Raw genomic sequence first — 72,089 nt, forward strand, 5'->3', positions numbered from 1 at the left:
GACTGACTGCTTTAACTGGTCTCTTGAAATCTCTAGCTTCATAGTCCTATATCTGGTGGTCAGCTCTGCCGGATGCTGTAAAAGACAAAGTCAACAGGCTGTGCCTAAACTGGGCTTTACTCTGAAAGGAGAAAGGATGTGGTTTCCTTCTGACCCAGTCTGGTACACAGATGGATGGCCTCTAGTTTTCAGAAATCATGAGCAAGACTCACTCTAACCCAACCACAAGATATTATGGTGATAACTTTGGCATTTGAATTACCTTCTGATTTTCAAACTTAGTCAAGAAGGTTGGTTGGTTGTTTGTTTTTTTGCCTCAGTAAGGAGGGGTAAAAACTTATTCTTTTAATGAAAGCTGACAATCTGTCAGAATAATATAAGTATTGGACCGTTATGAAAGACACCAAATATAGCAGCGTCATGATAAAAATCACTGACACTGGGTCCATTTTTTGCCCTGAAGCATGCAGAGTGACAGCCCTTAGAATTTTATGCCTGTGAGAGTAGCTGTAGATCCTATCACTATTTACCTAAATGAAATGTATAATCCTTTTACTGAAACATTTTCTGTTAGAAATTAGCCCTAATAATTTAGTGGCTTCAGCCCAGATACTTACTCTGTCCCCATCAATCCAGTTTCTGAACAGTTCATAAAATTAAAGCATACTAAGAATTTCAAGGTCACTGCCTGTTGGCAGTAATTAAAGAAGTGTCTTCTTCCCATGAAGAATTGATTGCCTTTTTTTTTTTTTTTAACATATGATTTTACACTTTATTTTGCATGTGGTCTCTCAATGCTAGAAGATTATGGGATGTTCATGTTCAAAGAGATCAGATTTGAACCTGCAATCAGTCTAGTTTATGATTTTGGTCATTAACTTTTCAGAGTAAGGTCAGCTATTCCACAAAATTTTAGTCTATTCATGATCTCTGTCTTGGAGGGAGAAAAAAACATCTCTTGCTCCAACAGAACAGGAATGCTAACAGTGGCCAAAGACTTGGGAGGAAAGATAGTATTTTTAAATCTTCTATTCCTATCACACTGAGGACATGAAAAATGAGAGCAGAAGACAAATACATATAAATAATGAGATGCCTAAAGTGTTAACACTTTGTGGATCACCTCCAGGATTTAGAGATTTGAAAAATGATTGGACTCAATTATCTAGATGCTTTTGTAGATTGTATTCTTTCTCTGTCTTCACAATTAGGTGGCCTAAATACTTTTGTAAAAGCTCTCTCTGTTCTAACAAGAATGTGATCATAGTGCAAAGTTGAAAAAACATGAACAAGGTTTGATTAGAGACTTCCTCCTATTAGGACAGTGGGCTGCTTGGTTTGTGCACAAAATCCAGCTTTTCAGATAGGTCTGTGTATACTGGATTCAGTACTATGGGACTACAAGTATGACACAATAACATGGTCATTAGCCCAAAGGATGGGGGACAGTTTTCTGGGTAATAAGTGTTCTGTGATACTCTGGACAAAGAAATCTTGATATTTCTGCATGAATGGCTACTGCTGCATTAAACACAAGCTCTAAATGTGTGTCTTCTGCCACTAGGACGTTGCAGTGTGCTGGGCATGGGCTGTCAAACTGTTCTCTTTCCTCAGTTAACCACCGTCACAATGGACTGAAGCAAGGAAACTAACTACATCTTCTGTCCCCTCTACTGGGACCCTCTCCCTGTGGGTTTCCCAAATATCACTGTGTTCAACTGCTGTCCCAGCAATGGCAAAGAGAGTTTGTGAGGCTAGGGTGTTACCAAGAAAACACATTCAAATCCCTGATGACTCAGCAAATCTACCTTTCTCTGCTCTAGGAGTGAACTGTGAGGTAATTTACAAGTGATTGTGTTGAACAAACCTGCTCTGTTTTCCTTGATTCAGAGATCAAAGTTGAGAGTAGAGTTTTTTGGTATTTAATACATAATTCCCACCTGCTTCAGGGTCATCCACTTAAAATAAAACCTTGGCCATACATATCTGTAGAAGTATATATCAATTTAAAAGATTACATTTCCCACACAGCGTGTGGAATGAAGAGCAGAATACCATATTAAAAGGTGTATCTGAGAAAGGGATAAACTCAGTAATTAAATATTCATATTCTAATGCCCCAGGTGGGGACGAACTTAGAGACCTAACGCTGATGCAATACTTCTATTTCTATGGAGTTTAATTTCACTTTTCTGCCCCACAGTGTGGAAGGGAAGAAAGTAATTGGAAAATCATGTAAACCAAGCCTGACACACTCCTACTGAGCAGACTCTTACTTGTACCTCTGTTAAGGACTCTAAAGCTGAAAAGAACATAACCTGGGTACGTGTTTTATGGCCGCATAGCAGGAAAACCAGTAAGGAGCAGCTGTCCTAAAAGACACCCCTAAATCTCAAGTCACTCCATTTTAGTTGAACACAGCAGAATTCCCTATTCCCTCCCTTCAGTATCCTGGATATGCAGTGGACAAGCTGAAGTGAGGAGCCTGTCAGAAGCACTACCAGCTGCAGGTGTGTGATGACATGTAGTAACAGGGCTGTATGAGATGTGAAGGTGAGGACACCCATGCAAAGTACCACTGCTGCACCCAAGAGTCAATAAGCTTGATTCTCTTGCCCCATCTTGCTACATTCTTGTTTTCCTGTTTCATAGTGGCCTGACTTACACTGGTCTTGCAGCAAAACTAGGATCCTGATCCCTGAAGTTTATAGGTACCCAGTCACCACTGAAATGAAGACGGAAAAAACACCTAAGGGCGTTAGGGACGGTGTCTGAATTTCTTGTCTCTTTTATAAAGAGTCATGCATCTGGTGGGAATGAAGTTTATGGGTAATAAAGAAGCAGTGGTGAATACAATCACGCTTATTTAGTAAAGAAGAATCAACACAATCAGCACTGGAGAGAGACAGCTGTTAGTGCAGGGTATCTGCTTTCAGTCTCTCACCACTGACACTGTCCCTGTCTGTGACGTTGGCCATTTTACTTTGGTGCAGAAAAATGAAAATTCCATGGAAATACTTTAACAGACTAGCACTGCAGACTGAAAGAATTATTATATACATGTGTGTGTATGTATGTATGTATATACATACATATCAATGCATATATATTATTTATTTGGTTTGATTTTATTCCAGATATTTCCAAGTTGCCTGTATATTTCCATAGGGAAAGAAAGGAAACAGAAACCTGCACATATGTGTAGATTTTTGTTTCACACAAAACCTTCCCAAAAAGAAAACCCTATCCCAAAAGAAAAGCAATGGTTTGAAATCTCCCTTGGAAATAATAGTTACACTGTCAGTTCGTGGATCAATACAGACCTGTCTGTTCTCTGAGCTTTCACCCGCAGACAGACACTATACCATCTTGTATCTACTAGAGGTAAGAAGCATAATAAATTGAAACAGAAAATTTGTATGTGTGTGAAAGAAAAGGGAAGAAAGATGAATGAGGAGGCAATGCCATACTTCATTTCTGTCAGTTCTTACTCTAAGTTTAAGTTGCCCAAGCAAATAAGCTGTAGTCTTTCTGCTGCTACCAGTGATGGGAGTACTGTGTGTAAATCCAGTCTTTAAACAACATTAGAACTGTGCAATGGTCAGATAGGAATAGAGAGAGTGATATTTCACTTTGGTGCTTGAGGTTTATATATTCTTTATGCTACTGTTTGTTTGATGTGCTGAATGCATGTCATATATGAAGACTGTTGAAGAAACATATTTTTATAGAAATTAAACATCTTATGCCATGCAGTGGACTGCAAAAAACCAAGCCTCCTTTTTGCCTGCCTCCTATCCTCCACACATCAAAAAATTTCAACCTGCTCTCCAGGGTTTTCTTCCAGGCTATTGGCTTCCTGGCAGGGACTCTCAAGAATCCAGGAGAACTGTAAATAATGCAGATTATCTCCCAGAAATCTAGGCGATTTCCTCCTTCTGGGGCCAGGGGAAGGTCTTAACAAAATTTATGGCGTTTGAATTCATTCAATAGACTCCCATTTGAGTGATGTTTTTCTAAGCGTCATAGGCTGGCTGTAGTGATTTTTAGACACTGAAGCTAGATGTCTCATGCAACTTAAGGGAGGTCAGAATGTTATGTATAGGAGACCAGGTCAATACACATCTAGTGATTTGTTTTTGTCTGCTCTCTGGAACAAATGAGTATTTCTAAGTCAGCAATTTTATTCATAGGCACCTTAGGCCAGTTTCTTCAGTTGGGATAACTTGGCAGAAGTGTCCTATATAAACTAAGAAATGGCTCTGATGCCTCTAGCATTTCTACACAATGTTTTAAGAGAACTCTGTCTTTGAGGAAGATGACAATACAGCCAGAAAAAAGTGAGAGTGAAGTGGAACTTAAATACGGACTAATTTGGATGTTTTGATAAAGTCTTGCAGACTTCTCTCCACAAACCATTAAGTCCTAATTGCCACACTAATGTTATTTTATATTGTAAGTGCACTTTCTGAGTCCCAATATTATGGCACCCAGCGGAATTAAAGCAGGCACTTAGCTTTACCACTTTTTCTGCTTTAACCTTTTCAATCCATGATTATTATTCTGTCAATGCATGCTTGTTCATTATTACTTAAAGGTATCGTCCTTTCCACCAGGATGACATGCTGCTGTGTAAGTTAAGGCCATAACTAACCTGGTTTGGTGCTGAAGCAAGCGCCTTTCTTCTGACAGGTCGTGAATTAAAAGCTTCTTTCCTCCCAGTGGAAGGAGCCTCTCTCCTTCATTCCTAATAAGGGCAATGCTGAGGTGGATTTAAAAGGTTCTTTTCTGTTAAAGAGGTTTGATCTGTGATAATCTCCTGTAACACAGCGACTAGGAGCAAACTGAGTATTAGGTCTGGATTGTAAATCCACTTTTTTTTGGGGGGGGGTGTTAATTATTAATTTATCTATTTCAAAGCTCATTTAAATACAGTACCATCCTTTTCCCCTTCCATAAGGGATATTCATGAGATACCTTCCAATTAGGTTTCAAATTTGATTATTTATTATTAGTTGATCCCAGTTCTAGTAATTGCATTCCTCCTTCAGGAATTTCAGAACCCTTTTAGAAATTATACAGTGTTGGGTTGCGAACTATATGCTATAACTCTGTTTAGCCTCACAGCTGATTTTCTTGCTTTGACTGTGTATGGAGTATATGCTATGCAGTTCAGGAAACATCATCATTTCCATTTTAATTCACTACTAAGCCTCTTAGATTTACATTTACCAAGTAAATCATCTAATGAGTTTGATTTGTTTTTTCTTGTTATGTTTTCATTCATTAACTGTTTCTGACCTACCCTAATGTCAGCAAATCTTAGCCTCATTTGTACATAATTTTGGAGAAAAACATTTTTTTTCTGGGATTTGTGATTATGTTGGTAATTTCAGCTTTTACACTCACTATATAGCTATTTGCGATAGATTAAATGATATTACTTCTAGTCCCTTGCTGGATGAGAATAACCTTTTCTATGGCCAAATAATGAAGAAGACATGATGAACAACAAATAATGAATGAAGAATACTTGTACTCATGCAGGAGTACTGTATGCTAATGCAGGTAGTGGTAGAAGGACCATTTCCCATTCAGCCATGTAAATGAAAAAACCTGGCATAAATATTTACGAGTTGAAGATAACATGAGCTAGGCAAACCACACTGGTACCAAACACATTTTGAGTCTGGGTGAGTTTTCACAACAAAAGTGAAAAAAGCTGCCTTCCCACATCAACTGCTTGATATCAGGTATAAAACAACAAGGAACAAAACAGCCGAGGAAGACTTTTACCAATGTGGGAAAAGACTGTCCTCAAGCTGTTTTGTGAAGGGCTGCTAAATCCTGCTAGGTGTGCTGAGGGTGACAGGAAAGGAGACAAAAATTTAGACCTGTAGAACTGCTGTAATTTATACTGGTGTCTAGCCCTGGTTAAGTTATACTGGGTGTTTTGAGGCAAGTTAAGCCTGAAGAATGCAAATCCACCTCTGTTCAGCGCATTTGGGGTTGAAGTTTTGCACAGAAAGCATATGTGAATATTTCTGCAGAGTCATTTTATATTTAAGTCTAATTGTCCCACTCCAGGTTGTGCTTGAGGTACAATAAATAAAATAACACCCACCCCCTGTCCGCAACCCTTCCTTCTTGGTAGACTGGAGGTTTACCCTGGTGGATTTTGGAGAATATTTGGTCTGATGTTCAGGATTTCATTCTCAACAGCAGATCTATACCAAACACAAGTAGTACGGATCATGGGAACTTGCCACACTGCACTTTGTGTATTTATAGGGATGAAGCTTTATAGACATATAAAATAAATACATGCAGTAATTGTCTCATTAAACAGATAGAACAGATTCTCCAAAATATCCATGAGAGGATGAGGCATCTGAAGGATGTAAGATCCTCTCCTCTCTAAAATGAGATCCAGGTCATCTAATGTCCTAGAGATTAATTCTGAAGCTCTTCAGCAGGTGTCATGTATATTAATGCCAGATACAATCTAAACATAGTGGCATTAACAGTAAATTTAACATACCTGACATAGTAATACCTTGTAGCTCTTTGAAAACTGGGTTGCCAGTTTGATATCAATAACAAACCAATGGGTCTGTTTAGTCAGTGTGTTTATGGTCAATTAATTTGTTTGTTTTGAAGTTGTTCTAGAGAAATCACCCTGAAACAGCCATCCTTGAACTACTAATCAGGAGCGAACAGGCAGCAAGGTCTCCAATACTGAACTGGCTTCATGCCACCTATTAGGAGAACACAGAAGTATGACAGATGCCTCTCAGGTAATGAGGGTCCTCAGTGTGTGAATGATGAAGGAACTCAGTTCATCTGATTGTCTTGTTACACTGAATAATTCAAACAACCATAATTGTAATCATCAGTCACTAGTAAACAGCAAAGTTGCAGCAGGGTGATTGAAAAGGATTGTGGCCAGAAAACGCATCAGCCATATTCAGCCAGCCCATTTTCCTGTGGTGTGCAATTACTTCGTAGCACCAGGTGGGCTGAGGTGTATAGTAGGCAAAAAAATAGCCTCTTGCCTGAAATCTAATGAAAGGAATGAAGGAGGAATGAAACTATGAGAGGTGGAGGAGGGAGTCGAGGGAGGGACCGGGGCAAGGTTCCTGGGAGGCCAGGCTAGAGATGTGTGGTACTTCCCTGTCAAATAAACTCTAGTTGCCACAGACTAATCTAGATGACAGAAGTGCGGTCCTCCTTCTAGACGGAGGTCCTGGCAGCATCTACATTCCCCAGGTACGAACAAGTTCCTCAAGCTCATAAAAGATCATGTTTGTTGGTCTTTGTTGAGGAAGCTCAACCTAGGTGGCTCTGTCCCTCAGACTCTGTGTGGCCAAGGCTGGCAGCAGCGTAGTGATTGTAACCCAGAAGTGGCAGCCAAAGCTGTATTGTTCTCTTTTGTATTCATGACCCCTAACCATTGTCAACCATTAGCCAATACTCCGTGTATTATGGGCAGTTACGTTTCAATTATTTGAGTCTGTGTAGTCATTCTGGATGTGTTTGTGTAGCAGTCCAACCGTATCACAAGCTAAAGCTCTCTGGCAGCTGTTAAAAGCATTTATACTAATGGCCCCAGAACTGTTTGCATTTTCATCTACCTACTGAGCTTTGCGCTGGCCTCACAACCTGATTTTAGAGGTCCACAATCCCGCTGAGGTTTCTTCAATAGAAAGCCACCATTTTATGGCTTGTATTAAACAGGAAGATGAATAAGGTATCTCCTACTGACCTTAAATCTAGAGACATCAGTTTGTTAGGATCAAATTGGAGCTATACTGTTTCCTGTCTCATCTCCATATATTAGTAAACCTGGTAGAGTACAATGATCTCTTGGAGGATGGGGTCCTTTCTCTATACAAGTTTTGTATTATGTGCATACCCAGAGGGCTATCTGAATTCTGGAAGAAATTCTTTGCTTCCTTATGGAGAATAGGATAAGGACTCCCACTGCTCCAGAAAGGTGGTGGGCTGGGAGGTCATATGGTGACTGGTGGTCATATGAAATGAATGAATCCTTTTGCCACCATTTTAAACATTGAACTCTCCCTACTGGGCTGAGATTCCGATTAGCAACTAATCTGTTTCACAGAAAGAGGAGGTTTCTGTTCTCTCTCTCTCCCATTAGTATTTCATAAAAAATGTAAATGCTCCTTTATTACCAAACTAGGAAATCTGTACATCACAAACCATACAGTTAAAGAGCACAACATGCACATGTATGCATGTGTTCCAATGAATGTGTATGCATGAATACAAATGCACACACTTACTAATATATCTATATCTGGATATATTTATATCTCTGGCATTTGCCATCTGTTGGGAGTGTAATACCATGAACAAGCATCTGGCACTGTTTGATATTGTAGGGCCTTTTGACAGCTGATGCTAGGGAATGCTGTACCTTTGGGGATTAAGGAGTAATTAATTAGGACAAAGAAAACATACTGCAGAACATAAGATTCCTATGTTGAAAGCAAGAGTTTTGAGGTACTCTTTGATTTAGTTTTCATCTGGCCTACAGCCTAAACCCAAACCTAATTTGAGGTGTTTGGAGAAATCCTCTTGTCATGTTTAGGGCAATTTAAAAGTGAAATATATAAGCTGTTAATAACTTCACTTGTTAATTCCACATCCAAGATTGTCCAAGTATTGAATTACAAACACTGAACACAGGTAAGAGAGAGAGTCACTGAGGAAAAGTTCCAGAGAAATAGGCTGCAATGGGTAGAAGGGGGTGTCACATGTACCATATGGTGTGCTGTGGGTTACCCATGGATTAACGGGTACAAAGCATTGCAAACAGATGTGATATTCAAGATATTCAGAGACAAAAATGTTTTCTTGGTTATCAGGTAGAATTATTCATTGGCCTCCAGTTTAGAAAGTGCTTAAATCATTGCTACGTTTATTGCACTCGCTCAGCAACCTCCAAGGGCTTTTTTTTGTTCATCTGTCTTTGCAACTCTTTGCTGCGTGAAAAGTGAGATTGAAACAAGCAGAGCCTTTTGGAATATTATTTTCTTCTGTTTCCAGAGCAGATCAATTCCATGGTGTGGGATATAAAACAGGTTTAGCAAAGGAAAAACTGCCATAATGCAGGGCAGAGGCACCTTTCACTGCTTTGCTGTTATGCATTACTTTACGAGTGAATTAGTCCAAATGGTAACAAAGTACTGGGTATAGTTTGGAGACATATAAAAGATTATCTTCCTCTAAGGATAAGGGGAGAGTGAATCAGTTGCTGTTCTCTAGAGCTGGCAAACTGAGAAAAGGCATTTGAAACCAGAAATATATTCAAATTCATGAAAACTGTAAGGAGGATATAAATTGTAAGCAAATAATATGGTCTGTTTACTATGCATGTATATATATGCAGACATTCACATACGTTTTTATTTTCATTTCATACAACCATTTGGTTCCTAGCAGATATCAAGTGAAATCCACATCATCACTAGTTTCAGAGATTTCCATTTTGTCATCTTGTTTAATAGTTTCCAGGATGATATTCTGGGGATTTGGGTGTTTTGTTTTTTTTTAGCAAGACTAACTCTGTGCGGAATTTCACAGTGGAATCGTATCCTGTTCTTTCAACTAAATGGCATACATTTTTAGAAAAAGATTATTCCACTATTATAAAACATGTCCAAAAAAATAAACCTTACTGGGGTTACATACACATATGCAGCCGTCTTTAATTATTCCCACGGAATTCAATTTAAATTGTGTATCACCTTTAATTTCCCAGGTTTCTCTTTCAGAAGGCTTTTGTTGATCTCTCTTGTCATCCTTACTATCTGCACCACCTGACACTTGCATCTAAAGCAGAGCTAGTACAGCTGCACATCACCCTACTGCACATTAATTTGTGAGTCAGCACCGTTACTTGAGTCCTGCATAAATTTCTCAGAGGAGTGTTGTGAGACCAGGGGACTAGGCCATTGGAACTAGCTCAGCTCCTCAATGATGTGTGAAAATATTTATTATGCTCAGGTAAGTGGATATCTATATATCATTTTGCCAGTCGCTGACATGCAGTTGTGCTCAGAAGTGGAGCAAGTGCCTGCAGCAGCACTAAAGAAAAATAAGTTGAGTGAGATGCACACATGAAAACGGAGGCAAAAGTTAGAGATTGGTCAGATGGGTGTGTGGAGCACCTTGGCATCACATTTAAGCATTAGCAGTCAGGTCACAGATTCAGAATGTAACCCAAAACACAGAGCTGTCTTCAGCAGCTCTCAAAGAGGTAAAGGGGAAGCCACAGGATAAATTCAAAGGTCTGCTTAGTTGGCTGTGTAAGTAGGGCAGTGGCTGGTTGCACCTGAAGAATGATCATAACCCAGGAGATGCCCAGGAACTGGTATCACCAGGCTAGGCTGGCTCCATCCCTCCCTCAGGGCTGGACACTTGCTGACTCGCTGTGGGGCTCCCTACCTCCCCTGTGAGTGCCTGAGTACTTGTCCTCCCACATGCTGTGAGTACCAAAGGTGATTGCTGGGGGCTTGTTTCATTTCGCTCAGTATTTGCAAATTTGCTGATGTGGATTGAGCCTCATTCATTAAAGCTAAATGAATTAAAATAATGATTAACAGTAATAAATGCAGCTGTTAGATTGTGGACTTTACTACCTGGGCTTTTTGGCAACTATCCATTATTTTAAAACAGCATCTGTTGACTTTACTTCCTCTAATCTTGTATGAGAAAGTGAAAGAGATGTTTTCCTTTTTAATAAAGAAAATAGTATATAGCATATGATATTGCTTTTGAAAATTCATAGCTGCATATGCTATCAATATTGATGACAAATTCAAGGGCTACATTAAAAACAACCCATTGTCATGCTCAAAGAGAATCAGCAACATAATAGAAAAGTCCAACCTTACCACTGTGTAACAAGAAAAGAAAATAATTACATGAACATCTTTAAGAGTCTTCACTACAACATAAATGTAAATGTCATTACTGGTTAATATGAAGGTGCCATCTGGACAGTTGGGTGATGTAGATTCTGGCACTAGAGGTGTCATTCCTCTTGGAAAACATGAGAAAAGCAGAGATTTTTAAAGATAATGCAAAGAAAATTTGACTGGATCTCTTTTGAATATATTGATGGTGATGGTGAACAATAACCAGAGCAAAAACCTATTCAGGTCCTAAACCTAAAAAAGGATTCCTCTTACTTGTGCAGGTTTAAAATATGTTAGTGATGATACAGATTTGTATAAATCTAACCACAGGAAATGAGGTGAAATGCCTTTTTACAAGATCTTTTCTCATGTATTCCAAAAAGGTAGGTATTTCTTGATTCCTGCTTTGACGGAAAGAGAAAGCGAACATCTAAATTTTCAAGATATTTTAAAAAATAATTCCTTAGGTTTCAAAACAGAACACAGAAGAGTAAATAAATGAAAAACAAGTACTTTTCCCCAAGAATGTTTTTTACTGTACATTTTGTAGCAAAAAAAAACAAAACAAAAAAAAAGAAAATAAAGGAAAAATTTTCTGATCACAGGGATGTCATTTTCTAAAACTCCAAGTAGGAAACGTGACAAATACAAGATAAAGTACACAGCCATGTCACAATATATCTCTGGACCTTTAAAAAAAATATACATAGAATTTTTTTCATGTGTTATTTTCTCTGCGCCTTGCACCCGTTCCACACGCCTTTTACAAAATCATAGTAACAATGTGCAATTTCAGAATGGTTCCCAGCAGCTGATCACAAATAAATAACAAACAAATGAAAGGGCAATTGCAGTAGCCACCAGAATGCTGGAAATCACAGTAAAGTCGTTAAGGATAATGATGTCAAATGGGTGGGTGATGAGCATTTGCACAACCACAGCAATGCTCCCCAAACATAAGGTGAGAAACAGTGTCCATGCCCTAAAGAGCTCCTGTTCTTAGCAAGGACGTTAGTGAGGGTGACAGACGGGAGGGCAGAAGTATGCTGAGAACTGGGGAAAGGCTATCTGTAATGCAGGGGACACATGGGAGACCCCCTGCTCTGAGACAACTAGATTTACCTTGCTTTTTGTGGCTAATTTGGAACATACCCAATTCCCTGAAATACTCAAAATCTTACCTATTTCCTGTGATGCTACTGATAGTCAAGCCAGATCATGGTGACTAGACAAAGAGCTTTTGTCATAATAGGGTAAAAGTCTGTGTTTTCTTTGTCAGCTGAACAGTGACAGTGTGGTCTTTGCCAGAAGCCATTAGTATTAATAATGCGGAGAGTTCATGGGAGCTACTTTCATTTTCCCTTTCTTTATCCTTTAAAAGGAAACCTTGGTTACTATCTTCCCTATCTTTGACAGCAACACTCCTACAGATATCAACAGCTGCTGCAATCTGCCTTAAGCACTGACCAGCAAAGACTATGAAGAAGATGGAAGAAAGAAGATGATTTTTTTTTTTATTTATTAGCCCCTAGATACACTTTTTCCTAGGACATAAAGGGGAGCATTGGAGGCGAGTTATGCAGTACATCAGAAACTTGACCTTTGTACATATCCTCCTTTTCATCTTAAGGATTTGATTAGACTGAAAACAAAACCAAAATGAAAAATAATGCATAGAAACATATTTTCTGTTGTGGGGAAAAAGCAACTCAAAAATAGCAACAAGGCAAAACAGAAGAGAACTCATTAAATTAGAACCAAAAGCCCACTAAACAACAAGTATTGTTTTCCCAGATGTCACAGCTAACACCATGAGATTATGCTGAACAATTTGCTCTGATCTGTCCCTGTGGATGCCCTGCCTGCACTTTTGAGAAAGTCACTTGCAATGACAACCAGATCTATCCTAGCAGCAGTCCACAGAATTCTACTTCTATGGTTAAAAGAAAAGAGGTGCCCTTTAAAAACCAAAAACAAAACAAACCCTGTAAAATTTAATTTATGCTGTTAAACTTCTTCTCTTCCTCCCTGCTTAATGGTTCACCAAGAGTCTGAATAACTTTTGGAAAGCAATGTTAAATAAAACTACCAAATTCCTTGAAACATTCGCTCATGATTTAGTTGGGGCCAGACCCTGTTATTTATTTGTTTACTTATCTTTTTGGCCAGTACAACTGAAAATGTTTCTTCCCCTCTCTTTCCAAATGCATGGCCCTGCAGCAAACCACGCTTTATAACACATGAGGGAAGAAGAGGAGGGGGGAGACACTGATATTTACACTGTGCTTTCCATTACCCACTCTGAGCTCCCAAAAGTCCCTTTTGCCCCTGTTAGGTCATTGTCATCATACTGTAAAAGCATGCCATTCACCGAGAGGCTCCTCTTTGTCCAAATGTTTGTTATCTTTTTTGGGTAGGTGCAACACTGAGATGTGGCAAAGTCCCCCATGTCAAAAGAATGGCTACGTTTAGTTTTGCCCTCCAGAGGCAACATGAGGAGGCTGCGAAATTTGGACTCCGGCTGGCCCAGCAGTGGCTCTTTGTCCGAGTGGCGGGCCACCGTGGAAGTTCTGGAGTCTGTCATCTCCTCCTTTTTCTGACATTTCAGTTCCAGAGAGGCAAAAGCTCCCATTAGCCGGTCAATATTGTGTTTTGACCTGGAAGGAGGCCTCCATTTACTGGACAATGTGCCCTGTTCACTTTGGAGGCTATAGTCATCACAGTCACGGCTGTTTGCAGAGCTGGAGGAAGAAGAGATACTGCTCCGTGCAGACTGACAGTTGAACTCCATAAGTTCGTTTCTCACCACCACTTTGGGGTTGACTTGGGGCAAGACTCCATTCTGAACTGGTTGTGCTCCATTTGTCTGTGAGTAGACATTGCTGACGTTAGACATCTTCCCCTGGGAATTGTTGCAGACCTTATAGCGGACCATAAGAATTACAATGAATACCAACAGAGTTGCCACAATGATGCCTCCAATGATCAGAATCATGGTGCCACCCAGGAACTGACTGTGCATCGACTGGCACTGAGGGTAGTCTTCTTTGGTGAAAAACTGAGCACATCCTACAATATTGGTGGCAGTAAGGGTTGTAGCCGTGTCATCCCACATTGCCAGGACACAGAGGTCATAGCCTGTTCCCGAAACAAGGTTGTTTACAACAAAGGCTTTGTTTGTAGCTGGAATCATCCTTAAAAAAAAAAAAAAAAGGGAAGAAAAGAGAAAAAAAAGATTACTTTTGACACTAAGGGAAAAGAGAGGAGAACAGACAGAAGAACAGTGTGGTGTTTACTGGTGTTTACTGTTCTGGGTACTGACAGAGAGGAGCAGAGCCATAAAATTCAAACAAGCACTCACGTTTCCCAACTTCTGTGGGTCCAACATCCCACATTCAAAACTGCAGAAGTTTTGAGGGCCATCTCTCAAACGTGCAATAAAAAGAATAGGAAAAAACAAACCAAACTAGTCCAGGTCTTGTATTTTTTTTTTTTCTCCTCACTTTCATCTGTCCTAATCTTAAACATTAAATTCTGAACAAATAACTCAAAATAAAATATGTGCCTACAAGGAGCAGCTCTTCCCGAGTGTGCAAATGACTCTTGCACTTGCTGAGTCCGAACCTGACAGTTGTGAGAGCACTTCATGCGTGACTGAACACTTACTGACTAACACCAGCAGGTTGCTTTCCTGGTGAAAACAACAGGCTACATTTAGTTTTCTCGTTCCCTGAGAATGCAACACAGGCAATCATTTCTCTCCACTCTCCCACCTACTTTTCCCATCCTGCCCACTGTGGAAAATCTCCTAGAAATGGAGCTATCATATTCTTTGCCAGAAATTTTTCACTGCAACCACCTTCCTCTGTGTGGCTTAAAGAAATACTGGCATTGGCAGTATGGGCTACGGAAGCATGAGGAGAGGTAGAAAGATGCAGGGATGGAAAGAAGAAAGTTTCTTTAAAATAAAAAAAAATATAATCAAATACATATCAAAAATCCTTAAACCAAATAGCTAGGCCCAAGCTGTGCTCCAAGTTCGATCAATTATGGATATTATACTTCGCTGTCAGAAAACGTAAGTAGTCCTTTGAACTCATGAAATATTAGATCATCACTAGCATTCAAAACAAGCAGATAGGAATGAACATGGTCTAACCCCACTTCAAACTGGTTAAAACTGCAGCACGTTAGTGGAATACAGCGGGGACTCCCAGGTACGGTGCCTGCTGAGTAGCCAAGAAAAAAACCCAAAGAGATGTTCCATGCAAATTTCTCTTTACTTCCACATAACAGACCTGAGTGAGAGAAAAAAGCTGAAATTAAACCCAGCCCATTCTGACTTACAGCTACAGATCTTTAGCACCAGCAACAAGGGAGCCTTACAGGCACTTACACCACACACCAAGCTGGTGGTGACTGTAATTGGGATAGTAAGGCCTGGCCAGAGTAAAAAGGCAGACTCCTTGTGGAGTGCCAGGCTTTCTTAGCCTGAAAATGTCATCACAACTAGCATAAATGGCAGCTCTGCAGAGGTCCTTCTGCGCAGTGTGAGGGAACAGGCCTGTGCAGAGAAGCTGCAACACCAAGGTGCTGAATAGATGAGCTTCTGATCATCTTTGCATTTATGCATTCATGCCACTTATACAACCCTTCAGTCTGGACACAGGTGAGGATGTGGCTCCTTTTTAAAAAGCAAACAAACACACCAAAAAAAAAAAAAATCTGTAAGGGAAAGAAATATCAATGAAAGATACCTGGAATATAAACATCACCTGGCAGGTTTACTTAATGTTATGTTTGAGGTTCTGGGCACATTAATCATCCTAATGGAGATGTTTGGCATAGACATAGATGAGCTATTCAGAATGACAGGTCATAAAGTAGCCTTCCTGGAAAACTCCAGATAGAGTTGCTAAAATGGTTTTTAACAGTTGAAATGTTTGGTCTCATGTTCTTTCTAAATGGTCTCCTCTCCCTGGAGCTATGAAAACAACGCACCTCCGGCCACGACAGCTGGGGCAATGCCTGCACTCTGTTGAATAGTTTGAGACATTTCATATGCAAACACCAAGGATGATATATGGAATAACAGAATGTTATTGATCATCAAATGTATGATCTTCAAACTCTTGAACAGTTTCACCAATTGCTTTGTATCTCCATCTGTATCACCTAGTGCTATACTCCACTTAACACTACCACTCCCAGTCATGTGCTTAAAAAATTCTGCAGTGTGTAAGTTGTTCAGAAATTATTTCACTGTGAAACCTTATTACAAACAAGTAGCACTGTTAGCAGAAACAATAATCAGCCCTATAAACTGGGTCTCGGACTTGGGTCATAACTCTCGAAAAACAGAGCAATAGCACCGTCTGTTAGAGCGATTTCTTTTGTTTTGCACTCATGAAACACAGAGAGACCTCTACATTCTCTCCAAGTGAACAGCAAACAACTGGATTTACATAGCATATAGCTTTGCCTGTATCTTATGTGTATAGAAATGCAGTCTTTCAGACCGTATTTCAGACATGTTAACTGTATAGAGTGAACACTGGTAACTTCCACCATTTACAACTTGCTTTCTTCTAATACAAATATACGCATGCTACCAGGGAAATGTAACTGCCTGGTATATTTCATGAACTGGCAGGCAGTGATAGTGGCATGAAAGGTAAAGCCATTCCATTTAAAAATGTACGGTAGTAAGGCCATAGCCAGTCCTAAAGCTTGGCCAGGTTAACTACACTGAAGCTTGCCATAAAAGCTTATCTTAGCCTTTAAAAGAAACTGAGTCATTTCTAAACTCAATCAGTCCTGGAAGCTCCAGCTGTGATAATATTGGGACTAATAATAGCTTTATAAAAGATCACAGTTGCAATCTCAATTATGGAAAAAGCAATCAACTCGCAATATACATCAAAAATGAAGAATTTTGGATGTTTCTATAAATAAACTTCAAATGTTCTTGTAAAATATTCAGATAAATGTTATTGTCAAAGAACAGCTGAGCATAGGAATAAGCACCAAGTTCAAGAGTACTAGGAGTTAAGTAATTAAACTCAGACTTGGTTTTCTAGCTTGCAGGGAAGACAATCTTGTTTTCATGAAGTTGCTAAATTATAAGAGTATTTTGGGACTCCTCCATGCTTTAGCCCACCCTTCCTAAACATACTGCCAGCCAGCTATGATGGATGACGTCTCTTAAAATTCCCACACTTAAAATCAATGCAGACCCATTTTCACTCTGGAATATTGATGACTCTTCAATTGTCCCTAACACAGGTAGCTGCAAGATGCCACTTCAATCTTCGCTTTGCTGCCTAGCAGAGGGAGTCTCTTTATAGCAAGTCTGTACATGTAGCACCATTAATCAAGGACCACCATGTCCTGCCATTAGGACTCAATAACTAGGAGCTGCCACAGAACTAAAAAGGGTCATTAAAACTGTGTCTAGGCAGGCATTCTGCAAGGCTTTGTTCATCAGCTAAACACAGAAAGTTGGTTCCAGATAGCAAGAATCTGTACCCTGGTTCATTGAAACCAAAACTAGCTTTTGAAAGTTGTTAGCTTTTGAAACTTGTAAGATCCTAGCACTCACTTTTTAGCCCTCAGATAGCAAACATACTTAATTGTAGCAGTATCTTAAGGCAAGTAGCCCAATACCATCCACCTGCTCTTCAGCACAGTGTGATCTTGCAGAGATGCTTCTTGTCACAGAAGAGAAATAGACATCTAAATTTGATACTAGCCTTTCTTTAGGGAAAAAAAAAAAGTGAGAGATGACTAACTGCAAGAAGAGATCAACTAGCAAAACACTTGCTTACTTATAAACCAATGGTAGATTATGATAGGTTTAATGCGAACAGTTTAAGGAGTCCGGGAACAGTGAGAACTGGGAATGCAGATGAATATTCAAATATGTTAACCATGTAAATGTAAATGTAGTCCTAGCTGGGACAACAAGAAATATGAAAAACTCCCTTTAGCAAAATTCACTATCCAGACACTGTCTTTCTCCTCTGTTTTATTTTCCTTCGGGTAGGAGGAGAAGGCAAATCTCCTCCATGTTGGTGTCAGGATTTTGCTGCCTTATTCTTAAGCTTTCCAAATCCTATTTGAAGGTCAAAATACTCCACGGAAAACTATTCATATAAGAATGTGGTTCTGACCTCTCTGAAAACCTTGCCTCGAAGGAATGAAATGAACATAGGGGTATTACAACTGACCTTAATTTACAAAAAAAAAGCCCTCTTCTCTTGCCCTTTGGCACAATGGCATCACTTATTGGAAAAGGAGGAGATCTATGGCCAGAATTAGAGCATGGCATAAGTACCTGAAATAGAAAAGCAATAGACAGATGCTCCTATGAGAGTTTACGTGTGATGAGGTGCTATGCAGCCAAGATGAAAGTTTTCAGGGTTTTTGCAAACAATACGTTCTCTTCAATCCATGGAGATTTATGTCTCATTTTGTGAAAACACTAAAGTGAGATCATAAGACCCTTTTTAAAAAAAAGGATAGTGCTAGTACCCTTCTTTGAAGTCAACCTTGTTTTCTACCACCATCACTAGAAAGTCTTTGCTATGTCCTTGGAGACACAACATACAGAAAGCAAGTAATTTTGTAATTACTCACTTCAGTGTGTGGTGATATTAAAAAATTAGAAAATAAATTAGTTAGAAATGCAGGAGAAAAAGGTTTGCTGCAGACTTCACTCATAATCCCAGGTGCAAGCGAGCACTGAAGCTTTCAGGGAGTGAACTGTACTGAGAATTTAGGAGACTCGAATGTTATTCTCTGCTTTATCAGTTATACTGATATCAGGCTCTACTTTACCAGTAACTCAGTTCCTGAGAAATCATTTTGTTGTACTATAAGTCTTCTCATTTATAAAATGGGGATAATGCCAGCAATCTTTCAAAAGAGGCCTGTACTGTATGGGAGGAAATTAGTAGATATTATGATTACGCTGTAATATACAAATGGGTTCTTTTCTTCTCTGTAGCACTGGGGATTAGCAGGAGTGAACTGCTGGTTAATACTGTGGTTATGCAAAACAGACAAATTAAAGAAAAGACAGATTAGACTAATTGGCTAGGCAATTCTATTCCTTTTCTCTATGCAAGAAGAATATGATACCATCTAGTTTTAGCCTGAAACTGCTTTAATCATAGAACTGGCAGGGAGCTGTCAAGGCAATTCCTTTGGGAAGGCACATGCAAGTCCCAAGACTCAGCTTTATACTGACCTGCTAGACTGTGTTGCTTTTCTCATGGTCCTTTTTTTGTATTGTTCAGGGCCATATACTACCTATATTGCACCACTATTTCACCTTTGGAAGTGAAGGCTAGTAGTTTAAAAGGGAAAGTCATGTTAATTTATTAAATTAGCATTTATTAGAATTCTTGTATCTGAGAAAAGAAAAAAGAAAAAGATTCTGTCTGCATTCAGTGTCCCAGAGCAGACACCTCACAACAAATGGTCCATGTCTCTGCTGATAAATTCTTTTTTCTCCCACAGTGACTTCAGAAGCTATATATCAAAAATAGCCCTTGAAATATTAACACTTGGACCATGCTGGCAAAAACATGCAAGGAACTGCACCAAGAAATTAGCAGTATAGATGATGGGGTTCTGAGGCATGGGAAAGTTTCTAGACCCTCATTAATTTACCAGTGCAACTGTAGCCTATACACTAATTGTGAAACAACTGCTGAACTGTAGTGCTAAACATCCTCACTATGCACTGTAGTTTGTAAAGAACAGGGGAAGAAGAGGAGTGTCACGGTGAAATTGCTAGTGTTCTGTAAAACCATATTGCAGTTAGTTAGCACACTAACTTTCCTGTACAGTAATGCCTTAGTGTGAAAATATCAATCTCACTGTACATTCCTATTCTTAGATTTCCTCTTTCACAAAGTTGAATTTACATAAGTGCAAAATATTATCCTGATTAATCTCAGAATTAGAAATTGATCTAGAAAAGTTTAGCACTGGAATCTGACCAGTTTACATTTTTCAGTGCAAATCTCAAGCCAAAAATGTTCATTTATTTAATCAATACATTTGTTCTCTGTTTTAAATTCTTTGGGGTTTTTTTTCTCCTTCATTTCAGGAAATTCTGAAAAAATTATGATTACAACTAATCTTCCTTTAAAGTAGTGTAGAAGGGTCTGATAGAGTCCTACTTTTCAGTTGGAGTAGCCACCTTCAGCCCCAGTGGGACTACAGCAGGATAGTAGAGAAAGGGAAGAGGGAAAGTATCAGTGGTTACATACTAGAGGAAGACTGGCTAAAGAGCACATAAAAAGAGTGAGTAATCAGAGGATGGAGTTCACTGTCTGAAGGACCACATGAAGTACCCTTTAAAGCCTGATGGATGTAGCCCAATAGCACACAGATCTTGCCTTTTTACCAGACAGAGGTAGTAATGAAGTTTTATTTCATTGAGGACAGGTAAGGAAAGAAGAAGGAAGAGAGGGTTGAAGTGAGAGAGCATACAAAAAGAAAAGAGGTTACTGAATATTGCTGTCGCTGGCAGAATCAGAGCAGCAGCAGATGATAGAAGCTCAAAGCAGCCATTGGCAGGGCAATATCAGGCACATGGCTACCAACAAAATGATGGAGGAAGTCCAGGGACCAATGTCACAAAACCAGCTCACTATATGGTTGAATGCAATTAAACATAGATGATCTTTCAGCAAGAACGAGATGATTAGAAAGATAGTGAAGTGAATCAAGGCAGTGAAAAGAGTTCAGATAGTGAACAGATATTAAGGCTGGAGAAAAGGGCAAAAAAAGACCAGAGGAAGACTAGAAGGATCTAAATTGAAGTGAAAATGTCACACATGATGTATTGCCTGGGAGCAAGAGCAAGTGATTGACAAATCTGGACTGCATACTTGGCATTCTTCTCTGCTGCCAGCTTTTGTAATTTCCTTGGAAGTTTTATGGTATATACTGGTGTAATCTTTTTGCTGTTTTTATCCTGGAAAGCCCTAGTTTCTCCAGATGTGGAATTAAAGTAGAATCTAAAATGTTATTAAAAATTAAGTAAGCTAACAATGGAGATTAATTTCTGACCCTTCAAATTTCAAAAAAAAAGACCTTGAATATATATCTTCAGATCATACTAAAGCCTCAGGAATCAAAAAAAAAATAAAAACTATATTGCCATGTGAGATCTCACAGGCTTTTGACACTTGATTCAAGATTTTTTAATCTAAGAATCTGAGAAAGACAGAGACCTATTGTGACATGTATCTCAAAAAAAATGACAGCTGTATTTCTGGTGTCGTGGGAAAAAAGATAGCTGTTAGTATTAACAACGGTGTAATTCCTCTGTCAGTCATGTCAACATAAGGAAATGTCAGAAAATACCAGGAGGTAGCCAGACTTCTTCAGTAAACACTAATTCAACCCAGCATGAATAATTTCCTGCATTTTTTATTTTATTAGTTTTTGGGGGGCTTATGACATATAATCATAATTTTGCCTTCAGATGAACATTTATTATTAAACACAAATCCCTTCCCGCGTTTCTGAATCTTGTCTCCTCATCACTCATGCATCCAGCTGCCCTTCAGAGAATCTGTCTTGTCAGATGAAACAGATAGTACATATATTTTCATTATTATTTCCTAATTTGCTTAGTCTCTTTTCTGCTCATTTGGAAATGTGAGGTGGGAGGTAGGGAAAAGAAGACAGAGCCAAAAGCAATTGATATATCTATCACACGATGGTGAGCCAGGGAGATACTGATAATTGATACATCCCCTGTGCTACAGGGGAAAGTAAAAATAAACAAACAAGCAAACATTAAACTGCTACCTCAGCGAATATATTTCTGGTGCTATCTGATAGGCACCTGAATGATGCTCTCTGAGGATGTACTGAAGTCATTCAGCAGGTGACAGAACAAAACATAAGCTTCTAGTGGACTTTCCTGCACAAGACTGAGAAAGGAGAACCATGGTGCAAGGTATTCTGCTTCCCTCCATTAGCCATTACTCTAAGAGGAAACACTTCTCTCTCTGTATTCTCAGCCAGATTCTTGCAAGCAATGGGGAGACACAGGCAGGCTGAACTGGTGTGGTACTGCTGGATGAATGAAGACCACCAGAACCATCCGCTAATGCCCAGAATCAACGAAGGTGCTCAGTTCAGCTGTCCATGTGCAAGCTGCTGTGCTGGGACAACCTCATTTTGGTTAATGTTGGTATGACAACACAAAATCAGACTTTCAAGCTCCCTGGTCTATGCTATTATTTCTTTCACATGGTCATGCCAGCAGTAAGCATTTACTGCCCTGATCGTTAAATGTTATCTTTAAAGGGAATGCAGACATACCCTAGGAACATTTGACGGTACAAAAGATGATAAATCCATTCACAGCGAACTATTCAGCTGCACACAGAACACTGTTCATCTCAATATATCTGATACTAACTGCCCCTGAAAAATAATCTTCACACTAATTCAATTTCAGCTGAAACATACTTAAGCTCATTAGCAGAGTAATTGAAAGCCCACACAATATTTTTGTTAGTAAATGTGAAACTGAAGTATTTATGGAAACAATGCATAACCAGAGTAATAAATTCACTCTGTATCATGTTAATGTAGAATTAGAAAGCTATCATAACTCACAGCAATATTTCAAAAGAGCCAGACGGTAAATTTGAGATTAATCAAAAAAATATCTAAAAGTTAGTACTTTATTCTACTGATAGTCATAACAACATTTTACAACTACCCCGTTTCTAAAAGTGGGAAAAGAGAAAAGTTATCCATGAAAGGTGGGTCAGCTCATAAAGCACAGTGTGGGACCAGATTTTTATAGACAAATGGCCCATACACTGGGCTGAAGTGTCATTGCTTATTCTCTCTGACTTAAATATTTTTGAACACTTTCTTGCAGAGTTAGAGACTTATACCAGAAAAGGTCATCCTACCATACCCACACAGGTTTCCAGAAGAGGAGCAAGATTAGAAGCAATAAGCACATTTAGGAGCTCAGAGGAAATTATTTTGCAAAAGGGATTCTGCTATTTTCCTGGCAGAACACAGCTGTGAAAATTCAGCTATATGTTGTCCTTTCATGAGAGTTACAAGTGGGGCTTTCCACTTTTTTCCAGGCAATGAAATCTTGCAAATTATAAGGGTAAGATCCAAAAAAAGCTGACTGATCAACAACTGTCCATCCTCTTTTTCTGCAAAAGCTGATGTGAGCTGAGGTGAAGAGAAAGGTCCTTAGTGACCTTCTAGCAATTAAGTTCATGCTTACTACACAGAGCACTTATGCTAGGTTGCAACTCATATGTCCCGAAGAAACTTCGTGTCCTATCACACAAGCTAATTTTGTCTCCAGACAGATATGCTGGCATGACAAAAACTCCAGGCACCGCTTGAAGTTATGTTCGCCTGTGTTTTGTAATCGATGGGTCGAAGAAAACTCCAGCATGCTGTTTCAGGTTTTTCTGTCACAAAATCTTTGTGCACTGGTGGGAGAAGTGTGGTGTCAGCTAACAGGACTATTCTAACTATTCTAACCGAAAGAATAAGTCTCATTGAGTGAACCAGAGGTCTCATTACCCATAGAAACTATGTACATGTTGATACATCAGTCTGTATAAAAAAAGTGTTTCAACATCAGCTTAAGATACAATTCATGAGTTACTAAAAAGTTTAATCATTTATCATGCATAGGTTCCCCACCTCAGTGATTGAACTTTTATGGATAGTCTTAAGAGATCAGGAATGGCTATATACTACAATCTCAAGCATCTATCTCATCATGAACTTGGGAAAAAAAAAGTTTAATTGCCAGTGGAAAGGAAGGGAGAACTGCATTTGCCATTCTCCAAGAATGAGATAATGGAATATCAACTCACGAAAGATACAACAGGAGCAGGCCTATATTCAGAGAAGAGCACAGGCACAATGTAGAAACATGAAAAGGTATATAATCTGGAGAGATTTTTACTATCACAGGCAGGTTGAAAAGCAAGCAGGAAAACTGTAAGATTGAGGACCCAGCCCTCTAGCCTTTAAGTAAATATTGGAAACACCTTCTGCTATCTAAAATGAATACAGTAGAACTGCTTGCTTCTTGCAAATTAAAAAAACTCATTGAAAAACAATATGGGAAAATTTGGATAAAAAACTTTTAGTATCAACCAGCAAGCTTTTAGATTCTGAGTTAGAAGAGTGAGAAAGCCTTTTGCAAAGAAAATCTCTGTGACAGAGATGCACAATAATGCACAAGGTAAAGAGAACCAGGATGATTCACGGTTACTTTTACAATAACATTGGGGGAATTTTTTTTTTTTTTTTCAATTGCAGAATGAGAACATGGGGTATAAAAATTACTAATGGTCAAAAGCATTGTCTCCTGGGGGGGAGGGGAAGCACAGCAAATATATGTAATAAAGGCATTTCCTAAAGCAGAAGTTTGACATTTTGCCACTTTCTGAGTAAAGCAAAGGAAAAGGAAGGCTAGAAGGACTAGATAGGCTAGAAAGACATAGAGATGTGGAATTTTGGAATGCTCTACAAAAGGCCAGAACACTGTTACATCCTTTCAGTTTGTGATACCAAAGTTAGATAAGAGCATTTCTCAGCAACCAGAGACACCCTGCTTCTTTCGAAGTCGAGCCTTGATCGAACCCATACTGTGTGACAAATACATTCCTCAAACAAAAAGTGAAATCCGTCCAGTAATAAAATAAGTTTTAATTTATAATGACCCCAGGAGGAAGAAAAAGAGAAGTCAGTGATAGATTCCAATAGTAGCATGGTATTATCACCTAGAAATACGTTAGTCTGCTAAAGGATCTTAGACAAGTGGCACAAATGAAAAAACTGTATTAAAAAGTAGTCTGCTGTCCCTTACACATTACAAATGAGACCCAGAAAACTTAAGGAATCTGAAATGAGTCATCCAATAGGCTAATGGCTATTTGGTGTGACCCAAAACCTAAATGTAAGCAGTCCAGAATCCCAGATTGTGCATCCCAATAGTGAACCCTTTGCAAAGAAGAAAGCATGAACAGTGTTTATTGGATTTTCTTCTTCCATATATAGCTTCCATGGTGTATACTTTGCAAATACATATTTGGCCCTCCTCATATTACTCCTCATTCACAGAACGTACACAAAAGATTTGTAAGTACTTGGAAAGGAATTTAATCCTACCTTTAAGCAGGATTACCTATTAAATGAGTTTACATATATAACACTACTCAAATTTGGTGTCTCCCTTTTATTTCAGAGGATCACAACTGATATTTTGGTTTGATGGTGTAACATTAAGAAAAGACTCATATAATGAGAAGCTCATCAACAAGCTAATAAGCTTTCATGTGAAAAAGAACTACAACAAATGCTAAGTATGCCATCAGTCTGTTGATACGGCTACATCCAGATTTGCTAGGTTTATTACTTCTTTACCGTGATTAACTATTAGTCATCAAACAAGAAAGTTTTTGCAGTCCACCAGTAGAACAAAAGCTTCTACATGTTACAGGCATCAGAGGTCATTACAGATAACAGAAAACATTTTGTGAATATTTTAATTGAAAAATTCTACAACTACTATGGAATCACATGCGTAAGAGTGCCCTGTACTGCTGAAAGCAAAATGAAAGAATGGATTTTTCTTTATCTTTGCTTGAAAAACTTTCAAAGCAGTGAGTAATGAAGGGAGAAACTGGCAGATTGGTCTGCTCTGCAGAGTTTCAAGTGTAAAGCCTGCAAAACTCTCTCTTCTTCACTCTAACATCTTCTCTGAGCTTTTCTGCTGTAACTCCAGATAGCATTAGTAAGTAGGACATGCAAAATGACCCTGAGAGCTAAAAAAAGGAGAGCATGAAATAAAATGTAAATCAAATACACAATGATATTAAACCCACAAGTTTTGCCTGGTAGGAGAATACAGAATCATTTGTCACCTCTACTATCAGACAAGGGAATGCTGTCCTCATCCTGTCAAAATGAGCAGTAGTAGAAATTTGCCAAATGTTCACTGATACTTAGGAGCAAAAATGATGAGCTGAACATTGATTCATAACATCAAGCAGCATCAAAACCTCAGTGTGACCCCTCTGAAAAGGATAACGAGTAAAAAGCCAGACTCCATCATTCCTAGAAAGGAGAGTAAAATAAGAAAATAAAGTAATAAAATAGAAAAATCTTTACATAGAACATAAGATTCCAGGCTTCTTGGAGAACAGAGCCAGCACTATAATCTTGGCTACATTATTTCTATGACTCTGTTTTCCCATACATATATTCATCATAAGTATTATCAATAAGGGCCTTTGACTCAACATTTCTAATAGCCAATGTAATCCTTCAGATGAAACTTAAGAGTGTCCCTCCTTAGCCACTATATAGGCTGGGAGAGTTCCTTACAATTGCAGTTAAGAAAGAACAAAATCTGTTGCCCTCAGAAAAACATTTTCCTTTCTTTTCTTAATAAATGAACACGGAAGTACTGGAGTGCAGCTGAGAGTATCTGAGCATGGCGATAAAGTCAACAAGAATTTTACTCCCTTATAAAGTCCTGCAAAGCTGTGGTCCACTGGAACTGTTGATTCAGGTTTCTCTGCAGTGGGCTGGGTTTGAAAGAGTCCTAAACTTGCCTCTGCACTTGATACACAGCTGCTGAAGTTCCCTTCTCTAAATGATAACTGAATCCCCTTTCTATGTCTTGCCAATACAATGCTGTCCATGTGAGGTAGAATTTGGGTAGGCATTACCATCAGTCTGTGCCAGGACTTCAGCAAGGAAATGTCTGCGTTTTTGCTTGAGGAAAGATGTTAGAATTGAGCATCTTGACTGATGAGGTGACCTTTCATATTTTCTTGCTGAGGAAGTCAGCCAGCTTTGGAAAGAAGGGATTTTTAAGCTAAATTTCCTTCCTTTTTCTCTGCCTTATGAAAGTGACAGGAGGGAGAGTGACCAGCAGAAGAAATGAAGCTGCAAACCCACTGAACAGCAACTCTGACTAAACAAGAGGGGATGGTGTGGCCTGTACCCAGGTATCTGTAAGAAGAATCCTCACATTTCCCTCAAAATACATAGCAAAAGCAGCAAAATGGGAATGGTCTAAAACCAGCCGTCTTTTGTCCTTGAATCTGCTTGGGAGCTGCCTTTGTTTCCACAGTCTCTGCAGACATCTCAAGCAGAATGCAACCCTATGTTGTTCCTTACACTTTTCCCAGCATATTGTAAATGTAAGAAAAATCCCACACCCAAGCACCTCGAGGGCTTCTTATCCACTTCAAGATTCAGTACTGCTTTCAGAAGAGACATTTAGAGCGTGGTCCTTTCCTGGCTATGGGCACATTGTCTCTGCAGGTGTGTTTTTTCACATACCCCCAACGTTCAGTGCAAATCTTTTTCCTAGACCTGACTTGGGAAATATTTGCCCTACTGTGATGGTGCCACGGATCATTATTTGGTGGCTGGAAAGTGCTGTGTTCAGGGATGAAGCAGAGATAGCTGTGGCATTGCAGAAAACTTCTACGAGCTGCTGCCTTTTACATAACCTGGAAAAGTTACTATCTAATGTGCCTCGTAGGCAGATTGAAATTAACTTATCTCAGTCAACAGAAACTATGAACAGCGTTAAATGATTTCCCACAGTGCATGTGTTTCTCTTTTCCACATAACCCTGACTATAAGCCACAAGTCAAAGATGATTCTGGTCCTAAATTCACATGGCTATGCACCTAATTAAGGTATAACTCTGACTCGTGGTGATTAAATTCCAATGAAATATTGAAGAATGATTAAATGGTTTTAACACCTCAGCAGTAGAAAGAATTTATTCTGTCATGAATAAACTTCATCATTATGCTTCAGAAAATGAATTGTTTTTTAATGACCATGCTGGCAACTTTTTGCAGTGGCATAGAAAAGGTGAATACCCAGAGATGACAAAAGCGGGCCTAGCTAGGGAACCTGACAAACACAATTCTCTTACTTAAGCAAAAATTGCAAGTTTGATGATGGCTGGTGTCAGGAGTGCATATTTTTAAGGATGGGAGGAAGAAAACTTTAAATGGATGCAGGATGACTCAAATAAAAGTGAATTGGAAGTATATGAGGCAGTATGGCCCTAAAAGATGATACAGCAAAAATGCAAATGCATCAGCTGTTTTCATCTTGGTTTAAATCAGAGTCATGGGGATGAGCAGTGTGGTCATATGGAGCATTTTGATGCTGAGACTGTTCACCCAGCCACAAGCACACCATGACTTAACACTTTCTTCAGTGAGTATCAGCAGGAGTGTTTTAAGGCTGTACTTGTGCTCACTATATCTGTCCAAACCTGTACCACTGTATCAATGATTATTTCTTAAGAGAAACGTGATCCTGCAATCTCTCTCAATTGAAGCCCTGGTGACATAGTAATACTTGAGCCCTTGTCACAGGCATGTCAATGACAACAGCAGAAGCAGCAAAGAGGAAAACTGGTAGATGGCTCCAGGGACCACTAACCATTCCAGACAACAATACACCCAAAAAGACAGATCTAGATCAAATCTCTTTCACAAAGACTAACAGCACAGAAGGCAGACAGATGTGTTTGCAGTGCTTAAAATATCCTTGGACACATGTGTCCAAGGGACTGGCTAGCAAAGTGCATCCCTACAGTCAAGCAAGAAAGAAGTATACATTTTCACATTTGTCCCTTTCAGGTGCAGCCCAGCACAAAGTATTATAATAGAACTCTCCTCAGTTTACTCACAAGTACAAGTGTTTATTGCAAGCTGGATCTTGCAGAGATAAAATCAATTGAAAAGATTCCAGAGAAACAGGGTAGGAGAGATTTAATGGATCATAGCTTAATAGTTTACCCAGGGAATAACAATGATAGAGACTTTGGTCCTACCACATACTTTCTGTATCTATGGACTTCACTTAAGGCTCAGTAGGATCTTTCCTACCAGAGTTCTAGACCGAGAGATTCTGAAGTAAGTACCTGTTGTTTCTATCAGCCTTACTTTCAAGACTGTAAGGGGAGGGTTGGTACTTGGAGAGAAGCACTGACTGAAAGCTTGACAACCTTCTACCACGTAAGTTAAAAAAGCTCTTCTTAGTTCTCAAGGAAGATGAGGCCATGTAATACCTATTTCTGTTATAGCCTAAGCAGATCCATTCAGCATATGACTGCTGTGACATGACTGGCAGTTAAAGTAATGAGTATTCACACAAAAGTTAAGGCAGTTGAAATCTTAATGCATACAATTATCATACAATACATTGTGTACACAGAGATGTTCAGTTTTATTGAGCCTGCTGACTTTACTAGAAGACTTTGATTGACGGTTTGACTGCTTTTACATTCTTGCCTTTGTAGGGGGCTGGTTCCCAAATGTTAAGAGCAGTACAGGTAGTCATGATCATCTAGTCTGAAATTCTGGCTGAGGAGTTTATCCAGGGATTCTTCCACTAAGCCCCAGCACAGTGGTTTAGTGGAGATATGGTCTTAAGGATTTCTCAAGGGAAGAGAAGTTGGTGTCTCCACCTTCTCCTACCAGGAAGAGAAGTTGGTGACTCCACCTTCTCCTACCAGTTCATACTACAGCTCATTTCCCATTTGAATGTATAGGTCTTCACTTCAACCTGAGAAATAACGAGCGGTTTACACATCTGCATGTAAAGACAAACCAATAAACAAAACAACAGCCTTTGGGGCAGGATGGAGATGAAGTCAGCCTATTTAAAGCTGTTTTGAGTTATGAAAGTCGTGAATTTTGCTTTTAGAAGAGTTAGAAGGTGGTATGAGCTTCTATATATGAAGGAGGAAGGCAAGGGTTGCTGACATTTGGAATATGATGCCATGGGTGATGGATAGTCTGGCTAAGATGACTGGCAAAATAGTCAATGAGTCCTCACAAAATGGTTGAGAGATAGGCTTGAGAAAGCCCAGGTGGCCACAGGCAATCTGGCCAAGGTCATGACAAACATGAAGACAAATATTCATTTATTTATGGGAAAAGACCTAGGACAAATGGTTGAAATTGAAGGGGATGAAAAGACACAATGGAAAAAGGAAGACTATGACATATCATGTGTAAAAGAAAAAAGAAGCTATTCCCAATTATTTAAAGTTAGCTCTGGAGTGTCCAGAGATAGGTCATTTGTTTTGTATTCAGCCACTTTCACTTGAAATGTGCCTGTAACTGTGAGGTACTTCTATGTGTTATTATCCCTATTAAAAGAGATATAGAAAAAAACCCCAAACATTTAGCAGCTTTTTCTGAAGGTCGCAGGACCTCATGAACACAGAAGAACATAAACCCAGTGTCTTTTCAGCTTAGCATGTTAGCTAGTTTCTACAGCATTACTCAGTTCTAAGATGCCTCTGCTATCGTTTTGATCATCAGAAAGTCTCCGGGGGAAGCCAGTATCATTCAGCCCAAGGTTTTATTTCAGCAGATGCTTTCAAGACAAGCCATTTTCAGAACTTTTGTTGTGTAGATGAAATAAAAGTGACCTTTATCCTTTACTTTTCTCCATTTAAGGTCAACGTCAGTTTTGTCATCTACTGACAATGGCACATGATGCACATAGAGGATATCCCATTGATGTCAATGATTAATAGTTGCATTTTGCTCTCCTCAGGGACATAACTCACTCAGAGCTTCAGCATCTGAGAATGATGAAACATCCCTGGAACAGCTAAATGCATAAATTCTTCTAAGACAACAAAAAAGTGCCTGCTCTCTAGGAGTTTCTTCACAAGTCAGGCTATAAATTTCAGATTAATATGTGCAAGAGGGGAGAAATCAGATCACTGATAGAAGAAAGCAGAGATTTAATTTAAATAATTAACTAAATTAAATAAATTAAGTAAAATTTAAGGCTGGTTAATGTCACTGTCTATACTCTGTTCACTTCGCAAGGAAGAAAATGTCAGACAGGTAGACGTCACCTATTGTCCACAGTATCTTCATCTGCGGCAGCCATTTCATTTGTAGTTGTGCCGAGAAGCACATTCTCAAGCACACAACTTATCCCAAAAGCAGCTGTATAATAACATCACGAACCAGCCTTCAAAAGGACTGCCTGTGGGAGTAGTGTTTCAGTCATGTCATTTGGAGATACATATCTGCCGATTTTAGCCACTAAAAGTTTTTGTTTCTGATAGTTCTGTATAAACTCCTGTATCAGAGAGAGCTGGATTACGTTTAAGCTTGTGCATCATCTACAAATGGCTCAGCCACTAAAAGATCCGCCATCCTGGCTGGCCAGAACTCAAAAATCTACCACCACAGAGAGACAGAGTCTTGCCCCCGTCCTGGCAATACAGGGGACCAGCCCTCCTGCTTGGGGCTGTGGTAAGTCCAGCTCATGGATCCATCTGAGATGAGAAAGTAGCTGTCAATCTGCTCTGACTGTGTGCTGGAGCTGGTGAGAGAAGGTCAACTGTCTTTCAGCTGCCTCTGCAATCACCATCTAAATTAGATGCTGGAGCTAGGTGGTATGGAAACCTCTCCTGGGGAACCAGGCAGTCTGTTTGTGTAGGTTGTCAACTACACTCAACGTTTTTGTAACCAAAACAGAAGGTATGTGAGATTACCAAAATGTAGGAACTCTCAGCTACACACTGGAAGGTTTTGCTTTGAAGTTTAACGGAGTTTTTCTGGACTCATAAGAGAAAAGTTTCCCATAGCTCTCTGAAGCTATGGCTTCTTTTTTTTTTTTTTTTTTTTTAAAAAAAAGGAGATCTTAAAATGAAGTAATTTTATTTGCATCTTTTATTTCTAATAAGCATGTTCACAGGTTCAAAAAAAAAAATAATTAGCCTTTTCAGCTACCTATTTTCAAAAGCAGAACTTAGGAAGCTCTTTTTCACTGCTTGTTTTTCAGTAAAAACCTTTAAAATTTTAATGGAATAGAATATTATTTCCCACTCTTTTATTTTTATTTTATTTTAACATGTTGTATAATTTCATTTTGGGGGAAAAAGATACACAATTTTCTGAGTTGTTCTACCTATAGATATTTAGAATTAACGATGGCCTAATTAAGAAAATCTTGAATATTTCTTTGAAAGTTAGTCTCTGCAAAGCTTTGGTGCTTATCCAAATCTGAGTGAACAGCAGTGAAATTTAGATGGCTTCTGAGGATGCAAAATAGGACTAGAACCCACAGAAAAAGCTGTTCTGTTTCCATTCCTGGCCTGCTCTACAGCAAAAGAAAACACCTCATGTTACCCCTCTGCTGGAGTAGAGAAAATACTGAATTTTTAGAGAACTTTGAGTGTTAACTCATCCTTAGGAAGCAATATTGCATTTCTTATCTCTGAATCCTCATGCCAGGGTGCTTCCATCTGGGATTATCTCAAGTTTAGGTGCCATTATGTTTATGATAGATACATGTATCAGGAACATACTATTTTGACTGAGAAAACTATGCTCTAAGTATATATTAATCTACCTGTGCACAGTAAAATATTGGCTAGCACTAAAGGCATCTCAAAATAGTAGGGTGGGAAGAGAGAACACAAGGGTAAACAACCAGCAAATCATAAAACCCAGCCTCAAATTATTTGTCCAGGAAACATCAAAGCAAAAAAAAACCAAAAAAAAACAAAAAAAACCCCAAAAAACAAAACCGAAACTTCTGCACAGAGAACTCAAAAGTCTTAGTTCTCGTAATTACACTGTTAGCAGAAAGTCTCATAAAACCTCTAGCCTGATAATTCTGAATAGAAAATAAAGCTGGAGAAATCTCAGTTTGGTCATTGATTAAATCACAAGTGGAAAAAGAGGATCCAGTCCTGACAAGTGGTCTGTTGTGACTAGCTCTACTCAGCTCTTGATTTCTAGAAAAATCCATAGGGGAACAAAATGAAAAGAAAAAAGGATTGCACTAAGCAGTTACACGCAATTCGTATTTAGGAACAGAAAGGGGGAGAAAAGATAAACAAAATTCACACACACACACACGTTGATCTCTCTGCCTTCATGTTCCTTTTTATGTGTTCACATGTCACCTTTTTCATATTGTATCTTCCATCTTCATTCCTCTGCCTTTAGCTAAACACTGTGCAGCTCTCTGCCTTCTGGATCATTAAATCATTAAAGCAACATGTATGAGACAGCATTGAAGATAAACAGCAATGTGTCTCACCTGGTAAGTTGTGCTGTCATCACTAGGAAAAACACAAAAAAATCATGCACTGAAAATTGAGCAAAACATTTGAAAATGTAAGAGGGGTTTATTGTTCCACTGAAGAACAAACCGGAGTGGGGAGGATGCAACTAGGACAAGTGTGGTACCTATTGCTAGTGTCAGAAAATGACTGAAACGTATGATGGCTCCCAGGACACAAACTTCAGCAAGAGGTTTTCAGCTCCTGCAGCTGTATAAGGCAGAGCCAATTTGGTTTCTGCCTGGCAGAGTGGTTCATTGTTCACACCAAATCATCCCCTCCCTGAGGGAGCTTGCGTAAAGTGCACAAGTATTTTGCATTAGTTGGATGTCTCTCAGACCACATGTTCAAAGTTCTTAGAGGCACTAGATGGATGCACCTAGCAAAACCTTGGAATTCTGATGGCAAAGCTGGTTGGATACCTTAAATGAACCACATTTTTAGTGTTAAAACAGGTGTTTCTGCTAGATCTGCTTTTTTTCTTGTCAGGAAGACTAAAATGAAAGCCACAATGTTCTTTCTGGCAGTTGTATGCTCGGTTTCCAGCCCTTGCTCTGCTCTTCCACCATGTCCCCTCCTCCTTTCCCACTCACTGACAGTTGCCCCTTCTCCTTGTACACCCTGACCATCCATTCACCACTGCAGGGGCTGACAGCAGGAACAACATGCAGGGAAGGAAGTCCTCTGTGGTGAGGGGAGTGAGAGAAAAGTGAATGCGATTAAATTAAGGAGCTTTGCTTCCAGGAAGACAGTAACTCCCCGAGGGGCAATAATGTATGATGGGGATGGGGCTGTCACTCCCAAAGCTGTAACATCCACAATGAGATTGATAGCAACATTTCAACATTTCCAAATGAAATATTTTTAAAGTTTTCTTTCCATAAGCAAGCAAAACAACTTTTATGGAGAATTTTCAGCCTGATTCTTGACAGAAACAGATGTTACAATATTGGAATTTCCCATGAGACAAATATTCCAGGGTTTGTTCCATTTTAAACAGGGCTAGAAAATAAAACAGAGTTGAAATATGGTTTGCTTCTTCGTAGCTTTTGCAGAGGCAGGTGGCTGGAGGGTGTGCTAGACAGATGTTGCATGCTACTCATGCTACTGCAATAGCTGTGTGATCAACTAGTGTGTTGTTGGTTTCTTTTTCTCTTTTTTTTTTTTAATTAGTTTTTAAATCTGCTGCTTGTCCGATGTAAGGAGTAGTCAAATACTTTGTGGTTCTGTCCCATTCTACAGCAGATTAAGGTTAGCTTTGGGTAAACTGAAGCACTAGCTTCAAAATTTCCCCAAGATAACATTTCTTGTTTGGGATCTAGTAGATGTGACCTGATTTGAAAAGCAGCCTATAGCTCTTGTGAGTATATGCCTCCCTGACACCAGCAAGCTTAACCAGGGTTAGGCAAAAGAGAGGAAAATGGCAGAAGCCAGGAAAACACTTACAGGTCATGTCCTCAGGGACTTCTCTAAGTAGGAATAAGGACTTTGCTTCAATGACTTTTCCTGGACTCACTTTGCTGTCTGATAAACATGGAAAGTTTCTGGAATAAAATCATGTAGGGGGTAGAAAACTGGTTTTAACCTAATGCAGACATATAATTTCACTAACAGATGGACTTGAAGCTTGGCAAACATATTAATCCAATCTTAACTAGGGAGATGTGGGGATGAGCAAACCATTAGGAGGTGGGTCCTGATGACTTGCAAAGCTTGATGCTTCTCATCACTGCACTGCTGTAAGCTCACAGCTTGGCCACCTTGAGCTAGAGCAAGATCCTAAGTTTATAATAAATGTAGGTTCCTAAATTTGTAGGCTAAACAAAGCCCTGGCTTTGTTACTGTGACTAGCCACATCCAAGAGGTGCCAAGAAAGAAGAAGGAAGAAAATTGCCTACAGCACAGTCCTACATACACTCAGTGAAAGCAGGGAGACAGCAAAAACTCTTACTAAGAATTTGCTCAATACCACCTTTGAGAGTTGAACACCTATTGACTCTAATGGGCAGCTGTGAAACAGCACAGAATGGAGAAGCATGACTGGCTATCTCCACTACAGGGTTATACACACTTTGCCAGAGTTAGGCATCACTAGAAAAATACACAGGTTACTATTCCATGACACAACATAAGAACTTACCACTATGTGTGATAATCAGGCCAAGGAGCAGATCGCCTTGCCTGCGTCTCTGTGCTACTCCTTGTCTTCTTTAGGTTTTTCAAGATTACATTTACCTGTAACCTTTAGTTCAGCACAGCAGTGAGCACCGAAATCTTTGCCTACAGTGCAGCTAGCAACAGAAACAAGATTTATATACTGACAAACTAAGCCTGCTAAGGAAAGGGGATTTTTTTGTTTGTTTGGAGATGCAAAGGCCAAATTCAAAAAGCCTTATATGTGCTAGGTAAAATGTGTCCTTCAAAGGTGTTAATATGAAAATTAAAATCACTTTTTCAGGAGTAAAGCCATACCATTATTTTCCAAATATTATTGCAAAAGTATCAACAAAATTTTGCAGAATTTGTATGTCAGTGTGCTACTTCCAGGAGTATGACACTTCTGCCTTCCATAGTGCTGTTCCTTTCACTCCAATTGGATAACTATCACATTTAAACACCCCAGTGAAACCAGTTATAAACATCTGTGCTACCACACAATGATATACAAAGAAAATTCCCAAAGAGAAAAACCCAAAGAGAAGCTGCTTAAGAACAACTAAATAAAAGGATTTACTCTGAAAAATATTCCAGCTCTGGCATAATTAGCTAATTAAACCACAGCCAATATAATTATCTACCACAAGAGAGTCTGGATGGGGAAAACAAAGAGAAAAGGTGAAATGAACATCGATATTATGTTTTAGTGTGGAAAAAACCCCAAACAAACAACAGCTAAAATCTCATATGCTTCCATTAGGCAGAGTTTGTACAGCACAAGGTCTCGTCACCTCTTCATCCCATTCTACCCTGGTGTTGTACAGAAGTGCAGTACTGAACCCTGAAATGGGACTGTTATGGCCCCTCAGGCTTTTGTTAATGCTCTTCACAGGCATGAATCCTGCTCCCAGTGTTTATTTCAGCCTTCCCCTTGCAAACAGTCCTTCATCTCATAAAAGGCGTTAGTGTCCCCAGAGAAAGAAAAAAGAATTTGAACTACTAGCCATACTTATAACCTTGTGACCTCAATGTAGCTCGTAAATGCTCCGTCTCTGGCAGTGTTTAAGGCCAGGTTGAACAGAGCCTTGGGCAACATGGTCTAGGGTAAGGTGTCCCTGCCCATGGCAGGACGGTAGGAAATAGATGATCTTAAGGTCCTTTCTGACCTTAACTATTTATGATTCTATGTCCTAAGCAACTCATACAAAAGCAAAGCATCTACCAGAGGTACCTCTTCACTCTTTTTCTAGCAGAGAGATTGCAACATCGCTCATGCCACCGAGGATGCAGGAGGTTTGTCTGACCACCCAGAGTAGATGGGGCTGTCATTGCCCTCTGCTAAGACAGCAGCCTGTGACAGCAGCCACCCAGGGTGCTGTGAGAACTTGGAAGGGAGGAATCAGCTTGTGAAGGTGACTCCTTCCATCATGTTTGTTCCTCCTTCTGTCTGCTCAGAGAGCAAGGCACTGTCATATCACTGTAACAGCAACCGGAGCAGGCTGCAAGCATCAAAGAAGCAGGGGTGCTCTTGTGTCTATTGCCTGCTCATCTTACCAAGCATCTGACTCCCTTTCAGGGATGAAAGTGAAGATGCAAAGAGAGACAGGATGGTTTCAAGCCAATTACCTTCATTTCTCTTCCCCTTTCCTGTTGCCCAACCCTGGCAGTGCTGTCAAATTCCTCCCCAGGACACTCCCAGGCCATGAACCTTTGCACATAGCAGGCTGGTGACCCAGCCTTGTCCCAGAGGAACCTGAAAGCTGAAATTCTGTCTGTACATACTCAGATTAACAAAATTCAAGTTCACTTGGATGCTGCTATCCCAACCCTGCAGTACAACATACAGGGAGGCTCAGTAATCACTATCATGTATACTTCTCATTCTGCAGCAGCTCCCACTCTCTCAGCCCCGGCAGAAGGACTGATTCATCCAGCCTGACTATCTGAGGCAATCTGCCAGACAGCAGAGCTGCTGGTGGGGTGCCTTGATACTGTCAGCTGCCCATATGTCTATCGGGCAGCTACTGCCTGTGCAATCCCCACTCTGAGAAAAATTCAGAGCATGGTTTGGGATATCTGCATAAGAACCAATTCCAAAATCCAAGCTGATTAAATAAACAAATAGATAATTAAAAAAAAAGAGAAAAAAGTGTTGGGTTGAACAGACAGCTCTTGTATTTGTTTTCTTGTTAAAATGAAGTAAATTATGAGGTAATAAATATATTACAAAATTAAAACTTAGGCAAATTCAAAGTAATGCAAGAGGAAGGAGAGGGAGGACAGATGGGCAAATTCATACCTAGTGCTGGCTGTCTCAAACCGTTCATCTCTGCTAATAAATTAGTCTGTAAACCAGAAGGGGGTTATGGTATAGCCTTACCTTGCTGTCTACAGGGTATTTTCAGCCACCCTAAAGCACAGCTGTAGCCTCCAGTGGATGAGCTCTTCCTCATCTGAGGATGTCAGATAAGTATCTCTCTTGCTCAGAACCAGTAACTCCATCTCTGTTGCTGTGGCACACAGGTGACTTTTCTTCCACTTTAAAGTGCCCTCTGCCAAAGGGTGAAACCAACTCCCATTTCCTTCCATGGAAAGCATTCCTCTGTGGGATTCTTGTCTTTGGGACCTAATATGATCAAGCTGTGATTCTGAGACATCAGCAGGGCTGTGGTAATGAGGCAGATCTATCTGCCTGCTGGCTGGGCTACATTTTGAAAATCAGAACATTTCATTTTAAACAGAGAAATTTCTCAATGACATTATAGTTTCAAGGTTACTTTAGATTGCAGTACTAGTCTGTTATCCTCAGATAGGACTGTGTTACCTTTGTGCTTGACCCTCTTACAGATTATTATGGATTACGCGGTACATGTCTCTACTGCCCTCATATTAGACTGTAAATCAAGACATGTTTGGGGGAAAAGGGTAATATGGCAATGAAATAACCCATGTTATGTTTTCAAAGACATCCATTACCTAACATTTTCTTTCTTTACCAATGAAAATTTGAGCTACATTTCTCCTGTGCCCTTTTAAGGACAGAGAAAGGATAAATGACTTCCTTGTAGTACAAGCTTTTGTTGAAAACCTACAAGTACAGTGCACAAAGAATTACATGGAGCATGAATCTGATTTCTGCCTCGAGTTTTAAGTTCCTCAGCTTGTCTGAAATCCTCTTCTTTCATCTTTCCCTGACCAGAACATTAACACAAAGACTACTCACCATCAGCATCTCAATTAAAGCTTCAAAATAGATCTGAATGAGAAGCAAATGTTGCATTCATTTTGTACTGGATCACCTGAACAGAATGATTTTTGCTTACTCTGAATGCGTATATTGTGCTCAGAAGATCTGCCTACTATAGGCAAATCCAGAAGTAACGAGGGTTGTATGAGCTAAAGCCAGTGAAGACTTTATGATACAATTTTAGTCCAGTGTATTAATCTTTTTTTATTTTTCCAGTGTTGTGTCTTTTCCAGTTCTATATTTTTCAAATGATGAGTTTTAAGTAATTTCTCTAAGGAATTAGACCTGTATCATTGCTATCTTATGTTAGGGTTAATGGGTGCAATCATTGTACAAAAAGTATAGTTTTTCTAAAAAAACCTGAGCATACAAGCAGAAAGCCAAGTATGAAAGAGAGAGTATAATAGGAAATTCAGAACAAGCAATCAGATAGGTGAATCTGCAGCTATGGCAGTGAAATAAGGCCATAATAATAAGGTTTTGGCTTTGTTTGTAACTTTGCGTTGTTCTCCCCCCCCCCATCCATCTTGTCATTCTCATGTATTTGATAGATAAAATAGTCCTACATAAAAAAATAAACATAATTTCTTTCATGAACCACAAAGCAATGCTCACAGTCAGAACTCAACTGGTCAATGCTGGGGAGACAAAGAGTATCAGGAACCCACTGCAAGAGGAGCACGTGTCCTCCTCCAAGTCCTCCTACCAAAAATCTAAAACAAAGACAGCTCTGAAATGAGTAAAAAGGCTTCATGTGACTTCAGAGGGGAGCTGAATGGGGTAGGGTGTCAGATGGCTGGGGAGGCAGGAGCTGTCAAGGCACCCTGTTTCACCTACCCACAGCCTGAAGCCTCTGTGTGAGCAAGTGGGAGCTAAATTACGCAGAATGATCTGGCAGTGGCAAATATTAGCATCTGAATGTGTTTTAGGAATACTACATGTTTTTATGCTTTTTATATATATATATAAAAAAAACTCTTTTGAAAAACACCTGTAGATAAAAAAAAATCATCCTCTCCCTCAAGCAAGTAGCTTTCAGCCGCTATTTATGCTATAGGGTCACCACTCTTGAAGGAGATTTCTTAGTAGTCTGGATGCTACCTGGATTTTTGGTGTCCCAGTTAAAATGAAGGCTGAGGGGAGGGTAGGGAGGAGGTCTCAGATACAGATTTAGAAAGGCTAGGAGCGGTTGTCATGCTCTGTGGTCACTGATAGTTTTTCCATATCTCCTAAAAGGGTCCAGACGTCAGTAGCTGTGACACAAAATGAAGAAGGGATTAGAGAGTATCTCCAACAACACCTGGAACCCAATGGATCAGCACTGGGGAGACAAAGGAGTACTGTGAACCAGCTGCAGGCACCACCTGAAGAAGTGAAAAGTTAGATATCAAGTGAAGCATCTTGGGTACTAAAGTGTGCATTACATATACGAAGTATGGAGGAAATTTGCCCCTTTACTCTGCTTCTTTGAGACCCTACTTGGAGTACCGTGTGCAGTTTTGATGTCCTCAACATAAAAAGGACATGGAGCTGTTAGAGCAAGTCCAGAGGAGGGCCACAGGGATGAGAAGGGCACTGGAGCACCTCCTGCATGAAGACAGGGTAAGAAAGTTGGGGCTGTTCAGCCTGGAGAAGAGAAGGCTGCGTGGAGACCTCGTAGCAGCCTTCCAGTATCTGAAGGGGGCCTTCAAGGTTGGTGGAGAGGGACTCTTCATTAGGGACTGTAGTGATAGGACAAGGGGTGATGGGTTTAAACTTAAACAAGGGAAGTTCAGGTTAGATATAAGGAAGAAGTTCTTCACAGTGAGGGTGGTGAGACACTGGAGCAGGTTGCCCAAAGCAATAGTAAATGTTCCATCCCTGGTGGTGTTCAAGGCCAGGTTGGACAGAGCCTTGGGTGACATAGTCTAGTGTGAGGCATCCCTGCCAATGACAGGGTGGGTTGCAACTAGATGATCTTAAGGTCCTTTCCAATCCTAACCATTCTGTGATTCTATGAAATCAAGCCTCATTATTTTCACTGTTCCTTTAAGGAGATATCACACCTCTGTTGTATAGGTACAAACTTACAGTGAAACCCTGATCTGAGCTTGATGCTATTGAAAATGCCTTTCCTAAGTCAACAGATTTATAACCTGCATTTAACAGCAGTAACAGCACCAAGAATGTTATATTTTCTCTCCAAATCATGACTTTATGATGGGAAAATATCTGACTTGAAATGTGAGGACGTACTTTATTAGGAACATACTGAAAGCTAAGTTAGGACTACTCCCAGCTGTGATTCCATAGGCAAGTTGTTTCTTCAGTTGGTTTACTGAATTACCTTGAGCAAAATATTTAACCTCTTTATTCTTCCATCTGTCTCTCTACAAAATAATGGTAATCCCTAAACCACAAGATTTTCAGGCTGAACCAAAGCTCATCAGAGTCAATGGTGGCTACTCATTTCTGAGGGCTTTGAGTCAAGCTTTCAGTCAAGCATTTGACCAGTTACCATTTGTAACTATCAGAGCTAACTATTATTATTTTACATGACTACAAATGACATGGGAGGGAGGTTCTTACTGTTAAGTGATCAGCAAGTGGCAACAGTTTCTTGCATAAAGCAGCACGTGAACTGCTATAAATCTGTCCTAGATTTGAAATACAAAAGATGGTGGTAACTGTGCAGCTGTGTGCTGGTTTCTTAATATTCAGGATTGGTATGAATCTGAATGTATTAAAACTTTTCATTTAGAGATCAAATTGTTGACTCACCTGAAGCTTAATCAAAATCTTATTTCAATAGTTCATTTTGGCAACAGATGTGTAGGTTGTTATTGCAATGATGGGTGGGGACAGCTCCAGGCATTTGGGTTTGGAGCAGCTGAGAGAGGGGATGTGGCAGATGTTATGGGCAAGCATTAGCTCATCCCGAATTCCCCTCAAGTGAAAGTGCTGAGCCTTTGATAAGCTAAATAAATAATTAGCAGCAGAGATAAAACAGGAGTACTGCTGTCTTACGCTGAAAACCAATTCTGATTTCCTTTCCACCCTGCACACTATCCCTGGCTCTGGTGGGGGTTTCTTCTCAGAAGCACAACAGGGGCTGAAATGAGAATCAGGCTCTGTGTCTTTGTATTCAGCACCTGAGGCTGAGCTCAGGGGTAGAACTGTAGCATACAACCTCTCCACATACCTCAGTAAATATTATTTGACTGCTGTTAAACTTTGAAGGAAATGGGAATGCCTCCAAGCCAGTGAAAGATGCTGTCCTGCTCTTCTCTGCTCTGCTGGGGCACTGCAGCATGGGCAGCAGTAATGCAAGCACTCTCTCACGTGCCCTCACATATGTCTCACATACCCATGTAAAGGAATGTATTTCCTGTAGACATCAGAGGCGGTTTAGTATTTTGTCTTTCTGTGGCAGGTATTAAGCAAGACAAATACTGGTCTGGGTAGCATCTGCATGGTCTGCTTCTGCTCGCCATGAACTGGAGTGGCTCTCACCAATGGATTTCTCGTCAGTTTCTATACATACGTCAGGTGAATGATGGTTTATCACAGCAACCTAGGATTACTTTCATGACAATACTAAGAGGTAAATCTACTTTTGTTTAATCTTGCTTATTTTTAATATATTTATTATATTTATATTTCTTTCATATTTTCTATTTCTATTTTCCACCTCATTACCTGGTAATAATGTAATTTTCCTCATTTCCACTATGTTTTCTTTCTTATTCTTAAAACGTCTCGTATTGCAAGGGGGGGGAAGGGAATAAGCACAAGCAGACAAAAAAAAATCCACCCTAACCCTTCCTTGTCCCTGTATTTCTCCCAGCAAGAGAAACAAAATAAAAAGTAAAGGCTAGATGAACTTTTTTTCAACAAATGCAAATTAAACCCCCAACCCCCACAGTCTCAGAATACATGTTTCTGTGAAGCAGCTTCTTCATTATGTCTGATGCCTTTCAGCAAGCCTGCACTTGCTGAAGGTCTTCTAGAAGTCAATGCACACTAGTGTTGCAAACCACACTTAAATGACCAGAAGTACCAAATGTCCATGTCCAACTTTCACTGCTCTGTTTATATAAATTTTGCTTCCCCTTAGGACTGTGACTTCACTTTTTTATTTTTATACAGTTGCTGTCTCAACCTGTCAAATACCAATGACTAATACATGATAATTAATGTCTTCATGTGATGTCCTTCCTCCCAATGGTTGTTTTATTCAGTGTTTAAATATATAAATGCTTTGATCAAATCAAGGTTTGTATCCTGGATACAGTGCAATCAGCTCACATGTGGAGGCTTAGGAGGGCTTTTTGTGCCAGCTGTGAGCCATGGAGGAAGGTTGGTGCTTAGTGAGGATGGAGACAGAGATGGAACTGAAAAATGGGGTAGAAGAGTGGCCTGTAAGTCTTCATTTGAATGAACCCACTGTCCAAATCCTGAACAAGGAAAGATGTTCAGGCATTTCAGAATAAATGAATCCCCTGTCTTTTTTTAAATTACCAGAGCTGTGTATTTCTAACATTCCTCAGAGGGAAAATAATGTAACCATTCTTTACTACTTCATCAGGCTGTTGAGATTATGTGCCCTAACAGCAACATGGCAGTGCTTCCTCTATTTCCAGTCTTTAGCTGGAAGACCTCTACACAATAGACTTTCATTGCAAGAAGCATCAGCAATCTAGACAGTGACATCCTCTCTCATGCATGACGTGGTGTTGATTGTGGCACTGCTGTTTGAAAGAACATCCTTACACAATTTAGATATTTCTGAAGTTTGCAGCACCTTAGTCATAAAGCATTTTCTTACTGACGTGCAGTTGACTAGAAGAGTGCATGGGTATATTTATCCTAATATGCTGTAATAAATTCAAACTCACTTAATCGCTTCCTACCTAAGTTAAAGCATCCATAAGAACAAAGGCTGAAGTTGTTTTTTGCTCATAAAATTGAGTTGCACTATCACCTGACTGCCAAACTGCAGCTAACATTTAACTGAGAGGTGACAGGATAGCAGTGGTTGGTGGAGCGATGTTGGTTCAGTCAGTCTGTGAAGCACTTGCAGTAAAAGGAGCTGTGTAAATGTAAATCATTATTATATTGTTTAGGTAATCAAATCCATGGCACCATTGTTTAAGTAGACTGGAGATATGGAGCTATTTATTCCTATTTTAATGCTTAGACTGCCTGCTACATAAAATATATATGGAAAAAATAAGCATTCATAAATATATAAAACACTTTTTCTTCCAGTGCTGAATTTATAAGCTAGGGAGACTATAGTGCTACAGTAATTCTTAATTTGTACTGCTGTTTTTATCACCTTTAGTATGAAACACTACAAAATAAAAAAGATCTAAATCTCTCATAAATCTAATGGCAGTATCGCACTTCAGATGCACATTTTTAAGTGTCTGCATCATCACTTTAATTCAAAACACAGCCAGCAGGCTCAGTATGACCTGGGAAGTTCCTCAAAACTCTTGCAGATTTATTCATCTTTTGAAATAATGGTGAATTTCTATATTCACCAATGCCTGATGGCCAAAACTGAGATTTGGTCCCACATGATGTAGGGTGCTCTATACATAAAAAAAACCTCTGTCCCCAGATGCCTTACTTGAATTTAAGTATTGCAGTTATGTAATGCTCCATCTTAATCATTCATGACTACCCCTGTTGCTGCAGACCACACAATGACTTCAAAGCAACCGTCTCCCTATTCATTTATGTGGGCTCCTGGTTCCACAATATTTTCTAATGCATTCATCCCTGTGAGTCAAGGCAGTGTTGTCACCCCAAGTAACAGATGGGGAACTGAGCCCCAAAGATACTATTTTGCAAATTTTTACATTTCAGCTGAATCCCTTATTCAAAATGAGTTAAGTATGCCAGTGCCTAGGTTGCATTGATTGTAAGTCTGTTCTTAAACATCTAAAACACTTGTGAAAGGAGAGTCTAGACTGAGAAAAATCTACTCTCAACTTTCTCTGAAACACGTAAGATTTCTAAGATAAAGTCTCCTAGCGTTTGCCTCTTCAACCTTAAATCTAAGTACATTGCTTTGTAGACCTTTGGTCTTTTTTCCATCCCTTTCTCTCTTGGACATTGGTTACTCTTCCTGCATGTTTTTCTTTCAAATAAGAGGTAATTTTCAGTTGTGCATTTTGTAAACACACTTCTGGTCTTGGCCAAAAGTGATGGGTATAATACACATTTATTGACATCAGTGTGTGTTTAAGAGTGGTTTATATCACAGAAAAGGATGAAAGCTGCTGCATTAAAACCCACATAACTCTAAACACAGAATCATAGAATCATAGAATGGTTTGGGTTGGAAAGGACCTTAAGATCATCTAGTTTCAACCCCCCTGCCATGAGCAGGGACACCACACACTAAACTATGTCACCCAAGGCTCTGTCCAGCCTGGCCTTGAACACCTCCTAGGTGGGAGCATTCACAACTTCCTTGGGCAACCTATTCCAGTGCCTCACCACCCTCACTGTGAAGAACTTTTTCCTTATATCTAACCTAAAGTTCCCCTGTTTAAGTTTAAACCCATTACCCCTTGTCCTACCACTAGAGTCCCTAATGAAGAGTCTCTCCCCAGCATCCTTGTAGGCCCTCTTCAGATATTAGAAGGCTGCTATGACATGCCTGAATTTACCTGCCTCTGGCCTTTGCAGATTTTACTGTACTTTCCTAGAGGGATAGTTAGAAATATCTTTTCTTCAATGATTAGCTCACAGTGTCAAAGGAAGTGCCCACCTGAGTAGCACTCAGGATTACACACAGTATGGTTGAGGCTGTGAGGAACCTCTGGAGGTCATCTTGTCCAACTCCTCTGGTCAACCAGGGCCACCTAGACCCAGTTGCCAGTACCATATCTAGATGGTTTTTGAATATCTCTAAGAATGGAGACTTCAGCACCTCTCTGGGCCACCTGTGACAGTGCTCAGCATCACAGTGAAAAAGTATGTCCAGATGTTCACATGAAATCTCCTGTGTACCTTCATATGGTGACTCTTGTCCTAGCACTGGGCACCACTGAGAAAAGCCTGACTCTCCCTTCTTGCACTCTCCCTTCAGATATTTCTACACATTGGTGAGTTCTCCCCTGAGCTTTTTCTTCTCTAGGCTGACCAGTCACAGGTCTCTCAACCTTTCCTCACATATGAGGTGCTCCAGTTCCTTAATCATTTTAGCGGCTCTTTGCTGGACTATTGCCAGTATGTCCATGTCTCTTTTGCACTGAGGAGCCAGAACAGTACTTCAGGTGTGGCCTACCCATGCTGAACGGAGAGGAAGGATTGCTTCCCTCTACCTTCTGGCAACACTCCTCCTAATGCAGCCCAGGATACCATTAGCCTATGGCAAAGGGGCATTGCTGGCTCATGTCCAATTTCATGTCCACCAGGACTATCAGATCCTTTTCTGCAAAGCTACTTTCTAGCCCGGTGCCCTCAGCATATCTAATGCAGGGGTTTATTCCTCCCCAGTGTTAGGACTTGGGATTTCCTCTTGTTGAATATCATGGGGTTCCTCTAACAACCCATTTCTCCAGGCTGTTGAGGCCTCTCTGGATGACATTGTTTTATCAGCCACTCCTCACAATTTTGTGTCATCAGTAAAACTGCTGAGGGTACACTCTGTGCCATCGTACAGCTCATTAATGAAGATATTAAATACTATTGGATGTTAAATAGGTTGTAAACCAGTATTGACTCTTGAGATATACTGCTATTTACTGGTCTCCAACTAGACTTCATTCCACTGATCACAACTCCCCTGGCTCAGCCATTTGGCTAGTTTTGAATTCATGCCACTGTTCATCCAGCCTATACTTCATCAGCTTCTCTGTAACGGTCTTACGAGACAACGTTGAAAGCTGTAGTGACTTCAAGATAGTCCTCTACTGCTCTCACCTTGTCCACCAACCTAGTGATTTCATCTTAAAATGTTATCACATTCGTCAAGCATGACTTTGTGAATCTATGCTGATGACTCCAAATGGTAAGGTTGCCTTGCCTGTAGTTCCCTGGGTCCTCGTTCTTGCCTGTTCTGAAGACAGAAGTGATATTTGCTTTCCTCCAGTTCTCAGGATTTTCCCCAAGTGCCATGATTTTTCAAAGTTAATGGCCTCCCACTGACTTTAATCAGATCCCTCAACACTCCCAGGTACATCCCATCAGTGTCTATGTATATCCAGCTTGCTGGATGAGAGCAGCATGAACCATGGGCACATGTGCCAGAAAAGAGAACATACTGTGTGACAGTATTTAAAAAAAAGACTTGCAGTTCTCAGAGAATTTTTTGTTTTCACTTTAAAATATGTGGAAATGGTCTCATAACCTGTGTATGAACAGAAGAGAGAGATAGATAGCAATCTGTTATCTTCTTTCTGTGGCACCTGCTGGCCATGATGTGGCTTCATAACATTACCAACAATTTTCATTTTCTCTATACAGGGTAGCACAGGTTTGAATGGCACAAAGGTGAGTTGGCAAAAGTTAAGGAGAGTGAAGAGGAAAGAAAAGTTAGAATGAATAAGCAACATAAATCAGAAAATAGGAAAAAAGAAGAAAGAAAAAAACAAGAAAAGCAACTTAAACAAAACCAACCCCCACAACCAAACAGAAAAGCAAGCTTTCCTCTCACTCTGCCTAGGAAGAGCAGAATCCTGGTTCTGTTCCAGGTGAAAGAATGTTATTATCTTGACAGCAGGATTACTAAAACCAGTGCACAGACAAGTCAGAGAGAGCAAGCTCACTGGGAGACACATAGCTCAGTAAAACAGTGGTGTTCACCTGTGTGTGACAGACAACTCCAGCACAGGCCCCTGTTGCAGGGTCTTTTTTCAATATGAGCATAGGTCAAAGCAGTTTCTGGAAGCTCTGAGATACTGCTAAGGGTTAAGTGCATGCTCCATTAAAGAAGGAACATCCCTACTGCCAGTGGAGTGGAAAAGGTAATATAGCATGTCGTCTCTGAGCAGCCTCTGATTGTTGATCTGGTGCCGATGTTCAGGGCAGTCGCTGTCTGTGCAAGTTGACATTGACCAACCTGGCTCTCTGAGACATGAGCACAAAATATCACTCCCTTTCCTCCAGCTTTTCCTTCTCACTCTTGGAAGCCATGCGGAACAGAGTGCTGATCCAGGACTGTGCTCATTTGATGAGTATGAGAAGCATGCATCCTGAATTCACTGAAAGAGATAAAGACCTGCTGCTAGCTTCAGCAATGGCCTTGAGACAACAAATACACAGGAAGGTTGAAGGTGGAAGCTGACAAACTGCGCTCCTCCTGCTAAATCCTCATTATGATGGCATGGCTATATCTAAAGCCAAGCTTCAGCTTCTGATACCATTTCAGCTCAGTGAAATCAAGAGGCCTAACAAACAGTGCTTGTCACTACACCTCTGAATTTTCATAGGGCAAATCGCACCCTACCGCAGTCTACTTCCTACCATCTACAGCTCCTACAAGTGGAAGATCACAACTGGGATAGAAGCAGGAAAGGGACTGGTGTCCTGGGTAATGATCAGGAGAGATGTTTAACAATAGGGATGGAAGAACTTTTACTCTTTCGCTGTGAGTAAAACATTAATGAAAAAAATTCTTAGCAGAGAATATAGCAAACTCGTCTTCTGTGCATACATTTCTTATTAGTGAAGTAGGAGTCTTTCAAACAGCACAGCCAGTGTGCCTCAGTCCTGACATACTGACAAATCTTAACATATATTAAGTGCCCATCATTTTAGCAGCTAAGCAGTATCACATTCCATTTAGCACATACACAGCGTTTTATAGAGCAGAGCACTGTAGAAATCATTTTCCCTTAGGTTTTTCTACATGCTCATTGCAGTGATATGCATCTGATCAATTAAAGCAAAACAGCTTTAGTTAATTAACTCTAAGGGGCTGAGTGGTTCCCTGACTGAAAGTCATAGGAACTGGTTTTGATATTATGAGTGCCACTGATTAACTCTCAGACGCTGGACAATTCACTTCATCTTTCAATGCTTCATCTTTCCCCAGTGCAAAATATAGAGAAATAAAATCTGTTTTCTTTAGTGAAGTGTTTTTGAGAGCTGTGAATGAAAAGAGCTATGCATCATCAATGAATCCTCAAAAAGGCCTGATAGGAGATTTATGGAAATATCACTGTTTTCACTGTGCTCTTGGAAAACTGAGCCATAACCAAGTAGAGAAACAAAGGCCCAAAACTTCGTTGAGAGGTGGCAGTGGGGACAGAATAAGAATTTAGGATTGCCTGACACTTTGATAACTACTTATTCCTCCAGACCAGGCTGACAAGATGGCATCTTTCTCTCATTTTTGCCCATGGCATCCAATTATCCCCCCTCCAGCTACTAGATTGCATGTCTTTGCTTCTGCATTGTTTTGTTTTATTTACCCTGGTCATCCTCTTTCTCAGCAAATCAACACCTCCAACAGCTTTCAACACTCGACAGCCTCTGCACGCTTCTCTTTCAGGTTGCAGATATTCCTGTTCTCTGGGTCAAATTCACTATACAGTGTCATATGACCATACACATCCTTCAGAATATTTTTTCACACTTCCACTGGGCTCAAGATCTTAAATAGTGTTGAGTTTCTGCTAAAAGCTTTGCCTCAGGAAAACTTGGCACTGACATATTTTCTTTCATTCTGTTCCTAATACTTTACCATTACTTAGTTTTATCTTATCCTTTCATTCCACCTAACTCCACATATTTGCAAGTCCCAAAGCTAATACACTAGTTCTGCTGTACCTCAGCCAGAGCAAGGCAAATAATTCACACCTGCTAATTGATTTATTACAGCATATTTTGATATTTGAGGAATGAAAGTTAACAGAACTGAAATTCCTCAGATTATTTCATATTTGAATAAATAGCCTTTAAAAAGAATGTTCTTTGGACTTTCATGTTGATATTGCTACTTTTGGCAAAGAGTAAGTTTGGAGTAGGTAAATAAACACTTCATTATTTCTGTTCTACAACTGATTGACATAAAAGCATTGCTGGCACAAAATTTCCTCTATGTAAACTAAGCATTCAGTTCTGAAAAAAAATGTAAATTATATTTCATTGTGAGTTAAAAACATCACTTGAACATCGACCACCTCTCTTTCCAACTAGTGCCTCAGCTCTCACTCTAGGCAGTAAAAGGACAGAGTAGACTGCAGGCCAGCAGACTACTGATGAAATCAGCAGCTTTGACTATGTTTTGGCTAGAACTTGTTCTCAAATTAGAGTCAAACCTCAAATCCCATTATTCCTTTACCAGATCCAGTTTTTCCCCACTGGCTTCAGGATGCTTATAAAGCTACAGGAATATTTTGTTCTTGGTTTTACTTTGCCATGAGATTCTGACTTCTGCTGGTAGCTCACACATAGCCAGCGACTTGAGCTCAATGTATCCGATATTACAGTCCTTGCAGTAAAATAGGCAGCAAAGTGTGTTTTCTAGGGATTCATCACTAACATGAACATACTATGTCAGTCATTCTTCAAGACAGAAGGAAAAAGCAGCAACACTGTTTTCCTGTACTGTTCCTACCCATTTTTAATGCCTAAAATTTATTGCTTCTTCACTGCAAGAGCGACTCTTGCTTTACATCATCAAAAGTTGGAGGAGTTGTATAACTGAATGAGCATAATGAACTTTCAGGGATTGCTTTTGAAATTATCTCTCACTCTTCTTGAATTTTACATGGTATAAAACATTAAATACTCCAAAGTTGTCAGTCATTACAGTTGTGTAAAACAGATGTTAGTGAAGTAAGAAATTAGTTCTTTCACATAGGTGAAAAATCTCTTGCTAAAAACCCCAAATCTTGAATCACAGAATAATTAGAGCCAGAGTTATGGGTAGACAGCACAAACTTCCTCCCACATTGCTTCCTCTCTCAGTAGTATGTTTCAATCCCACCTACAGGAGGTGGAAAGGGAAACTTTTGACTTCTAGCCTGTCAAGTTTTTCTTTCTTTGTTAAGCCTCATAAGGAGACTACCAACTGCGATACTATTTTTTCCTAAATGGGAGATTTTACCGAAAACAACTGCTGTTAAAGAGTGGATACTACAGAGATTTGAAATGTATGACTTAAAAGAGCAATGAACAGATCAACAGATAAACTGAAAGACACAGTGCAAATTTATGAGACACCGCTAATGCCACATTGCGTACTATAATGGTGGCAGTGTTACCTCAGTTCAAAGTCAAATCAGTAACCTAAGAGTAAAAGACTTTATACCCTGCTTTCTGCTCTCTGTCACCATCAGAGAACCAAACAGCAATTGCATTTACCTGTAGATTAGGACTTCATCATCTGAGCAGTTATACTGAAGCTGGTACATTTTTACCCGAGGGGCTGACTTGCTCACCGTCCACTTGACCAAAGCTGAGGTAGTGGTCACATCTGACACCAGGACAGCCCTTTCTGGTGGGCCTTTTGTTTCCCCACGATTAGACTTGCTGGAACTGGTGATGTCTGAGAGCCTGGATTTTGGTGGGGCTGCTCTGCTTGTACCGTTGCTGAGATGGGGGAGCTGAACAATTGAGAGTTCAATTGTTGCAGTGGACTCTCCAGCAGCATTGGCTGCTATGCATGTGAAAGTCCCATAATCCTTGGAGGTGGTGATGAGGATATCTAAGGTGCCATTGTCATAGACAGCTGTCCTCGAAGAGTTCCCGATGAGACGGTCATCAGGGGCAACCCAATGAATGATGGGGGTGGGATCCCCAATGGCTTTGCATTTCAGTGTGGCAGTCTGCCCTTCTAAAACCAGCAACTTGTGAGTATGTTGTGTAATAAGTGGCGGCTCACAAACAAATTCTTCCTCCCGTACGTACCAGAAGTACCTTCCCTTTAGACCTGGAGGAGAAGCACAAGTTTCCATATCATCATCTCTGTCAAGTCGCCTTAACCACAGTAGCTCACAGTTGCAATGCAGTGGGTTGCCCCCAAAGCTGAGAGACAAAGGTGGAGAAAATGGGGTAACAGCTAATGGAATTACTTGAGATCTGGCAAATATAGGGTCAGGGGGCAGTTTCTGAAGTCTGTTGGATGTTAGATCCAATCTAGCCAATTTCTGAAGATCTGCAAACGTCCCCTCTGTAATATAATCTATCAGGTTATGATCTAAACTGAGCTGGTGCAAGTTTATCATCTTCCTTATAGATTCCCAGGGAATGCTTCGGAGGTTATTGTAGGAAAGGTCTAAGTCTTCCAAAGTCAGCAAAAAATCTTCAAAGGCTTCATCAGAGATGCTGCTTAGTTGGTTGTTGTTTAAAATCAAATGTTGAAGGTTAATTAAGCCTCTCAAAATATCCTCTCCAATGTCAGGCAGCCTGTTGCTGTCCAGGTGTAATGACCGAAGACTCTCCAAGTCAGTGAAAGAGTAGGGCTGTATGTAACTGATGGTGTTTCTTGATAAAGTAAGGTCAACCAGTCCAGACATATTGGCAAAATCTTGTCGGCTGATATTAATAATAAAGTTGCCCCCAAGTCGGAGTTCAACAGTCCTTCGATCTATGTCTAATGGTACAAATAGGAGACCCTTGGAGGGACACAAAGTCCCCAGTGACTCAGAGAGGTTCTGGCAGACACAATATTTGGGACAAGCATTGACCATGACAGCCATTCCAAACACCAGGATGCTGCAGAGCAATTTTTCCATGGTAAATCACGCAACAGTACCTGCAAGAAATTAAAAGAATTACAAGGAACATCAGCCGTTATGATAAAACTACCTTCCTTCTTACGTTTTACCTAACATCTACCTCCAGAAAGACTTCACAGGTCCTGCTCTCAGGGGTCACACCTAAAGTGATCAGGACTCTGGGACGGGAAGGCTAAGTGTTAGAGCAACATGTTTCTCCATATAATGTATTTCTTTCCAAACAAAACCCCAAAAAACAAACAAACAAAAAAAAACCCAACCCCAAAAAAAGTGGGTTTGGTTCCAAATCTGAATGACAAAGGAATTGTTAGTGCTTATACTTGGTAACATGGTCTTGTTACTACCTATTTTCTAGTTACAGTTTTAGAATTTTTATTGAGTAGCTGGTAGAGGACAAATCCTGCTGTCAGATTGCATGGCTTGCTTAAAACCCGGAAAGATTTCATTTGGAATAATGCCTGCTTCTTTGAGGGTAGAAGTTGTCTTACAGTAATTATATACTGCTGCATAATAATTTGGAATTAGTCTTAGGGTTGAAAGAGCTGATTTTATGGACAAAAATAACTGCATATTTACCTTTCAGTCATGTGGTTATTAATAACCATGTAATTATCTGGCCAGTACTGGGGTGAGTCAGTTCACCTGCACCCCCATAATAACATTCATGGTAGGCAGCATAGGAAGCAGAAACATTTGCATAATCAGCACCTGTATTTACCCTGCACTCAGCAAACCTATGGGAAGGATGACATCATCTAGCTCCAAAGAGAAGGGATGCAGGGGAAACCTGTGCTACCTCAGGCTCCTGGCAAGCTTTCTGATGGCTTCATGCTATAACGCTGCAACCCTTTCTGTTTGTTGTGGTGCCAGCTAAGCTTTCGCCTCTGTCCACAGCCCTGCCCTTGTGTCCTGCCTATTTCTCTTTGCACCTTTTCATCTCCCTTTTCAGCTCTCATGTTTTTTCAACTTAAGCTGTAATGTATGTGTCTTTGAAGTAAACAAAATGTATTTACAGGTTGACTCGGGGGACCAATTTGTGGCTTGGAGAAGTTGCTGCCCTGCTTCAGGCTTGGGAATATCTTACATAGATTTGCTGGCATTCTTCCCACATGTGCAGGACATAGGTAAATTTGTTGTCTTTCCTTCTTTCCCTTTTCCGGACCCTGCTATCAAGGAAGGCTGAGGAATGGGCAGATCATTCTTCTCTAACCCTCATTCTCTGAGGAAAGAAGCAGGTTGACAGCTGTTTTTATGAGGGATCCAAGATGGTGTGCTCTCATCTCCAAGCCTGTCCCTTGTGGCAGTAGTTAACCAGCACAATTCAGGCTAAAATTTCTAACATTGCCATTTTATCTCTATTTAACCCTCCTCATATAACCTTCTTAGTCCTTGGTACATGCCATATACCTTCTCATGCAGTGCTCTTAAGTTTTTGGCACTTGTGTTTCAAGAGCTGTCGTGGCATAATAGGAGATGAGAATGAGATGAGACACCCTCAAGCTTCATCAATTGCCCCTTCAGTGCCTAAGCAGTGGATGGCAGACAGTCACCAGTGCTTAAGCTGGTTCTCTTACTGCTGTACACATGATAGGATCATATACAGTGTCTCATAATGACTCCAGTAATTAGTACTACAAGGCCACTCAAACTTTCGCAAACATATGACTCAAGAAACACATTACACAAAAAAGTCACATTGCAATTATTTACACTTCATCACACAGCTGAAATGACAGTTACACTGATGCATTATAATAATTAAAATAAATTATAAAAATTAGTTATTAATCCCCCAGTAACACACACCAAACACAAACCAAAATCTATAAGTTCAGTAATTTTTTTTTACTTTTAAACAGGTCTTGCTACACCTCCCTGTGATGGGAACAAAACTTATGGCCCTATGTTTGGGGATCTGCCCAAAGCAGGATGATTACCGTCTTGGGTAAGGTGGTCTGGTTTCTCCTCTATAGATTGTCTGATATGACTCAAAGAAGAAGCTGTAGAAATGCAAGATGTTGTAAGTGCTGAACTATACACAGTGTGTTCTTTATGGCAAGGTTTTCTATATGGTATAATGTTAGTAATTATGTACTCATTACTATTTCATAGGAGAGGAAAGGACTGAAGCATCTGTGTTTGCTGAACTCTGCAAAAAAGATGAAAGCCAGATACTTTTAAAAAGGGTGGCTTGAGAAGAGTAATATTACCTTCAATAGCAAATAAAAGGCTACTGAATAAAATGTTTGGAGATTAGCAAGTATGTTATTGATGTAAATCTGTGGCATACTTAGCAAAGAACTATAAATATCCCTTACATTATTACCAATTGGTAGTTTACTAACAGGCAATTGGCTTTTTGAATCTTAATTATAATTGTCTTCTGCAGCTTTAATTTAGTTTATTTACCCTACCAGCTGAAATGATAAACAAAAAACAGTTTAAAAGGGGGAGAAATAGATGCAGTTAATTAGTAATAAGCCCTTTCATAGCTTTTCCCTCATCCACACTCCCATCCTCTGAATATCTATTCAAAAATTTGAATGCACACTTACGAGAGCAGTGTCTCCTTTAAGTGTCTCAATTCTCTAACCACTTCTCTGGATGCTGTTAAATATCGCAGTGCTTTGGGGAGATGGTTGACTCTAAGCATCAGAGTAGAAAGCGTTTGTAAAAAAAAATGGGGGGAGGAACAGAAGTTAATTACAGAAAATAGGGACTGCAACACCGAGAGGAGGCTGTGAAGCAGGAGGTCTAAATGGCAAAGTAAACTCTGATGCGGAAACCATCTGTGGATGGCTTGAAAGTGCATCATCTGCCTGCGAGTGCTTGCCTGCGTGCGTAAGAAACAGAGAGCGCAATATGTGTTTTTTACCAGCAGGAGGACAAATCAATAACAACCATACTAGGATGGAAATACCATGGGTGCTGTCATTCCAGCTACTGAATGCATTTGAAAATATTAATGTAAATATTTTTTGTCTGTAGAGGAAATTTCTAGACTTTGTGATCTTCTGCCAACATTGGTGTTTAAAGTTTCTGAGCCTTGAGTTTCTCTACAATGTAACCCTGAAGTGAGCAGTTCACAAGATAGCAAATAGGGTACAAACACAAAGCACTACCTATCGGACATTGGAGAGACCAGAGGAGGATTGGGTTCCTTCACCATCTGGCGTTTCCATAGGGCAGCTGGTTTTCCTTTTTCTCTCCATACAGACAAAGCACCTGGGCCACAGACGAGGTGAGAATTTTGCACAATTATAGTAGTATCTTCTAAAATCGAGGGTTTCCCACAGAGTTCACAGTAGTAGAACTCTGGCAACTAGGTAGATGCTAGTTGCCAAGAGGATGGATGTAAAATAAAAATTGTTTTGATTTCAGTTCTGGTAACTTTCGTACAAGACAGAAAATAAAGTGGCAAGTTTAGGGTCTGGTTTTGCTGACCAGTTTGCTTGCCTTGTTCCCAAAATCTCTTGTGACCTGAAACACCAAGCATTTTATGGGCTGCAAATGATAGTCTTGTGACAAGCTTACCATTCTGATTTACATTTTAAAGGTATGTATCAGCCAGATAAATTAGATTTCTCATAGCAAGTCAGTAAATCTGGCAGAGTTCCTGTGTCAGCCCAAGATGAAAGATTGCTCCTTGAGTCCTCTTATAATATGGAATGTTATGAATTAATATGTGCAAAAGTAATAAACCTTGGTGTTCTGTATTCAGATCTTCCTTATAAAGATACAACTTCTGAGATTTGGTGTCTCATTTCAGCAATGTCTCTGAGGCCTTTTTTAATTCTATATTCATTGAGCTTTGCATATACATTCCAATAACCTTTGCATACCACAGCACCAAGTACAAGGTAACTGTCAGACAAATAAGCTATAGCTGCAGCATACCACCTGTGGAAAATAAAAAACATACACACACACAAAGATTTAAGAGGTGAATAGTGGCACTGATTCTACTGCCTCCAAGTGCTCTGGGACCCAGCTTCCAGGGACTGTATAGGTGAGTTAATATACTTCAGCTTTGTAGGTATTGTGGAGGAATTGGATTTTCTTTCCTGGGAGCTGCACTTTTCCTTTTTCTTAACTTTCTTTTATCTCTGTTTTCAATGAAACCTCAGTGACTGGGAAATCTAGCCCCCAGCTGCAAAGCTTAAAGAACTGAAGGGATGGGTGAAGTGCCATGCATATTCTCTGAAACAGTTTAATTTACAATGTGCAAACTGCATGGGACTATGTCAGGATAAAAATTGCTCCTTAATCCTTTGTATTGCCAAAAACTGTGTGGGAAAGTTTCATGTTCTCAGGCATAAACTACCTAATCCATGCAGGTAGCTTATGCCTAACTCAGCAAGCAATGACAATGGCATAAGGAAAATAAATGTCTCAGCTTCCAAATCTGTTCTCAGCACTACATACATTGAAATATGGGTTGTATGTTAAATCACTTCTATCCCTGTGAGCACCTGGGAGACTGTTCACGTGTTTAAATACAGTTACGTATTTATGTGCTTACAGGCTCAAAGTCAAAGTAACTGACACTACTTTTGTTTTGCCTTTGCCTTTTGTGTTTGCCCAGGCTTCTGCACTTCTTGGAGGTGAAGCTGCTCGTCATCAGGTGTGCATATGTACAGTGTAACTTAGATTTTGGCTAGGCCTTTTTAGGAGCTAGTTGTTTCGAAAACTGTTAATAACTCTAACGTGAAGTGCTTGCTTTCTCCAGCCACCTTACATTTTATAAATCATAGAGGGGGAACATTTAGTGCACATTTCTCCAGGTATTTGTGGTTGTCTTTACTAAGCACCACCCATATTAATTTGACAGATATTGCTTCTACAGTAATAGAAAAAACAGGAAATCTGGTGTGCCCTTTGTACAACTTTTTCTTGAATACTGCATCCATAGCAAGGTCACAACCAAAACCATATTATTACCCCTGTACCATCATGAAGATCATCTGAATGCTGTTCTCCTGTTTTCACCTTTCCAGGTATTTAGGGGTCTGTCTTATCTGCTCTGTGCTCCTCAGCCATTGAAATAGTCCTAGTTTGGTAGTATTTAAGAAGAGCTAGGCTAATGGGGTGCATGCCTCCAAATCAAATTGACTGCAAAGATGGTCTGCAATCTAAGAATATGTCTGTTATGGCTGTAGTCTTTAAAGAACTGGTTGTAACTGGATCCAGAACAGAGGTAAAGATAATCCATAAAAGGCAATTTTCAAGAGGGCTCATGCTGTGAAGGCTGATTTAATCCATCCAACAGATCCCCAAGGAAATAACCCAATATTTTCTTAGGGGGGGCTGTCTCATACAGGAAGATATTGGTCTCTCTCAGCCTTTCATTGGCAATACTTGTGTCTATTTGTGTGCATTTTTGGAAAGCTTTTCTTTATTTTTCATAATGCTTTCCTGATCTTTCCCTGATACTCATCATGTTATTTCTTTTCTTAGATCTTAACTTTACCCAGTTCTTTTACCATTCCCCAAGACTGAATCAAAAGCCCAAATTGTCAGTGTAGCTAGTCAGGTGCAGAGCTAGGTCAGCTGTAATTCACCTACAACCTGAGCATCCTTGCATCACCAGGCTATGAGCGTGGTAGAACATACATTGCGCACTACAAACCTCTATTCACTAAGGGATTTTGGAAAGGGAAGCTCTGACCTCACAGCAGCTTTTCTGCTGAAGTGCAGAGCTGTAACATTGATGTTGTTTGGCACAGGAGCTTCACAGATTTGATGCATGTAAATATTTTCCTCTTCTCATGTCTCCTACTTTACTAAGACATCTCATTTCTTTTATTGTAAGTGGTACTTTCCATACACCCTTTTAAGAGCAAATCCATATGCTAATGCTCCAGCACAGTAAACCCCTGCAATTATTCACTTCTTCACATTTCGGGTTACTGAAGCAAAAAAATACCCCGAAAACCTTGGACACTTCTATGAAGGTTTAACGTCTGTAGTACTTGAAAGACAATAATAACCCCAAATATTATCAAATTTCAGAGTCAGTCGGAAATATCAGCATCTTGTTTCTGTTTGACATAGTTAAACTACTAACAAGTGCTGCTTAGATGGTCTCTTGAAATACATGGTATAAATTCCCTTCCTAGAGTCACTTTCTTGCAGTATATAGACATTACCTGGAAAGGACATTTTGAGCACTAATGGAAAAATGTATGTGCTCACATATATGTGTACATAAGGATTTTCATTTTTCACAGTGCTTTTAATCCAGGAGAAACGTAACATATTTTTAGCTTCTTGGCCAAAGATATGGACCCCTGGACCCCTGGCTGCTGGACAATATGTGTGTCTAATAGCCTTAGTGACCCTAGAGCACTTACATCCTAGGCTGTGCCTGCATCCTAGTCCCAAGAAATGCAGCAGAATCTCTTCAGTCAAGAAGAAACCAGAATTAAGCCTGTTAGATTCCACCTCACTTTTACTAATACTTTGCTGAAATTAAGACATTGTTATAAGAAATTTGGCTTTAGGAAATGATCACAATTAGTCAAGCTTTTGAGATTCATTTTATAAGAAAATATAACTTGGTGAACACATTCTGTGTACTTCTGAGCCTGTCCGGCACTTCCCCACAATACATTTGGGACATTTTCGTCACTTTAGAAGCCTCAGAAATATTTACTACTCACACATTTCAAGAATATCGAGTAAGTTTCATGAAAGCAGAGAGATACCTGATTAGCTTTATTAGACTTCTGCAAAGGACATAATACATCATCAGCCCATCTCTTATTGGACATCAGAGAATGCACACGGGAGAGAGACATTATTAATATCCTGGCTGCTGAAAATGCTTTAACCTTATACCTTAGGAAATACTCTTTATTTACAATATAGGCATAAGTTTTCCCTTCATGTGCAACCTATACACAAAGAGGCAGTGGTAGGAAAAACAAGGCATACATACAAAAAGATCTTTCCCTGAAGTTTCTCATAAATTTAATTTGCCACAGAATGTCACACACAAAGATTTAGAGATGCTTTGAAACATGGGCAGTGCAAACTGATGTCCACACTTAAAATAAAATAAATCCGTTTCGCTGAATGCCCCAGACAAAGATTCCTAAACATGCCATCATGAGCATTTGATAGCAGATGTCCACTGTAACAGGGAACACAACCCCAAGGGTTTGTCACTGTGGTTTTTCCATGGTTTGGTAAGAAATTAGCATAGATCTGAGAAGGAAATGTGAGACCTCTGCTATGCCATTGCATGACACAACACGTCCTCCACAGCCTCGGGGCTCTTTCATCAGCCTGGTAAAATTTTTACTGTATTTTATTGCTTTTCATTTATTTTGGATGGAACAATATTTCTCTGTTAAATTTCTCTTCCTAATTACTCCCACTTTCTGATTCCCATTGTTTCTTTGGAGGACTTAACACGTCCATTATTTCTACTGTGTGAACAGCGGGTTCTCAAATTTATACACTGTCACATCTGGTTATACAGTTACACATTTCCAAAACACTGTGCCAGTGGATGGGAAAGAGAAAGGAGGTATGGACTTTTGGTGGTAGTACCTGTTGTTTCATATCAGGTTCTTAATGCAGTTTACCGAATAGAATACTACTAGCTCATTTTTACAGGTGAGTAAGAAGGAGCTCAATCTGCCTCAAATATCTTGCTCAAGGTTATTCACTAAGTCCCTCCTGGAAAACCCAGCTCTTTCAACTCTCATACCTAGTGTCATGAATAGTGTTTGTGTAGTTACATCGAAAAGAGAGACTGTGATGCCTGCATCTTTGAGGAAGAAAGCTGGCCTTAACACTAACTCCTGGATGGCTTTACCTATCTTGATATGTAGTCTTCAGTGAGCTTCACTTAACTTTTCTTTCTCCTCTGCAAGATACAGATAAATATACATATTGACTTCTACTAATCAGTTGCTGGCAAGGTACCTGGAGACTGTGTGTTGTGTGTAAAGACAGTTTATGGGGAAGTTTGTTGTCATGGCACATAAGTTCAGAGACAGCTTTTAGACCCTTTTCCCTAACTCAGTCATTGGTTCATTATCCCAAGACTGGCATTAACAGAAGTCAGAGGCGGTGGATGTCTGTGACTCTAGTCCCCAGTTCCTTTGCTGCCCTGAGCACTTGCAGCACAGAAGCCTCTGACAGAAGCTTTGCCTACTTTCCTGACATCTCACATTCTTCTATTCAATGACTTAACTATAGCTCAGAGTCTCAGCTTTCACCATTAGTAAGTTCATATATAGTGGAGTACATTTCTAACTCTGCTGGCTGTGGAGAAAACTTGACTAGTGCAAACGACTACACAGGGAAACAGCACCATGAAAGCAAATGAAAGCTAAATGAAAAGCACCCTATGTCTATTACTTTATAAATAACAATAGTACAGGGTATCACAATGTTTCAGTCATGCTGATGAGGCTGAAGGTTTTTGCCCTTTCCAAAGAAGGGCAATGAAGCTGGTGAAGGGTCTGGAGAACAAATCTTGTGAGAAACGGCTGAGTGAAGTGGGGTTGTTTAGTTTGGAGAAGAGAAGGCTGGGGGAGACATTATTGGTCTGTACAACTACCTGAAAGGAGCTCGTAGAGAGGTGAGTGTTGGTGTCTTCTCCTAAGGAACAAGTTTCAAGCTGTGCCTTAGGAGATTTAGACTGGATATTAGGAAAAATTTCTTCACCAAAAAGGTTGTCAAGTATTGGAACAGGCTGCTCAAAAAAGTGGTTGAGTCACTAACCATGGACGCGTTTAAAAGATATACAGATGTAACACTAAGGGACATGGATTAGTGGTGAACTTGGCAGTGCTGGGCTAATGGTTAGACTTGATGATCTTAAAGGTCTTTTCCAACCTAAACGATTCTATGAGTCTATGAACTGGAAGCCATACAAGGTACTGCTATTTTCCTGTCAAACTCTGACTGGTCTGCAGAGCTCTTGTCCCAGAAAGATGGGAATTCTTCCAGGTGAGGTTAGAGGAAGGTGAGTGGAAGGCAAGAGGAGGATACCTGCTTTTCTGTTACACTTGCTATGTTTATTTATGAGGAAACAAAAGCCTTCAATCCCTAAGGCACTCCATATAGCACCTTTCCCTGGCACCAAGTCAGCAAAAAAGAACAAGTGTCTTAAAATTAAATTGAAGGGAAACATGTGATAAAATAAAACTTATAAGCCCCAAATATATCAAATATATATTCACTTCGCAGTTTCTGCTCACCAACTACTCGCAGAATGATAGTCTCATCTGATAAGAGCGACCAACTGCTATACGCTGCATTTAAATTTATATTGCAAACAACAGGCTCCATTACCCAAGGATTTTCTCGTTGCATTCCTAATATTGTCTTTCTGAATGCTTTATTGTTCCTCATTTCCTTACATGCTCTTTGCTTTCTAGTGTGTGCCAACACATCCTGGTATTTGTTTCAAACATTTCAGCTTTTTTACTTAATCTGCCTTTGACTAGATCTCCTTTTTTACTCTCTGCTTCTCAGACACCATCTCTAAGGCTGCTGTCTCAAATGCCGTTTGCTGTTCCTTTCTCCCTTTCTGCTGCCCACCCCCCACTTCCTTCATCCCCTAATCATTTGATCACTGCGCTTCTTTGATGTGTGAGACTTCCAGTTCAGCCCCAATTTAATTATGTTTTTCAGAAGACTGACCTCTGTGGTCCAAATTTGTTCAAGACATTTCTTTCATTGATCCAGGGCCAGATCCCTGTACTGCATGTTCTAAACCAAATTCCTGATATTAAGCAGCTATGTATTAGCTCTCAAGGTCAGTTTGCATATATCAGCAGTTAATTGCACTGGTTTATTTGCAGTGAATGCAATATATTCTTCCCTGCCCTTAGGTCTAGATGTACTAATGCAAAATCAAGGGGAAACAATTAGAGGTATTCTCATACTACAACAGACACATGTGCTTCACTATTCATAAACATCCTCAAAGACAGGATTTCATATTTTCAGTAAATTGCAACACATCCCAAAAGTCTGTATATTTAATTTGTTTGGTTATTGTGAAAACAACATCCAATGCAATTGGATTTTCCCTTCCTAAATTCTCCTTCTGCCATCCACCATTCAGGAAATAATCAGAAAAATGTTTCAAGCTTTGAGGTAGAAAGCCAAATGAATGTTCTCAAGAAAGAACAAGAGTCTCGTAGAACATTTAAAAAGTACAATATACTGTCTTGATGACACCCAGACAGGGTAGAAGCTAGTTCTGTTTGTAAAATATAATCTGATATACATGAAACAGTCACCTATATAAGCAAATAAATAGCTGCATTCTTCAGTAGAGCAGTATAAGCTTCCTATCTGTAGCAGAAAAAGTGATGGAAAACTGAAATACTTTGGTTTGTGGGGTTGTTTTTTTTTTTTTTTTTAAATTGCAGTGATGAAAAACTGCAATATTCCAGCTGAGAAAAGGGGAAAAAATGTCTGTGGTGATTGCTGCTATTCATTGCTTCCATAGGGTCCGCGGTTAGTAGAGATCAAGGACACTGGGCTCAGTAACAACTGTGTGGCAACAGTACTGTGCCACTGAGCTGTGCGTGTTCACTGAGCATGAGGTGTGGCAAAAGTCTCTCTGAATTAGACTGAGCTAATTAAATACAGCTCTGCGCTTGACAGGATCTGCAGATGTCTCAATCCACTTTGTCCACTTCTCCCAAAGGATGATGTCAAATCTAAGTAGACCAGCACGAACATGTTATCCTCGCTTGCTGCCAAAAGCTAACAGCCTGAATAAGATCAGCACAACCGTGATGCTTGACCCTGACTGGAAAGTGTCAAGGAAACTGAGCCTCTGAAAAAAAACATAGCTGCTTCAGGACCCCAGCATCTATTCCCCAAAACAGAAGGTTAAAACTGAGATGGCATATCTGCTACCTTGAAAGAAGAAATGTTGGCCTCCTGGACTTCAAAGCCAGAGGTGCCACGATTCAGAGAGATCTTGGCAATCCCTCTTTCTTCATCACTGCCATCATGTTGGTGGATTATTTTTTTTTCTTGAGTAAAGTTTTTCATTTTAAATATAGGAGAAAAGTACTCTCATATCCCTTGTGTTATCTGTATACTTACAAACACATGGTGTGAGAAATCAAAGAAATTCTTCCTGGGATTTGGATATTCATAAAAAAGAAGAGATTAAAACAATCAGATAATACTAATTCAGAAACAAATAAAAAATAGCTTCATCAGTGAGCATGACACTTATTTGCCCAAAGAATCATCATATATCTCTGACTTATCTGGAGACCTTAAACAATCACAGTGAAACCCCCTCTGAAGCTGTTTCATGATTTAATTCAGATAATCTTGTTTACTTTCTTCTTTTTCAACAGCATGTTTTTTCTTGGATCTCTGGCATGCACTGGAGTATGCTTGTGCTCCCTTACTTATTCATCAATAGTAAGGATGCACTTTGGGCATGCTAGATGTCAGAGTCTCTCATTTCCTTGGTAACAGCAGTTAATAAACTGGAGTAAGAAAAAAAAAAGTTAAATGTATTGCAGACACTGAGCTAACATTAGGATTCTTAATGTCCTTTGTTCATAATTTAGTCCATAACCTCTGTTTACCTGCTATCCTCATCTATGCTTTATTTTCCCCTATGACAGAAGAGGCAAATTATATTGCTCAGTATACAGTGCTGGAATTCAAAAAATAACATTCAATGTAAGAGATTAATGACACTTTGCTGATGGCACATTGGGACCTAGAAAAAAGACAACATAATAGGAAGTGCTAAATACACGTCAGCACTCACATGGTTAGTTCAACTGCAAGCCATATTTTTGCTGCTGTGCACCACAAGCACAGTGAACAGAAGCAAGCAGTAGACACAGCAGTTAGTGCACAGAGTGAGACCAGAAACTCCACTGAGGTCTCTGCAGTGGTGGTGACACATGGAAGGACACAGTCCCCGGAACCCACTGGAGCAACTATCCCTAGTACATCAAAGACCTCACCTCAGACCAAGCTCCCAAGTGAGGATACAGCTCTGCACATCTGGTGCCTGGGACCTCACAGTGAGACTGGGTGCTAAAAAGTCTCTTTGCTCGCAGATGTAAGGGTCTGCGTCACTAAATAATGGATCTGCAGGAGAAGGTCAGAGACTGCACAGCATCAAAAATTATGAGAAAGAGATGAACTGGATCTTCTGCAGGACTCTGCAGGTACAAGAGTCTGTACCCGCAACTGTTCTGATGGAAGGCCAACTGTCTGGAAATCAGCTTTGCAGAAAAGGAACTGGAAGTCCTGGTGGACACCAAGTTGAACATGAGTCTGAAATGTGTCTTTATGGTAAAGAATACCAACTGCTTTCTGGGCTGCCTTAGGCAGAATGTAGCCAGAAGGTTGAGGAAGGTGGCCCTTCCCCTCTACTCAGCACTGGTGAGACACTTCTGGAATGCTGTGTCCAATCCTGGGCTATCCAGGGCAAAAAACCACATTGACATACAGGAGAGAGTTTAGAGAAGGGCCATAAAGATGATTAAGGGGATGGAACATCTTTACTATGAGGAAAGGCTGAGAGAGTTGGGACTGTTCAGCCTGAAGAAAAGAAGACTCGATAGAACTTACCAGTGTGTACAAATATCTGATGCCAGGAAATAAAGAAGATCGAGACAGAGCCTTCTCAGTGGTATCCAGTGACAGGACAAGAGGAAATAGGCACAAATCAAAATTCAGCAAATTTCACTTTAACATAGGAAAAAAAAAATTACCATTAGGGCATTTGAACATCAGAATGGGTTTCCCAGGGAATTTGAGGAGTCTCTATCCTAGGATATGTTCAAATCCTGACTGGAAACAGTCCTCAACAACCTGTCCTAGCTGACCCTGCCTTGAGCAGGCACTAAATGATCTCTAGAGGTGCCTTTTAACTCAGTTGTTCTGTGGTATAAACTGATATATTTTTATGCTGCTTATCTAAAGGACATTCCTGATCTCAGTGAAGAACCAGAACAGCTTCTGCCCTTGTGTTGTCTGCAACATTACCTCTCTCACAACTTTGAATATAATGGAAATGAGTAACTAGACAAGTGACAGTAATGAACTCTATTCATAAGGAAATTAATTTATAGTGAAGATGATTCTGTCAAACTGGCTAGCAAATACCTCTCTCCATAATGCAAGCTAACAATTTCTCCCATCCATCACACTTTGTAGTCCTGGCTCAGGTACTAGGCAGAACTGAGAAGAGTCAACATTCATAGATCAATATTTCAGACACAAAGGGGGGTCATATTGCAGTGGTTGATAAATTATGGTAAAGCTATTGCTAGAAATCAATCCTTTGTTAAAATGACCGAGAATGATTGCAAACAAATGACAGTCACAGAAGCAAGGGTCCTCAACTCCCTCTTCAGAGATTATTACCCGCTTTGAAAATCAACTTAATTACACATTTTTTTTTTTTTTCTCAGTTTGGATAAATTGTGGCAGCAAATGGAGTCATCATCTCACTTTTTCATAAGCCTATTGAAAGGGAGGAAGTGCAAGGTAAACAGGGAGGGGAAGGAGGAGATTTGAGCTCAACACTAAAGAGAGAAAGAGAACAGCAATAAAATAGGTGGTGTTGTGGAACAGAGACAAATGAAGGGAAGACAGTCCAGTCTCTCTGGCTTGTTCCAGAGAGACATCAATTCCTAGTTTGATGGTTCAGTGCATGTGGGTTCAGTGCAGCAATATGTCTTGCCTGAATATGCAAATTTTCTCTGATGAGAGATGGAGACTAAAGATCATCTGGAATAGTGCATATTAATGTCTTTCCAGAAAAAAGTGCTGAATATAAAATCCCTATGAATACAATCTAAGGAATTCCAATATTTAAAGAACAGCTCCATCTCCAGATAAATATACATCTGACACGATGTAAAGAGCCACAGAGTACATATGACACAAACATGGTCATAAACCAGACTGAACCTAACAGATATATGGAAAGATTTTCCTCATGTATGCTATTTTCAGTTTGACTACAGGTTATGCTGAAGAACACAGTCAGACACACTGCAGTGAAAAATGATGGAGGAGAGCCACAAGGGAAACCTGGAAACAGAAACACACACCCTAAATCATCACTGGAGCTTGTAGGAAAACCTTTGAATTGCTTTATTGCTCTCCAGTACACGAGGCCCTGAGAACAAAACAGGTTTTGTTGCTACCTCTGAAACCGAGTCCATCATCACTGCAGTGACATACAAGACCAAAGTATTTACAGCATGTTTTATCACAGATACAGAAAGCTTGCATCTCTCTGTCAAACTCATCTTACAGACAATATAATTCCTCTGTCAAACTGTTCATAACCTGACAACCACAGCTGTTTTGTTGAAGCATGAAAGAAATCTAACTTCTCCTTATAAACTGTCTATTGCTTATGAGACTTTGGTTTCTAGGAATTTACCATCCTTAAAATCCAGTAAAAGCGTGAGTTACTCCTTCACCAATATGAGTCAGGAAGCATCTGGAAACTGCTTCCTATATGATGCAAGATACTAAAATAATACAAGTATTTCAAGGTTCGGATACACTCACACAGTGCAGCTGCTTGTCAAAATGCAAGGACATGATTAATCAAAGCATAAAGAACTGGGAGAAAATGCAAAAGGTCCCACCTCATTTCAGGTGCCTAATTCATTGTCTTCCAGCATTTTCAGACCACTATGTTTCTATTGGTTCCTTGCAAAAAGTTGTCATTTCTGCAAGAGATTGCTGTCATGGGGAGAATATTCTTTAATGAAAGACCTGATATTACCAGGCTGCCCTCCACTCTGCACAGCCATGAGCTCAATGAGAGGTTTAACAAAGCAAACATGGAGAAAAAAATACAAAGAACTGGGGACACCTTGAATCTAGTTATGCCTCTAATGCAGGTGTGTTGTAAATTTGAATCAATTAAAGTCTTCAGCATTTAACCCCTTTTTTACCATTCTACATTTAAAATAATCAGTAAAAAAATAACATGTACTGGTTCCACGAGTTTAACAAAGTTTATTTAACAAAGGTCATCAGAACTAAGGGCAGATGAGATTTCCCATCTGAGTCTCCCAATCATATATAAAGTTTTAAACAGTTTTTCCTTCCTGTAGTGCAAAAGGAAGGTGAAAATTAACTATGGGGCTTCAAGAGGGTGGTTTAAAGTGGTCATAAATTAATACAACAGAGTAGAATTATGTAAGATTTGTTATTTTTTCTGTGACGTTTTTCGCCATCACATAATAGTAGTTGTTAAAAATTGTACTACTTCAGAAATTGATTTATTTCAGGAGATTCCTGATATTTGACATTAGGAACCCTGGACTGATGAAGTATGTATTTGGCCTTCCATAGCCTTGTTTTTATGAAGTTTTATTGGAAATTTCCATGGCTGGAAATTGGAAGAAAGGTACAAGACTGGGGATTGCTGCTAGTGGCAGGGCTGCATGCCTGGAGCTTCACCTTGCCATCACATCCCACCCTGGCTGCTGAAAACTGATGTCAGAGAACAGCACATTGTTGGTACATAGTCTTTAAATGTTTCACAGGGTGTAATATCACAGATGGATTCAGGGATGTTTTAACAGAACTATTTTTTATTTTTTTTAATGGAGGACAGATTGGAACAAAAAGCAAAACAAAAATGACGTATATACAGCAATGACTGTCTACAGATAGTTGAAACATCTGACTGTTAAAGATGAAAAAAGATTGTTGAACACATTACAGAGTTATATACAAAACATCAGAATTTACTGTGTCTAACACAGCTGATGATGAAAAGGGAATGAAATTCACTGCTTTGTCACAGACGACTGGTATTTGTCCTTTGGAAACTCTCTTAATATTCGTCTATGTGAGTTCTCTGACCTTGCAATGAAAGCAAAGACTTTCACCCCTCATTTTTTTTCTGCCCCCTCAACACATTTGAAAGCAGTTTGGGATGTAATTGTTTCTTTCTATGCATTCACATAATATGAACAAGTTATAAACCCAATTGCTTTGGGAGCGTCTCAACACTACCCTAATTAAATAATTATACTAGCACAAAAAGTACCTTATAAATGTTAAATGTTATGTTCTACCTATTTTAATTATATTATGTACCTAGTACTATAATGTATAATAAATTACTATTTTCAAAGATAAGTTAATTTGAGTATCACCAGTTTCATTAAAGGCAAAGGCTACAATTTCAAAGAATCTTAGTGGTTTAGGAACTGTAGGTGTATTTACAAAAGCACCTAAGGCACCTACAGGCTCTAGGTATCATTGAGAACCTTTGGGAATCTCACTTTTGGGGAATTAAGTAATTTCTGAACTCTTTATTTAGGTATGAAAGACAGTTAAGGACTTCTGAAACTCTGATCCCAGAAGTCTTGACTGTGAGAGTCTCCCAGGAAAGCAACGGGATAGCCATTGCTAAAAAGCATATTCAAATGGCATGGGCAAAGCACTCAAAATTTATTGCAAGGAAAATTCCAGAGTAATGAACAGAGACCACATGCTGGAAGAAGGGTAGACCACTATAAGCAAACAGGTCTTTTGATCTCTCTATTCATTAAGTCTTTTGTAGAACATTATTTATTTCCTAATGGCAAAACTAATAAAAGAAACCTTTCTTCAGCACAGCCTTACGCTCACTCTGCTAATTCACCGGAGAATAAAGCTCCTTTATTAATATACTCTACACTCTAACGTACATATCAAATAGTATGTCAAAAGATAAGAAAGGAATGCAAAGATCTTTGGTGACATTTGCTGACATTTCCAACATAGAAAAAACAAACAAGTTACGCTATTGCTGAATGTTAAAAAGGCTGCGGAGAGTGAGTTTCCTCTCATCAATATGGCCCACGGGGCATTTTTAACGCAGTCTGATATTGTGTTCCCTAGCAGGAGGTATTCCTGCAACACTGGGAGACAGGGATGGGTCTTCTCAGCTCCTTGAAGACCTCAATATAAAGGTCAGCAGAACTTTTATTTTAATTTAAATTTTTAAAAGATGAAGGTCACCTTTGAACTAGAATAATCAAGATGCTCAGCCTGCATCTTAACAAAACATCAGCTCCAACAGAAATCAAAATCAAAATACAAGTGGTTTTGGTTTTACTTGAAATTTAAAAAGAGATAGCAGGTTCTTTATTTTTCTTCTTTCCTTTTCTGAAATCATGTTAAGATCCCTTCAGAGGCTGCAACCGAGAAACATCAAAAACCTTAATGTGGCCTGAGGGTGTCTCACTACAAAGCCATGTGCTAATAATACCTTACATTTATAGCTCTTTTCATCCAGAAGAACTGGATCCCCAGGCAGTGCAGATACTGTGTATGTAGAATAATAACTTTGCACTCCCTTAGTGACATGTGGCCGTTCCTGTGGGGGCTCAGCACCCAGCCCCCCAAAATGTTCCATATCTTTATAGCTAGGGGAGCACCCTGTATTATGGAAACTGTATGGAGAATTTCAGTAGAGCAAAAAGCAAATGCATGATCTGGAATTCACTCATGAGATGGAAGCTGCGAGCCTACCCTTGCAGAAGGTGTCTTGGGCTCACAAAAGAAACAGCCACATTGCTCAGGAGGTGCTCCAGAGCTTTTTGGAGGTTCTGTCTCAGCCCTGGTGTGTACAGGGTATTCCTTTCCCTGCAAGGCTTCCTGTATGGGGAGGAGCAACTCTGACTAGGACTGATCAATGATCTCAAAACCACAGCACAAGCCACAGAATTCACATGGAAAATTAAACCTGCTTTTCCTTGTAACAAAAATGAACCTCATGCTTCCATTACCTTAGCTTTACAGAGCACTAGCTCATCAGGCAGGACAAACTGATATAATGAAATCTAATAACAAAACATCAGGATTACTCTGAATTTAATTTTACTACCCACTGATTTTTGAACTTATATTAACTTAATTCTTGGTATTTTACAGGTAAGTATCTGTTTTGTACATATTTTAAAAATGGTGATGATAAAGGTGATATACTAATACATCTCAGGTAAAAGATAAACACATTTTCTCTATGTGTAGGAAGCTGCCCTTAGACCTTAGAATTACTCTTCAGTGATGCACATCAGCATGACCAAATTAAAAGTCAACAAAGCAGTTCTGATTTACATCTAATGTGTCTATTTCTAGAGCTTTACTACAATGGTAATAAAATAATGATTACTAGCGATCACAGCTCACATTATTTAGTAGCGTTCATCATGGAATATCTCAAAGCATTTGCAAGCTATTTCCACAGGGAATTGCACCCACAGTTATGTACACACATACAAGAATCACAGAAGTTATTTAGACTTTCTATTATATATCTCATAGGTCCAGGATCAGATACTGGTTTATTCCTGTCAGCTCTACCACCTACACTTCCATGCTGTGACTTCTGTGTCATAGCTTGTTTATCTATCTAGTGTTTATCTATCATAACAATGCCTATATTTAAGACCATGGAACCAATGTCCTTTTCCAACCTTTCTGAAAACAATACTACCAACACTAGGTACTGCTTTTATTTCAATTCTTCCTCATTTATCACTGCACTACGGCTCATGGAAAAGTTTGAACTGCTCATTTTGTAGGTTAATAAACACTTTCTGCAGCCCATAGTTTTATATTTTGGATATCAAAAAAAGAGAATTTAAACTGTAGAAAAAAAACGTCAATCGGACTTTCCTGTCATCTTCCCGAGTAAGCTGGAGTGCTGGCACTCATTCTATAGCTCTAATGTCATTTACATTTTTAATAAAGTAGCTTATTTACTGAACTATGTCCTTCCCCTTGGAGTTGTTCTATGGATTATGTCTAGTTGTAAAAATCTGGTATGTGCCAGATTTCACAGATGCTCATTCCTTTCCTTTCTGTTCTTTTCTGTGCATGTCCGTAACCCAAAATTTTCAGTCCATTTGCCTCAACAGGTATAGATCCCTGCACCCCTGACTATGCACCACATAATTCAGTCAAAAATTCAGCCTCATGCAATATCCAAGGAAACTTTCACGTAATGAAGGCAACTGACTGACAGCTGGATGATGTGGAGAAAATAAGGCATGACTGTCACTCACCATTAACGTTATTTACAGCTGTCTCTGTTGCTGTACAGCACAATACCTCGCAAAGCCTCCCTCTTAGGTGGGGCCAGCTAAATCTGTAACTCTCTGAGCACTTGATGACAAAATGCACCCAAGAGATTAGCTGCTGCCAGGTTTCATTTCTACAGTTACTTTGATCAATTCTATTTGATATGGGCTTTCACATCCATAAGCCACCTAGCATGAAAGTACATCATCTTGGATATGACTTTATAGCTTTTAAAAGAAAGGGGGACATGATAAGTAGAGGTCTAAGCTGTAACTGAGTCTCTTGAGCCTTGCAGTCAGTGCAAGAGCTTTGCTGGCTTATTTCAGGGTCTGACAGCAGTCTCTGACATAGATAGTGCCATGTTCTTGGTGGTCATGGTAGGAGCAAGGGGACAGGACAATACCCTATCATCTCCCCAGAAAAACTGGACATTGTCACTGATTACTGGTGTGCTGGGACCAACATTGCTTCATGATATTGCTGAGTCTAGCAGAAGGGCAGAACCCAGTCCCATAGCAGTATCTCAGAGTAGCTGCCATCCCTCTACAGCTATAATCTCCAGTGCATCTGATACCTGTCTAAAACACATTGCCTACTCAGAAGCTTTTGCAAACCATCTCTTAATTCCTTGTGTGATGGACCTGCAGCTACATTTCCTTTTGTCCTCATATACCACCAGTATTGATTCTGACTGACTGGTACACTGTGACTTCTCAAAAAACTAATATGTGTGTTTGGTTTCAGATTACTGAACACCAGGCCTTTATTATTATTAGTTTTTTATGATTTCTTACCATGAC

At 39.7% G+C, this 72,089-nt stretch overlaps 1 protein-coding gene across 1 annotated transcript; it reads right to left on the reverse strand.

Moving 5' to 3' along the window:
* Window positions 1-13,221: 13,221 nt before the first annotated feature.
* Window positions 13,222-52,212, reverse strand: LRFN2 (leucine rich repeat and fibronectin type III domain containing 2). Its single transcript, XM_010017158.1, has 2 exons — window positions 50,840-52,212; window positions 13,222-14,140 (listed from the first exon to the last, which is right to left on the reverse strand). The coding sequence occupies exons 1-2, from the start codon at window positions 52,210-52,212 to the stop codon at window positions 13,222-13,224; spliced, it is 2,292 nt and encodes a 763-aa protein (XP_010015460.1).
* Window positions 52,213-72,089: the final 19,877 nt, after the last annotated feature.

The sequence above is a fragment of the Nestor notabilis genome, unplaced genomic scaffold (assembly GCF_000696875.1).
Source record: "Nestor notabilis isolate BGI_N333 unplaced genomic scaffold, ASM69687v1 scaffold5006, whole genome shotgun sequence".
Taxonomy (NCBI): domain Eukaryota; kingdom Metazoa; phylum Chordata; class Aves; order Psittaciformes; family Psittacidae; genus Nestor; species Nestor notabilis.

Coding starts and splice junctions, on each gene's coding strand:
- LRFN2 (XM_010017158.1), bottom strand. CDS start 52,212: ATGGAAAAATTGCTCTGCAGCATCCTGGTGTTTGGAATGGCTGTCATG. Junction 14,141..50,839: donor GATGAAGTCCTAATCTACAG/GTAAATGCAATT, acceptor TTTTTTTTTAAG/GATGATTCCAGCTACAAACA.